General features: G+C 38.5%; 2 protein-coding genes across 3 annotated transcripts; both read left to right on the plus strand.

Annotated features, from left to right (window-relative positions):
- The first annotated feature begins 6,764 nt into the window (after positions 1-6,764).
- On the plus strand, positions 6,765-21,321 carry LOC135479182 (dynein light chain Tctex-type protein 2B-like). Of its 2 annotated transcripts, none has more exons than XM_064758959.1 (5): positions 6,765-6,906; positions 14,753-14,886; positions 15,815-15,884; positions 17,888-17,951; positions 19,419-21,321. In XM_064758959.1, the coding sequence occupies exons 1-5, from the start codon at positions 6,842-6,844 to the stop codon at positions 19,464-19,466; spliced, it is 381 nt and encodes a 126-aa protein (XP_064615029.1). In that variant the 5' UTR covers positions 6,765-6,841; the 3' UTR covers positions 19,467-21,321. The 2 variants fall into 2 exon arrangements, with proteins under 2 accessions (XP_064615029.1, XP_064615030.1); XM_064758960.1 differs by lacking the exon at positions 6,765-6,906 and adding an exon at positions 12,617-12,806.
- Positions 21,322-23,970: 2,649 nt separating this feature from the next.
- On the plus strand, positions 23,971-28,291 carry LOC135479723 (myosin, essential light chain, adductor muscle-like). Its single transcript, XM_064759626.1, has 5 exons — positions 23,971-24,034; positions 24,960-25,106; positions 25,597-25,773; positions 27,484-27,570; positions 28,233-28,291. Exons 1-5 carry the CDS (start codon positions 23,971-23,973, stop codon positions 28,289-28,291), a joined length of 534 nt encoding a protein of 177 aa, XP_064615696.1.
- The last annotated feature ends 43,798 nt before the right edge of the window (positions 28,292-72,089 follow it).

Raw genomic sequence — 72,089 nt, forward strand, 5'->3', positions numbered from 1 at the left:
GTTCGGTATTTGTTTCATAACCTGCAGTTTAAGATGTATCCTAACGAGTAAAAGTATAAAAAAGCTTTAAACTACACTTTTGCCACCGATGACAGTTGCCAACACAATAAGGGAGTTGCGAGTTTGAACTTTTTTGGCGTTAAAGGTGAAAGCAGTGATGTGAAAAATGTTAAGCAACCTTTGCTGGCATAAATTTACCGATTACCTGTCCCTGTGTGTTTCCACAGGCATAAATAAACTCTGCCCTTTAGAAACTTCAGCTCGTCTAATCTGAATGACTTTTCATGAAACTTTTTTCAGACGCCCACGTCAAAGTACATGAAAATGTGATAAAAATTAGTTGCCTAACATTTTTGACAGGTCACGTGATATAGTAAGATATTTTTTTTTTATTCTGCAGCGATAAAAAGAGTTCGAACTGGAAATTTCCCTACTCTTCAGTGGGGAGGGGGATCCCGAATGCCAAGCCAAGTTAATCCCACTAAGTTCATCGATGATGTCATCTCCGACATTTCCAACCATTGGCATAAAATATGCATAAAATAAATAGGTTATTAACAGATGTAAAAATGCTTTAATTTTTTAGTCTAACTTTCTTCACTTCCTTTATAACCTATGCACCTTCACTTAAACCAGCTAGCGATGTCCCGCAGTGTTTGAAACCATGCGCAATGCATGGTCATTTTAGAGTTAGTTTTCTTATATCCTTTAACTACAATTCGTCTGGCCAGTTTTTCCTTTTAAGACACGGTAAAATTGCGGTTCTGACTACAATCCACACCACAAATAGTTTCGGAGCCACATTCGACATTCATGCGTTTTATTCAGCCCTCAACAAGAAAAGAAAGTTCAAAGTCGAAGACTGTATCTGGTCAACCATCAATCCCAATATACGTGTGCATTAGTTGGGAAACCTGGGTCAATCCTTTTTCACTTATAACCGCCTAGGTTTTCGAGACTTTTTGTTTTTCAGCCCCAAAAATCTAAATACATAGGCCTACTTCTTAGCCAAAGAAAATCTGGTTTCATCTCAGAGTCATAAAGACAGGGGCATGTATTTATATATCAGTAGTTCTTATATGTTTGCGGCCTTTACGTACAAACACTACAGTTATAAGGGTGGTTGGTTGATGAAGCCAAGGCGTTTATATACTATCCCGAATCTACTTTATTTATTTATTTGTTTGATTGGTGTTTTACGCCGTACTCAAGAATATCTCACTTAAACGACGGCGGCCAGCATTAATGTGGGAGGAAACCGGGCGGAGCACCGGAGGAAACCCACGACCATCCGCAAGGCGCTGTCAGACCGTCCCACGTACGGCGGGAGAGGAAGCCAGCAAGAGCTGGACTTGACGAACCTGCTTTACACAGTACTTATAGGTAGAGTAAAAAAAATGTAGAAAACCCTGTTCTTATTTGCCTACCACCTAGCATCGACCACCTATCCCTTTTGGTAATATAGGTTCATACACTCTACATAACTACGCCTTGATGAGTAAAGCACGTTCAGTATACAGCGTTTCGCTGTAAAGCTTTAGCTACAGGTACATGCAGCTATAACTTTATACTAGAGGATCTATGAATACATCTTCTGTTAATACGCGCCTATATCTAATTGTTTTCCTTGAAGATGTTCACAGAATACATATGTATATAGGCTTAAAAAAAACTACAAATGCGTCTTTAATAAGGGGCATCGTGTGAACTCCGGTCCTTGTCAGGTATACTGCAGAACAACGACGTTTTTTGTTTTCATGAACTAATAACTTTCTATAAAAGTCGGTGTTCCTTTATAGACCAGATAATTATACATTTACCATGAAGCATGCATACATATCTTTCTTTATATATATACCTATATATGTACTTCTCTCGACGCGGCACATACACTGCATCCACAACTCATAAAACTAAACGCTTCCGTGTAACGAAAGTTCTTTAGGCAAAACACCAATTTTGCAGCTGTATCGGCTAATATTTATACAATTATTATGTTTTCTATTTTGTTCACATACGCCTAACTTATAATATTAAAGCACACGCGCATATTTTACAAACCAGTGTAATTGTGAGAGCTATGTGTAATATCTTTTCACCATATGTAACTGACTTTTTACAACAGGTACATTGTTTTATTTCAAGTGTGTTTGGAACTGTAACTTCCACTTCTGTATCAACCACTGGGACGTGTGATTATTCATTTATTTTTTATTTACCTATCAGATAGTTGATAACTAAAACACACTGGTAAACTGGACGAGCGTTGTCGAGCGTTGTCTGGCGGGAGGAAACCGTACCCTGTCCAATGGTTCTTAGGTCCTAAAATCAAGCATCTTAGCCACTTGTTCTGCAGTAAAGAATCGGTAAACGAATTTAAACATTCCTAGAGCAAAACATTTTGATTGTTTAGTTGTTGTTGAATTTTTGACTTGATATTTATGGTTTCGGCACTTAATTGCTGCATTGTATATGTATACGTACTGATGCCATTTCATTATGGCTCCTCTAACAGTTTGTCGTTATGCATGTCGTGCTAGCGTTTATATATGTATATACGTATGATATTTGGTAATACCATATTGTAGGCCAACAACTGAATGTGCATGTCACGTATAAGCATACATTTTCATGTCCTTCCGAAAGTTAATTAACAGTAGGACAACACCGTTGTAGATATTATGACACAGGACAAAGCATCCATGCAAGCGCTCAGGTACAGTGTATTGTATATGTGAAAGAGCGAGTCTGAGGTGAGTCAGCTTGCAATGTAGCAATTATTTAGAGTAAAGATCTTATCATATATACACTTTGAAAAAAATAACAAAATATATATCGTGAGAATTTACATTTGAAGCTTGTGTGGCAGATGGCAAATACGATAAAATGAGACCCATGCATGCAGGCCTGCGCATCTCAAATAACAAGCACATAAATTTTCAAATATAGCTCATATACGGATACAACGGATATATACGGATATTTATAAAAACACCACAAAAAAGATATCCTCAATTTTGTTCTTATGTACAAAATAATACATAAATAACAAAAAATTCAAGTGAATATATAAATGTGTACGTTGCAGAAAGTTAATCGTTCGATGCAAGTAAACCACATGCAGGCATGAAGAATACACTCAATTTCATCAGGTGCTATAAAAATATAAATCTGTAGGAAGATATAAGTGAACAGATCAAATCAGATCATCTTGTCACGTGAGTGCTCTGTGCGGAACGTCAAACATAAACTGTGTGGATACACAAAACTAATCGGATCTACGCACTTTAGATGCATGACGCAGACTAATATAATAGACACAATATTACGTTATCATGAGCATTATTTAGAATTAAGGATATTATTTTAAACACATCATGTGGCATAAAAAGGCCTAACTTTATACAATATGTATAGATGTGCCCATATATTAAATCTACTGATCGGATTAGGCCTTTTTGCACGTATACATGTACATGCGGATTATTATTTCGCCAGAAACAAACGTGTCCTTAAGAAGCATGTGTGTATATAACCTTTCTATTTTATACACACAGTACAAAGACGTCATCACAGGCAAAAACAGCTTTGAGGATATATAGGTGTGTGAAAGGTTAATGTTGAAAGGAGAAAACTTTAAAGAAAAAATCGGAAACCTTGGGATAATATGTATACATGTATATTTATCAGCGTTTATAACTGTAACAAAAATACAATTTATGGAAGCAAGACTGCAGAAACCATAGCCGTTAGGACGAGAAAATCTTGAGTGAATGAATGTTTATTAAAGCATGACACATGGAGAATTCATCAACCGACACACTGACGACATTGATTTCACGAGGAGTGTTACGAAGAGATAACGGAGATTTCCGGATAATAATCTATAAATTTGAGGTAACCTTTGGGTAGATAAGTAAGATTTAATCCTGCCCAGATTGTTTGTATATATTTACACGCTTGAATGCTAGACTTCCCAACGTCAGGGTTCGAAACCATCTCCCGTTTTTCAGAGGCTGTGGGTTAACGTAACGAAATTTACCTGTTCAAGTGAGGGGGCTTCTTGTATACTACTTCTCTGGTTTCCTCCATCTATTTACGTGTGTCTACATGGCTAAGTGTTGTGGGTTCTCATGGGGCTCTACCTGGTTTTATCAACCAATACAGCTTGGCGAATTTGAGTACCGTATAGTTTCTCACACGGCTCTTTCCGTCCGCGAAATCTCCCGCCCATTAGTGTTAAGAACGTATACTGAAGCAAGTGGAATAGTCAACAGTGTATGGCATTTTTAAACGCTTATTCACTTTATTGGCTTATATGAATGGACTATAAGCTAAGATAATTTCACAAAGCTGGAAGCTCAGCGGCAATCCTCATTTTAGTGTAGAACTGCCAACTGCTAACGCTTATTCACTTTATTAGCTTAAATGAATGGACTATAAGCTAAGATAATTTCACAAAGCTGGAAGCCCAGCGGCAATCCTCCTTTTAGTGTAGAACTGCCAACGCTTATTCACTTTATTGGCTTATGTGAATGGACTATGAGCTAAGATAATTTCACAAAGCTGGAAGCCCACCAACAACCCACATTTTAGTGTAGAACTGCCAACTGCCAACGCTTATTCACTTTATTGGCTTATATGAATGGACTATAAGCTAAGATAACTTCACAAAGCTGGAAGCCCAGCGACAACCCACATTTTAGTGTAGAAGTGCCAACTGTTTTTACGCGTATTTATTTTCACGTTTTTTTTTCTTTCTGCAGTCTACGTTATCAGCTCAATATAATTCCATAAAGCTGTTTGTCCAACGTACAGATCCAATTTACAACCACTTTGTTGACATTGTTTAATTGCAGGCTTCCACCAAAATAGCTTTTATCCCATATTTCTTCAACCAAAATAGCTTTTATCCCATATTTCTTTCTCGGCTCGAGACACCCTGTATGAAAATAAATGATATTTCAATGCTTTTAGTATGGCCATTGAATCTGTAATCATTTCACGATGACAGAAAATCGAAGATACACTTATAGCTCGTGTAAAATCTTGATAGTGCATATGGACATATATGAGTAAATATGACACGCATAAGCCTGTATATATATACTTTGCATATATGCAAATATAAATCAATGATCTCTTAGTACAGTGGGCATATGGATGTATCATGTTTCATGCTAAAAACAAAATAACGAATTGATTTTACTTTATCATAATTTTATTATTATTTTTTGAACTGCATCTATTTGCAAACATTGTGCAACAAAGGGATGTTTGCCTGTGTACAAGAAAATATGCCTATAGGCCCACGTGTATTCCTTGAATGTATTCATGTACGGGTTTAGGCCGTACGTGTGTATCGATGGATGGAAATTAAAACCAAACTAAAACAAAGCACGTTAGTGGCAGCATTATCTATAGAATTATGCATTATTCAATCATCATTCATGGTCCAACGTTAATATATGTCGTCCTATACGCTACGCATATATTTCAAATACAATAGACATGGCTTTTCTAACTTCATTTTTCTTGATTAATTTATTTTGCTTACTATATAATTATACTATACATACTGCATATCCTTTCGCCAACATATATTATTTATTTATTTATTAGATTTGTGTTTCACGCCGTACTATTATACTATATTTCACGTATACGACGGCGTACAGCATTATGCTGAGAGGAAACCGGGTAAAGTCTGGGGAAAACCTATGACTATCATGTAGCTGGCAGGCGAACATATGGGATATAAACCATAAAACATGATAACTAGTAGTCCCTTGAATAACGTTATCTTATAGCCACTTACGGTCATGCACAGCTAATTACACGTGTGACACCACAAACCGGAAGGACCCCGCCCTCTCGAACGTGTAGTTGCGTGACAAGTACATGTGTATGGGTGCGAGCATATTGTAGCTTTCCGCATGTAACTAGACATCGTTTACACATATGGTGGACACAGCACTAAGATGTGTAACGTAGATAGCTAGAGTGGGGAATAAAATAAATAGGCTACAGGCTGCGGTTGAAAATCAATCAGTCAGTCAGAGATTCTATGTAGATGAAACATGATCTCATTGTCTCACTGGGCCTCGCTATATACTGTATATGCATATATCAAACTTGACTCCGGTCTATACCAGATGAGAAAAAGCGTATGTACATGTGTGCTGAGCTTATTAACGTACATAAGATATAAATGACACATTATATATACGCAAAAAATACATAAGGCACAGTAATTAGCGGCAATTAACGGTAGGTTATGCAGGTCTACATGAATAGATATATGACACACTATATAGGCTTATATACACAGTGTATGTGCTGTCAGTTTATTAATGTTTACAACTGTAGACACTAAACTAATTCTATTTATGAAGCCAAGACTCCACTTACCTGTCCAAGTATTATCAGTGTTTGATTGTCTGTCTTCCGATCTTCAGTCTATGACAGGTGATCGCTTTGATCTGCCGCCAGATTGGATATGACAGGAGTTCTATCTTTGAATTTGCCGAAATTTTGTCTGACTCACATATTTCCGCCATTCAACCAGAGTGTGACGTGCTTAGATCACTCTCCGGCGCAGAGCTACTGTTCAGGTAAAAAGTAATCAATCCTAACTCAGGTGAGTTCAAAGCCTCCGACACAGGTGCGAGTGACATTCTCCACGCTACAAATCCTTTGCCTGAATAACGAGAGCAGTCGCAGTTTGGAGATTTTCATACCCACAATGCACCTGTTGTCAAGGCGCCATATTAAATGTTTTGACTCTAGGAAGCGTGGATTTATGTCAAATTTATTATTAACTTATTAACCATATTCAAAGATGGCAACGGAGGTGGAAGAGGGACCAACAAATACTTATGTTATAAGACCAAACTTTCAGCACAAGTAAGTGATATTTCCAACCAAAAATATTTGAGTAATTAAACGCGCACCGGGTGCATCGAAATCTGGACACTTAGTGAAAAGCAACATGTCAATGTTATCATTATGGACACCTAAACAACAGAACAGAATTGTAACCTTTGTTCAGTACATATAGATGTTGTATTTTATTCTAGAAGCAGATGATAAAAATTGGATAGAACAAATTAATGGCGGTTAAGTTGCAGCAATCTGCGAATGGTTGTGGGTTTCCTCTTAATTTAGTCCATCTAGATGGACTTATTGTTCTGTTTTAACATTTTAACATTCATGTAGCCAATTTCATTGCCGCGCTGACAGCACCCAGACTTTCCTGCACTAAAATACATATTCTTTTTTATGCCTTTTTGGTTTAAATTACGAAGATTAAGGTTGTTCTTACCAATGGCCATGGTAGTTTTCTCCTGTTTGCCGAAACTTTAAAAGCCAGAAGTAGGTGACGTGACACTTCAAAATGGCTGTCGACGGCGAGACACTCGGTACTACCAAAGTTCTAGCAGTCGGCTTGACTATAAGGCAGCGAGTGAATTAGTTCCATTGGTGTTGATAGTAAATAAAGAGGATGGTGTTAGAGATTTCACCGGCAAATTGCATATAAATGCAGAGAGGAAGTGATTTGGACCGCCATAATATGGAAGGAGATGGGAATTTGAAATCTGCGTCATGTTTTTTGAGAGGCGTTGATGGACGTTGATGAATGTCAGAAAATTAAAATGGCACACTGAGTCCATCTAGATGGACTACTCTTAATCATACTTCACAAGATCACCTTTAACAGTGTAAATTAATGGTCTTTAGATGTGACTGCGATTTTGAATTTGCCATATCGGATTGAATCATGAACATGCTTTCACCAGTGCTACAGGTAATGTGTTTTCAGAGGGAGTACATCCAGTACTTCCAAGAGGGAGTGCATACATGTATATAGGCCTGCATAGGCCTAAACGTACAGAGATTCTTTCCTTAGTAGTTTCATATAGGACAACAAGTATAGATGCACATGTAGAATGTCCAGAATTTAAGATTTTTGAATTTACATCATAACATTCTAGAATGAAGTAATTATTTCAGCTCTCCCTGAAGAAGTTACCCTTCAGACAGAGCAGTAACACCTGATATGTACATGTGGCTGTTACATGTGATCCTAATTTTTCATTTCGTGGATACTCTGTGTGGATCTTAATAGACCTGCTCTGAATTACCTCCCTTGTTACATGACAGCGACCATGACGTAATGCAAAATTAGTTTTTGAGGCATGAAACTTTGAGAAGTGGGACCTTGCCTATAAAAGCATGCTATATGTAAGTTATGTCACAGTGGTGACAAATACTATCTGAGCAACAAGATGTGAAAGAAGCCATTGAGGGACACATAAATGTCAAGACATGAAGTCAACATTTCTCAGCTTACTAGGTAGAATATATATAGTAACAGGTCAGAATTTATAAATTACATCCCAATGATTGAAAAAAAAAGATATATGTACATAACGTTTATCATGATCTTTCCAAATAAGTTTACAAAATCTGTCTTACAGCTATAGATCTTAAAGCATATTTTGCTTTCACACAGAAACTTCCTATTTAATAGCCATTTTCTGGGGTCCCACCTATAGCCACAACATACTCCTAAAATCACATCTTTTAAACAAGAGTGTGACCCCAAGCGAAGTTATTTGGTGTGGCCCTGTTGCTCTCATGTTTGTCTGCAAATTGTTGTTGTGAAAATGCAATGCGGTAGGAAAACAGCACACTGGAAAGGGCGAATAATAACTCAAGATCAACTGATCTAAGGTACAGATAGGTCAGTGATTTACTCTGAATGCCTCCAGTCATGAGAATGATTGCTTTCTGAAAAATTCTTGAGTATGGTATTTTTTCACTTATTGCATGTGAATACATGTACATATAAATGTGGTTGCCAAGTTCATAAGGGGAGGTGCAAGTGTTTGCACATAACTGACAAACTTCCCTACAAGTTGATGCTAGGTGGAGAAATCTAGCTCCCCTCACAATCAAGTTACGTGTAAGGTGCCTGGCAAAGCGTACAATGTAAAATGTCACAAAGTGAAGGAGGTTTATTTGAAAATGTATGACCTCTGTGCCTGCAATGGTTGCCTGCAGAAAGGTCAGTTCCTTAGTCGGGTACTGTGTCGGCAAAGGCCCATTGATATCTTATAACAGAAAATGTTTTTTGTCTAGGATCACGGCTGTCATTGATTTTGGTTTCACATATATGTATAATAGAAATCAATATAGCAGAAAATTATATTCAAATGCATCAAGAAATGATTGATACTGCATTTAAATTTTTCTGTGTGCATATATAAATTCCTGACATCTGTGCGGTTATGTGAGTAAAAAGAGAGATCAAAAGAACAATAATTTGCATTTGTATGTATGTAACACTTTGCGTCTGCCTAGCAACAACACATAAGTAGGAAAAATGCTTTGATAATGTTCAGTATTTCAGAAGAGGGAAGTCTAGAATGAAAAGGGGTCAGCTGTAGTGCCTTAACATTTTGCGCTGAACCATGCAGGTCTTGTACCAAGAACTTCAGAGACGATACAATCTCAGCTTATCATTGTTGACAAGACAAGAACATGTTGACCTGGTGTCAGTTACTTGTACATGTATACAATAAATTGGGGCCTAATAATTATACATGTATGTATTTGACTTGTCTTAGATATCGTAAGATGTTACGTTTTATGCTGAAACTTATATTTTCTAGTAGCCTAGGATATCATTCTAGATGTACTTTGCAAGCAAGACTCAATAACTTTCTGACACCAATAAAACTTACTTGAAACAAACAAATTACTTGATAATTCACACTGGAAAGTTTAGGTCAAACAGTAGGTTGTAACTTATTACCAGCAGGTGTCTCAGACCTGCTGCTTAAGTGAAGCAGCACCATGGGTAAAAGTACATGTACAGCTGTATTAGAGCCTTTTAATATACAAGTACTGTACCTTGTGAAGAATTAAGTTCCTATAAGTGCATATATTGTAGGTGTCTATTGTACATGTAAATATTGTGAATGATCTACAAGGTTTCAATACTATTGAAGTCCAATAAACGCAACCTCAAACATGTCCAGAAAATGAAATTTTTTTAAAAATCAGCCGCATAGTATAAGTACCATTCAGTGGCCTTTGCTGCTTTCATGTTGTGGTTAAAGGTGGAGATATCAGAATAAACTAAGGCATCGGCCTGTTGTGTGGAATGCTAGATCATTCTCTCTTGGCTGTGTGTATGACCACTGGACCTTGACTAGTCCTGTATACCTGTAATGTGGTACAATGTACTGGCTGTACCTTTAATTTGTAAGGGCACAGCTGTTCCTTTCACAGCATGACCTTATTACAAGGTCAGTCTATGAGGCCAAGCATTAAGAGTATTTGATTAACATTGTTCTAATTAGCATCAGGTGAGCACAGGTATATGATTGATTTCATGCAACACAAGGTAATAACACAAGAGTAAACCCATGAGTATGTGCATGTAGATCATATGTGAAGTTGCATACATGCATGTTCATCAGTGCTGAAATCAATTTTAGATTGTGATTGTTGCAAGGGACAATACATAATCAAATACCTGTGTTAAGACAATCAGTGTACATGTACATACAATGTAATATGATTAGTACAATTTAGCTGTATCTGTGTGCTCACGAATGTCACAGGTTAACTGTGAGACATTATATTGTGGTACTTGTACTCTTACATGGATGGTTCAGTATATTGTTCATATAATTTGCTTTTACGATGTCCATACTTTATAGCTATAATGGAAGTTTGACTTTCAAGATATATACATCCATGTGCATGAGTATTGACATGTGCCCATATTGACCCACAAACTTTTTTTATTCTTAGCCTTACAAAAACCAACTTCATTCACCCCAATAACTCCTCTGTAGGAGCTCATTATAAGGGAGCTGTCCATTCTCTGAAATACTGTGCTAAATGTGTATCCTTTCAGCTGACAAGATACAATTACAGTGTGCATGTATGTGGATCTACATGTACGTAGGCTTTAAAATTAATCCCTATATTGATGTACTAACTAATGGTGCCATTACAGATCTACAGCCCTTCATTTAGTTTCAGCACATACACATGTCCTTAGGGTATATCGTACATGTGCGTTACACCCCTAAGCATTTCATGTACAGTTAATTCAGAAAAAATTTGCACTGTGCCATGGTGATTCTCGAAGTTTTAAAATTTGTTTTGAATGTTTATGTGATACCTGTTAAGAATGTAATATAATAATAGCTAGCTAGTACATGTGTTTCTTGGTGTAGTTTCCCAAAGCTTTGGTAACGTAGGTATGCTTTTATTTGAATGAAATCCTGTAAGAATTAGGGTGTATACGGACTAAACCTTCAGCCTAGTTAACCTGCTAAATATCAGGGCATTTTATTGATGATGATTGTTCTTGACGCTTACACCCGTGAGGTCAAATAGCCTGAAGGGCGTGTATTATTTTTTATGAGGCATACATGTATCTTTTAAGTTTAAAATTGCCTGGCGTGGCTTACCTACATGCATGACCGTGTCCTAGAAAATCGAGTGTTGTAGGATTGCAAAGGAAGCATGAGCTGTACATAGGCAACAATGAGTTCTCTTATTATCAGACTGTGTAGAAGGTTGTAGGGTTATAGATCAAGTCACCAACAGAGGGCAGCCAGGCTGACAAGGAGATCAAGGGAACAGGGTTTGGCACTGACCTAGAGCACCTAACAGGATCAAACACTTCACCAGAGTTGTGCTGACTAGCCTGTACGCTATACATATGTGCATTTACATCTAGTTTTGTAAGGATTTATTGTGCAACCTTGTGAAAGTTGTCAATACCCCAGTATGTTCTTTATAGCCTATTGGTGGTTGCGAAACATGGATTACTGATCTGTTAATTGTTGCCCTTCTGTGTGGTTCTGGGGAAAAAATGGATACTCTTGCTGTATTTGTATTTTGTTGGGCAGATAAGTACGCTCTACATGTACTGGTACATTTACTGTACTAAAGTTTGCAAGTACTCTGCAAGCTCTAATAACATTACCAACTGATGTGTTCATGGAGGCATAGTTATGGTGAAGGACAAACAAGGTTTTCTTTGAACATTCTTAAACATTAGAAAAGTGCTGCAATCACTTAAGTTATTTAAGTGTACAATGTGTATTCAGCTGACCATTGTCCATGAGTACATATACCATTTATTGTGGATTATATAAACATTTCCTGTGGCTTACAGAGATCTCAATTTGATAAAAACCAATGTTGTGCTGTGGATAAAAAAAAATTTTTTTTGTGTGATTGTAGTTTTAAAGAAAGTGTGCAGTGATTATTATAGATATACATCTACATTTTGCGAGGAATTAGAAGGCTGGAGAATGTAGTTACTGGTACATGTACCTGTCTGCCATATGTCTGCAGCTGTGGATTGGAGATTGAAAAAGTTCTCATACTGTTACTGTGAAAGTACTGTCAATACTGTGTAGAGGTTGGCTTGAGGAAGTACCTGTACAAGTGCTATCATACTGTGAATCATACCCATATACTGCTGTTTAGAAAGTGATGCTGATTTTAGTGGTTTGTTCAGTCTAATTATTCTGTTAATTGTAGGACAGAGGCAAGTGTGGTCTGTATAACTAATGCAGAATTGACCAGAACAAGCTTTTTTTATGGTGTGGAAGAGTTCTCTTGTGCTGTATTTGTACCTGTATGTTGTACTTCATTTATTAAGCACACCCTGCCATTCTGCAGTACATTCTAATTGACATTCTGAAAATTGCGTGGTGCTGAAGAAAACTTGTGAAGTGATCTGAATCTCACCACAGGATGTACTTGATGTGAGTGTATACACGTAGATTATTATATTTCTTTGTGCAGGTAAATGAGTATTGCATATATATGCTGCAGTATAAACATACATTTGATTGCAGACCACTGACCTGAGGGCATTTTATCTTTTTCTGTGAACAACTTATTTGTTTAATTGCAGAAGAGGTTTTTTCATTCTACTCTCATGATTGATGTATTGAGTGACTATTTAAATGAAATGACTAGACGTATGTTGTTTTATCTTCACTCAAAACCAGACATGCATGCATTATATGATGTGTACAGGTACATGAAACTGTTGGTATTCATGTTTAGTGTCTAATTTAACATATTTCAAACTTTCTGATTTTGTTTATCTATTAAACAAGTGCATGCATGTATGCATTATACCCACATGTGACCCAGACACCTAAAAATTAGTATCATGATGTACATATAAACGTATACTTTGATAAGTGCAGAATTCTTTTAGCCTTGATTAAGAATTGTGAAATGCCATCTGTTCCAAGTGTAACAGTTTGACAGTTTCAACAGTCAACAACTGGTGCCCTGCATAGAACGTACATGTATATATGTATCTATTTATTTAGTCGCTCAGTTGAAAATGCTAGAATTATTTTTTAGTGATCTGTCCTGTGAAGTTTATCGGTATTTTTGGGTTATGATACTCATGATCTGAATGGATGTATATGTCCCTTATCTTTTAATCTTCCTGTATCATTTATGTATCCATCAAACAATGATAATGATCGGTTAATAATGGACTGGAGTAGGTGGCCCTTAATCTGACAGTGATAAGACAGCTAACACATTGGTGCATTGGTTTGTTTGCACTAAACCATGTATTAACGGCCAGTTTCTTCATACATGTACACATATTAACTGTCAACTTCTTCATACCTGTACATGTGTTAATTGTCAGCTTCTTCATACGCGTACATGTAGTAACTGTCAGCTTCTTCATACATGTACATGTGTTAACTGTCAGCTTCTTCATACACGTACATGTATTAACTGTCAGCTTCTTCATACACGTACATGTATTAACTGTCAGCTTCTTCATACACGTACATGTATTAACTGTCAGCTTCTTCATATGCGTACATATATTAACTGTCAGTTTCATCATACGCGTACATGTGTTAACTGTCAACTTCTCCATACTCGTACATGTATTAACTGTCAGCTTCTTCATACGCCTACATGTATTAACTGTCAGCTTCTTCATACTCGTACATGTATTAACTGTCAGCTTCTTCATACGCGTACATGTATTAACTGTCAGCTTCTTCATATGCCTACATGTATTAATTGTCAGCTTCTTCATACTCGTACATGTATTAACTGTCAGCTTCTTCATACTTGTACATGTATTAACTGTCAGCTTCTTCATACTTGTACATGTATTAACTGTCAGCTTCTTCATTCGCGTACATGTATTAACTGTCAGCTTCTTCACATGCGTACATGTATTAACTGTCAGCTTCTTCATACGCGTACATGTATTAACTGTCAGTTTCATCATACACATACATGTATTAACTGTCAGCTTCTTCATACTTGTACATGTATTGACTGTCAGCTTCTTCATTCGCGTACATGTATTAACTGTCAGCTTCTTCATACTTGTACATGTATTAACTGTCAGCTTCTTCATACATGTACATGTATTAAACTACATGCAGTGCACATTACATGTACATAATGCATTTCACATTACAACCCACACATACACAGAAGGGAAGGTCTCTCTGATGCCATCAGCACCCATCAATATTAATATGATGCATAATTACACCACCATAAAATTCAAATATTTATGAAAATGCATGTGACTCAAACGTTCAGTTCAACATATGTACAGTAATTAAATCACTCACATGCTTACAACAGGTGATTTTGGTTAAATATTGTTTTCTTGAACATTCTACTTGTCATGTTTGTGTGTTTCCAGATTCCGCCCAGCTATTGTGAAGGAATGTATTCATCAGGTCTTGATAGACAAATTATCGGGAAAGTCGTACGATGCCGAGGAAACAACAGAGCTTACACGATCCATATCAGATGACATCAAATTAAAACTAAAAGGTGAGGTTCAATACTGACACTACCTCAATTCAGTTTCTAATGGAATTCTTCCAATGATTTCTGGAAAAAGGCATGCAGTCAATTTAATGTTCATATATAATATGTATTTACTGGAACCATACAATTGAATTTGAAACTGCATGTTTGAGTTCCATGTTTATATTGTTGTGTGTATTTAAATATAAATATATGAATATACATATTTATATAAGGTGGAGAAAGGGGAAAAAAGATGGAAGGGGGCGACGTGGTACATGTTGATGACCTAAAATTAGTTTTGTATTTGGGGATGTATTAAAGTGGCTACATGTAGACGTCACTGGCTCGGATAGCACAATTGGTAGAGCGTACGCTTCTGGAGCGGTAGATCCAGGATCAATCCTGGGTTGAGTCTCACCTGAGACTTTAAAAGAGGAAGTTGTAACTTCATCGCTTGGCGTTCAGCATGAAGGGGATAGTGCAACGACTGGAAGACCCGTATCAGTATGATGGCTCGGCATGGCGGCTTACTTGCCTTGGGTAAGTCATCTCAGTGAAGCAGCACTAGATAAAAGAGCGATGGAAATCCGTCCTGCAACAAGGAGGCACATTACATACACCCTAAGGATTCCTTCGTCGTCATAGGACTGAAAAATTGTTGAGTGCGACGTTAAACCCCAAGCACTCGCTCACTCGCTCACATGTAGAAGGCAGGTTGAAAATCTCATTTTTTTCTCATCAATTCAAGCAGAACATTTCTTTCAAGGTATACCTAAATATTCAATTTAAATGATAACACCAAATAAGTTAAATGATGTACACCAGTACACGTATAACATTTGTAAAGTCCTTGGCTTTAGATTCCAGTGAGACCTATCCAGTGCTGAATAAGATCAATCCATTTGATCTTTAAACTTCTAGGCTTTGTCTTTTGTTTTTCTCCCTTCAGATATAGGATACGATCGCTACAAGTTCATAGTTCAGGTTTACATCGGTGAACAACGAGGAGAAGGGGTGAAGTATGTGTAACAAAGTTTCTGTTATATTCTGCACAGAAGGAAGTCTTCATAAATCTCCTTATTATCTGCTAGTTATCGTATCCTTTCCAGTTTTGCTGCAGTGTGTTATCATGTATTTATACTGTCTATAATGTTCTAAACATCATGTTTAATCGAGAGATGTCATTAAATTAAGTCACAGGAATAGCTTGACACAAGCAGTCCTAGGCAATCTGTGTTCATCTAGATCTTATATGATTCATGAAATATAATGCTGTTTGTTTTCTTTAAGGACTTTATATTTAGATTGCGACATGTTCTAAAATGTATGGGTACGTGTGGACTTTTCAGACTATATATTTAGAGTTAGTCACCGTAAAGCTTTATCAGCTGTTTGTCTGATAGTTAATGAGCTTGGTGATATAGATTGTGAACAGTGCCAGAGCAACTACTGTATTAGGGGAAAATCATTACATTGGTTGACTAAAAAGCCCATGTACATGTATAAAAGGTACACTGTCTGGCATCTTACTGTAGTCAGTTTTGAAAAACCCTCATTGTTGATGAATGGGCCTTGTAATTACAAGATAGCAAATATATGTATGCCCTATGAATGAAAATAAGCGTTTGACTTTTTTAAAATTTTATTTCTACCTTAGATCACAGCATGCAGGCTAATAATGAGCTGAATCATCATTTCAAGAGTCTTGTCAGTTCATGCAGTGTTGGAAGAGACCTGATAGGGCTCGTGCAATTTAACATGGCTTAAAGACATAATTTTATGGTAGTTTCCATACATCTTACATCTTCGTTGGACTTACATCTTGCATAGCTGACTTTTTAGGCTTGTTTGTAGTTTCTGTAAAATCACATCTTTTAGCTGCCACTGTTAGATAATGGAGAAACGACGCGCATGAGTTGATTCTTGAAAAAGATGGTAGCAAGTGGTTTCTCGTACTTAAACCTGTTTGCATTAATGTAACAACAATTGATTCCTTTCAACAATTACGCAGTGTCATTTCAAACAAATAATAAAAAAAAGGTTACATCACAATGAAGTGTCAATGAATGCTCTTTGGTGCTCACTGACCCGCATTATTTGCATAGTGGAATATAATATGTAGCATGGTTGATCTTTCGTGATGGTGTTACATGGAGTTTTAGTTTAACAGTGTGAGAGCTTTTAGCCAGTGGGAGTCCACTTGTTTGTACTCTATGTAGCTTGCTACACTGGGTGTGTAAGATTGCAGACAGTGATTAGTCTATGATTAGTTATGCGGGAAAGTAAATCTGAATTGATTGAAGCTCACATAACTCTGTCACACTGACATAACCAGACCTCGAGATATCGAAAATGTTTGTAATCAGAATGCCACAAATGAGCCTGACAAGTTCACCTTAGAACAAACTCTGTTTTGCTCTTCATTTTTGTGCCTATGAGAACTGATGATGCCTTTTCTCATGCTGGCAACATTTGGTATATTTAAAATGAAGGCGAAGAATGAAATTGTTACAAAATAAATTTCACATTGATCAGAAACGAATGGACTCTTAATATATGACATTCTTATGATCAGCTTTTCCTCTTGAATAGCTCAGTGGGAAATTCAGCTGGTACAAGCCCTCACCCATATCCACTCAAACCACAAACTCGCAAGCGTGGATTCTTGAAAAATAATCAGCTGCGTAGACAATAGCGCGATGTCAAAGCAAATGTGTGAGAGCCTTTACCATACCTCTCCTAAACCTGCAATGACCTTATTGTGGTACACCTGAATGGTGTGTGAGAATTAGAATTAGAAATAGATTAAAAAATTGCACACGTTTATTTTTCATGATGTACCTATGTTTTGTTTTCAGTGGTACACCTGATGTTGTAAAGTTCACCTTAAAATAAAAGAAAAACACTGAATTTTTGGGCATTCCACATTATAGCACATCCTCATTAAAGTTGCTTATGGTTCTAAGTCAATCATTAAGATATTTGTAGTTATTAATGTACATGTAAACCTTTTCTCTTTCAGAATGGCTTGTAGATGCTTTTGGGACTCTGATACTGACAACTATGCGCAAGATATCTTTATGAATGTAAGTCATAAATTAAGATTTATTTGATTTATTTTGATTGGTGTTTTACGCCGTACTCAAGAATATTTCACTTATACGACAGCCGCCAGCATTATGGTGGGTGGAAACCGGGCAGAGCCTGGGGGAAACGCACAACCATCCACAGGTTGCTTGTTAGACCTTCATGAGCTGGACTTGAACTCACAGTGACCGCATTGGTGAGAGACTCCTGGGTCATTATGCTGCGCTAGCGCGCTAACCAACTGAGCCACAGAGGCCCCCATAAATTAAGAGGCCCCCATAAATTAAGAGGCAAATATAGTAGATCTACAGCCATGTCACAGTTAATAGAGTGTATTCCTTTTTAGCTCGCCTTTACAATGTAAGGAGAGGTATTATGAGAGAGGGATCAGATGCTGCCCCTCTCTTTTTTTGGCTGCAGTGGCCACCCATGGTACACAGATAGCCAACCGTCAGTAGCGATTCGCATATCAATGACAAAGGAAATTTTTGAATTCATAGCTCAACATTTCCTCAGCCAGTTAAAGGGTTGCAGTTGCCACCCATAGTACATAGATTGACAGATTAGGTTTGCGATTTGCATACGAAAGACCTATGCGATAGAATTTGTGCACGAACTCCCTACGTTGTCTTTTACCATGATCTACAGCTCTATAACATACGAAGTCAGTGCTCTGCAATCCTTACGTATATGCATGTAGGATAAACAGTCATACATGTAGTTGTGACATTATAATGATTTTGGCCTATATTGTTGATTTTATGGCAAGATCTCAGCATTATCTAATTAGAGATTATCTATCTAATTAATACCTGTGTGTGACAATGTCAGTCATTCTACTTTATTCTGGTTTAAAGGTCAATATTTGAACAAATCAAATGACTTTAGCATTATGCCTAGTGTTACGAACTTCTGAATCAGGCTAGCCGACGGTATTCTCTGAATTCCTTGTTGTTCTTCCAACCTGTGTAATCACATATGTTTATAGAGTCAGAGTCTTTGCACATATTTGCTTCTACAGATTTTTTATTCTAAACTGTATAACTGCGTTTAAATAAACTCTTCTTTCCCATAGTATATTAACATGTATACGTGTATTTGTGTATTTCATAGCTTTCTCATCCTTACCAGAATACCAGAATATTTTCTTATAATTTGTTTATTTGATTGTTGTTTATTACCACAGTGAGATATTTGGGGGTTCAGTGGGCACCATATTGATGATGTAGACTATTGTTGTAGTCTTTTAGCCATGGCAAATCAAACTTTGAGACTTGATGGAAAAAATATAAAAATCTAACGATATAATTGATCTTACTTACTTTAAAAAAGAGAGATTTTTTGCTGTTCAATGATCAGAAACTTTGTCCTCTATACAAGGTACATGTATATTGAAAATAAAAAATTAGCAGTTTTTAATCAACTTGTGATCATGCTAATTATTATGTTTAATCCTCTACTTGCAGGAAAGTCTGTTTTGTGTCGCAGCTGCATTTGGTGTCTTTTACTACTGATTGAAATAGGCACAGTACAAGCAGAGAGACAATTTTCTCCTATGAAGCTGGGGTTTTGGACACATCCTGATTGACTTCTTCAAAATGGATTTTACTTCACACTGATGTGACATAAAGCTGTATCGTAAAGTTTACCAAAGATTTGTGTTCATCCAGATTTTATAAGTATTTTCTGCATGTATTAAAATGAGAGGGACAGCCCAAATGCTACCAAATGCTGTCCTCTCCACATACTGAAGTCACTCGCTGCATCTGAACTATGAAGTATATCTTGGCTCTTGCAGGACATGTAAATTGTTGACATTTTAGCCTGTTTTTCCTTTGTTACCATCTTGTACAGTGTATAACAAGCAAAATTGGGACATCAGAGTAGCATCTAAAACAATATATGTGAAGGAAGCCCGTGCTCTTTTACTAGAGTCATACTAATATATATTTTCCAGCACCCACATGATTGTAACTCTCATCCATTGACGCAGTCAATTTTGAAAATGTCAACAAAAGTGATTGTTTTCTTTTATTGACATGACTGATTACAGTTCATTAGTTTACAGTAAGAAGGCTGTTCATATATGTTTTCTTTTATTGACATGACAGATTACAGTTCATTAGGTTACAGTAAGAAGGCTATTCATATATGTTTTCTTTTATTGACATGACAGATTACAGTTCATTAGGTTACAGTAAGAAGGCTGTTCATATATGTTTTCTTTTATTGACATGACAGATTACACTTCATTAGGTTACAGTAAGAAGGCTATTCATATATGTTTTCTTTTATTGACATGACAGATTACACTTCATTAGGTTACAGTAAGAATGCTATTCTTATTCGTTTCTCCACTTGTATCTTGTACAGATTCCATCCTCAAGTTTATGTTCTGATTTGTTATCTGTGACTCGTGTCACTTATAGGCGAGGTGAACCTTGTAATATGTATGTCCTCATTTACATTTTAAGATTACCTATTAAAGGGATGCACAATTGATACTGTTTGTATTATCTGAGAATATACGGAATTTTCTGAGCTAAACATTGCAACATCCGTTATGCTTAAGTAAATCTGCCCTTAAAACTTAGAATGTAGGTCTGAACTTGCCTATCCCTCAAACCAGCCAATCAGTGAGGATACTTTTGTAGTCTATATTTTGCATGTGAAAAAATTTGAAAACTACATTTTGGTGTAACACACATTTGACTGATCAAAGAGCATACAGGGATGAAAATATGAAAAATGAAATATGAAAAGTATATTAATATTGGACAAAATTTATGTTATTGATATTTACAGACACTTTTTAAGTTCTGAACACGAATTATATTTTTGTTTGTGGAAAAGCAATTGTTCTGCCGTACAGTTTTTCCTTGTTTGCCCATAAAATGGGAATATTTTTCAAAAGGTGTGTCAGAATGTGAAATATAGAGAAAAAGAATTTCAGAGCAAAAAAGGCAAGCATCATAACTCTGAAGGGGTATCTTTCAGTTGCTGTATAGTTCCTAGCCTATGTGCAGAAATGAGCATTAATAGCCTTGTGGCCTGTGAAATTATTTGGGGCATGTGTGTTAAAACCCATATTTATTATTTAGGTTAAAAACCAAGATTGTATATAGGTATTCAGTCATATACTGATTTTCAATTTGATAAACCTACCTTTTTCTCTGTAAACCCACTGTCCAGATGTTTTGAAAATCTGTTATATGTGAGGGGAAGGGAGGATATTGTGAAAAACTATGTCTTCAGCTGCAGATGGTGATATCAATGCCATTACAATGGTCATATATCACAGAAGTGTGCCACTAGATTTTGTACCTTTTTCTCGATGTTGAAATCTTAATCATACATTTGTACATATAAGGCAATAAATTAACATAAATCTTTGTGTTATGAAGCAATGACGTTCTTTCACTTTCTTGTTAGAGTTTAATTGTTGTGACGGATCTCATCCAGACACCATCTTACCGTGAAGGACGGGTTTAGCAATAAAAATCTTAGTTCTATCCCATCTCGTATTTATTTGAAGTGAAACAGCCTACTGTATATTGAGGAATGTGGCAATTGTAAACACACTGGTCCTGCTGGTTCCAAGAATCAAGTCCGACATTCCCACACCATTCATTTCTTGTATTTTTTAATCATGGAGTTTCGCTGTTTAATGGTTTGTTCGTTTGAAAAACCATCTGATGGCCGTGGCGAGAGGTAGGTACTCAATCGGGTGTGACGAGGCCAAGGCTTTACACCATTCTGCCAAGGAGGGGCATCACCACTAGCTATTTACATACAGTAGTGGTGATTGCTATGTATTTCGGGTCAACATCTTGAACGATTTTTATCTATTCAGCGACTTTGCAAGCGATGGAATTGGTCATGATATAAGTGGGCATGAATCTAGGAAGAAGAAAGGCCAACTGGATAAAGCGTGACTGTTTTTCCACGTCCACACAGCTAAAAATTAAATAAGGGGCATGCAAACGGGCTTTCATTTGAATGACTGCCGTTTGCACATGTACTTAAGTTACACTTCTACATGTAGCGCGGTTTGTGTACCCATTCTCTTTTGCATATATAATATAGTGAAGGGAAAACGAGGCAGATGCTCTAGACGCCACTTTTCCTAACCTGGAACAACGCGAGTTTGCCTTTCCATTCAAAGTACCTTCACATATTGTTTGAGATTTTTTTGCACTGAGTTGTGTCCTGACAAATGTTCTGATTTTACAGTGGGATTCTTGAGCCGTATTGATAATGTCCATGTATCTCGTCAATGACGTCAAACAACTTTGTCTGCTCCTGTGTGTTCAGTTCTGAATGAAACTCTTGTGAACTATATAATATAATGTGCACATGTGCATGAAAAAGCAAATCTGATATCAAAGCATGTTTTACGACCTGGAAAATTCACTGTGGCATGCATTATCAATGTGGTGCAAACAGCATACTTTATTTTGTTTATTTATTTGATTGGTGTTTTACGCCGTACTCAAGAACATTTCACTTATACGACGGCGGCCAGCATTATGGTAGGAGGAAACAGACTACTTTAAAATCGAAAGGTATGACTGCATTGAACTCTGTTTGAAAAAAAAAATCTTAAGAAAAGAAGTGAAGGGTATTTCAGACACAGTTTTCAGTGGCGTTTTCACCAATGCGAACTATATTTTTGCAGTTTCCTAGTTCGCCGCGACTATCAGGCCCTGGAAAAATGTTCCATTCAAGTTTCTGCTGTTCTTGGCTGTGGCTTTAAACCAGGAGTTTTGGCAATGGATGGCTGTTTTCTCAGGGCACTCTGGTTTCCCCTGCCAATAAACCCGACCGTCGCCATCATATGGGACAAATTCAGAAGCACTGCGTTGTACATGACAAAGTCTTCGACTTTAAGTCCAGTACAAGTACTTGGTCACATTGGGGTATTTTCTCCGGGCACAAACATGAGTGAAAAATTATCGAATATGACGTTCATCACTACTGATAGCAAACAAATACGTACATCAAAGTACAATGTTTCTCGAGTTTTCATTTCTGTATCAGTTTTTTTTTCAATTGCCCTGGCGATGCTGACTTCGTCTGAGTTCAACGAATTGCAACTGGGAGTATATATTTCAGTAAATTGTGTTGCGTGAAATTTATATATATATATATATATATATATATATATATATATATATATATATATATATATATATATATATATATATATATAATTCACGAAGCTGAATTTCAGTAGCCCTATTCTTTCCTATATAGTTTATGGGGCCCCATGGAGTCAAGGGCATGCTTCATGTTATACTCGTACTCTTGAAGGTCTGAGTAGGAGTGGGAGTAGATTATCCCAGTCAATGAGACGAGGGTCAAGGGATCGTCAAGGCCAAGGTAAATATTTAGCATCTGTTTCAGAACAGTGAAGCCACGATATGGCAGCAGTTTTGACCATGTGGTGGTAAGCCATACTCATTTATTCATTTCTTGTCGTGGGTGGCAAAACTGAAGACGTTTATTGCCGCCTTAATCCTCCAGAACAGTGGAGGCATTCAAATCTCCAAAATTCTTTATCAGCCCTTTACTTAGTGATGTACGACCGAAATCACAAATGTTATTGCTATTTATCTTCGAAAAAAAGATATACATGTATCATCTACGGCGAACGAATTTGAGTTGTATATATGCTAAGGCATGATACAGCTTATATCGAGTTAAGCTTTATCCATGCTTTGGGATTGTCAGAATTCCAAATGTCTTGACGAGTATATATGAAATGTCGCTTGAACTATAGGTCGTCAGTCATTATCCCTGATTATGTTAATTAATCCTTAATTTTGCAGGCAAGAATATTCTTAAGCTTAACAAGTTTCGGCAAGGTCGGTGTTAATCCGGTTGTTCTTAGGATATTCTACTTATCCTAATGGTGTCTTTCACACACATATCGGAACACGTTCTAGATAAGCAAAGTTTAAGGGGACGCCTTCATATTTGCTACTCGTTGGTACCACTGTTGCGTAAAATTTCAGTATGGACAAACAGATGTCTTCCGTTGATGTTACATGCCCTCAGATATCCGACGAGGAATTGGACCGTAAGTTTAATAATTGAATTACGAAAAACGTTGCAGATAATGTATCATTATATCATGAATACATCATTATATTTAGCCTATAAACAAAGTAAATCAAAGATTTTTGTTTACGTATTTAGTAGTTGTACGTCTTCCAGTGCGTTGAAGAATTTTACCTTTGTTATGACGGCGCCTGGTTTAGGCGCAGTGGGCGAATGAATTAAAATAAGCAGACGTTGAAGGAGAATTTCTACTTCCTAGGGAGGCATTGAATATATACATCAAGCTGATCCTTGACTCTAATGTGCTTTTGCGTTTTCAAAATTAGTAATCATTTAAGCTTCAACATAAACTCTGTACCCCGGTCTTTATACGTATAAGTCCTGAATATATCCTGCTTCACTGTTGCATACGAAGAATATTGTCCTATAAGTTTATCATGCATACGTTTGCGGGATATTTTGTTTGTCATAATAAGTCAAATAACGAAAACTGTAAAACTGATATTGTTATAGTTTGAATTTGGACAACTGCATTAAATGCTAAATTTGGCTAAAACCTTAAATATAAAAAAATGATTTAATACCAGTATTACCTAATACACTTTCGAACAACTGGGCCCAGAAGTTTAAATGCATTGCTATCTATAAGACATGTCATGCAAAATAAAATAAAAAGATAAATGAATAGGCGATAGACGAGCAGATTGCTCGAGCTTTTGTTTTATTCTCAGTTTGAAAAAAAAAACAATACAACTATAAATAAGTACAAAATAATATGGGCCCGTTCTTCGAAACTGTCACAACACTGCCTTAGTTAAAGCTCATTTACCATGGTGACGTACGCGTATCTCTGTACTGTATGCGGTCACGGAAATTCCACCAGGCGCTCTTTGTGACTGCTCCAGGGTGAGACAGGATGGTCGAATTGTTGGGTTTTCTTTCAGATCTGGAGGATGCTTTTGACCTGCTTGATTTTTGGGATGGACGAGACGGTCTGATAGACGCAGCTAAAGTGGGTGACCTCCTCCGATGTGTGGGCTTCAATCCTACCAACAGAACCGTTCACCAAGTTGGTGGAGCCTCTGAGATGGGTAGTTACATAAGCCTACACTTTTTTTTTTAAAGCAGAAGATTCCAGTTTGTATTTTTTCTCTGAAGAACATCATTGCATAAATGTGAGTGAATATTTAACACACAGTTTACAACATACCTATGGGAAGAAGTTCTGATATTTATTCTCGAATTCTATTGTAAAAATTGCACACATGTCTACGTCCAATTCTTTTACACATACATGCATGTGCAATTATTTTCCTCATATCGTATATTTAAAGAATGAATATCAAAACCGCTTGCCGTACGTGTCCTGATAACATCAAAACACACCAATATCATGCAGGCATTACTTCTTGTGACTGGTGTTCTTAGGCTACTCTTTGCCAATAAGATTATTTTATCGATACGAAAATGGTAAGATGAAAACTGCCGGACACTTATAAGGTATATGTAACCACAAAAGGTATACAGTTGCAACGAAATTTAAATTTACGAAGTAGTTTTTTTCCTTCAATGAATACACAGGCGAAGGTCATTACAACTTCGATGACATCCTGACCATTTACAACAACACCAAAGCTCGGACGAATCACCATGGAGACGCCGAGAATGGCGATATCAGGGAGGCCTTCAGGAGTTTTGATCGAGAGGGGCGTGGCTTCATATCCATGGCCGAACTCCGACTGATGCTGACCTCACGCGGTAATTCAAAAATGCCAGTGGCACTGCCTAGTTTTAAGACGATTTACCTTACATCCGTGTTATGTTAAACTAGAAAACACTCCTAGACCGAAACCCACAACCTCAGCTAATCAGTATACACTCTTCACCACGGACAAAGGGAGAGTACTTTACATGTGGTTCACATCACGTTTAAAGAATTCCTGGATCTGGATCCGAAATGGATTACAACACAAAACCACTGGTTATTGATGTTAGTACCAAAGCCAAGGAATGCACCAAGTTGCCCATAGCATTCCCGGTAAAGTTGCTAAAAAGGAGACAAGCACTGGACAATGATTCAGAATCGTTAAAGCATTTCCAGATGCGCATCCGGATTTGGAGCACCATCAAAATGTGCTGTATATTACTGCTTATACCAAGGCAACGTTACTGAATAACCAATGTTTCTGACACAAGAACAGAAAGACTGTCAGAAAAATAAATGACATGTGGCGGAAGTTAACAGTCTGTTACCATATATATGTACATATGTTTTCACAACAATGCTGTTGGTACATCGAGTGACATGATATACCCATGCATGCATTGCGGGATTATTTGTGTCACTAGCTGGGAAGATCGTTCATAAATTATTGCCTTAAATCGATGGAATCAGCATTAAACAAATCATTACAGATAATTTTAGAAGACAATTAAACATCTGAGTAATGTTTAATTCCATGTAGAAAATGTAGTGAGCTATATTTGAATCCCGCTCTAAGCGTTCGTTGTGCCTTCGTGACAAAGGTTGTAGACAAAGCTCGTATGATCAAGTAAATTAATAATTGACTGTCGCGTTCTTTAAGTCATATAACACATTCTATGGTGCGGAGATCCCTTTTCTATATATAGAGAAAATGGAAAAATATATGGAAAAAAGAATTCCAAACGTCGCATTCACAGATTTCACGTTTGCACGTGCACTGCCACTTGTTGCAACGAATAAACCCTTACGTACAAATGCTATGTTCATCTGTGTCAACATTTCTACAATGGACGATCGACGCTCTTGCAAACCCATGTAATCTGTCATGATTATGTGTAATATAAATTATATACTCGAGCATTTTGTAGTGTATAAAAGTCGAGTTATGACTATGGCGATGTCATTCACTTTAAGATCCATATAGTCAACCATATTTATGTTCTTGTCCTTAACCAGCACTACGTATATCTTCACTCTTGGTATACATCTTGTCTATATACATGTAAATGTTGAAATTAAACTTGCACTTCACGTTCTCATCGCTGACGAGCCAATTTTTCTATTACTAGACAACACGCTACTCCAAATAAGACAACTTAAGTTTGTGAAGTCTTATATACGTAAAGCCTTTTTATAACACATTCCGTCTCAACAGCTGTTGATAATTAAGCAGCCCATGAGCCGAATTCACCAAACCATTTCGGACTCTAGTCGGTTGGTACTAGAAATTAGAATGTTGACACATTTATTTTAAGATTGCATTTACAAGGTAGTCGAAACTTTAACTTCCAGGGACGAAGAATAACTTTTAAATCGTATTTCAAAATGAAACTTCAGTCTTCAGACATGGCTTTGTGGAATTCCTCTGTTTCTCAACTCGAAGTGTCCCAGACCAGACAAATATACTTTTACCAAGTATACTTGTGTCAGACGAAAAACTTCTGTAGTATGAGTGATCAGCCGCCCGGTTTTACTTATTACAGGTGAAAAACTGACAGACCAAGAAGTGGATGAAATACTGAAATACACAGACGTTAAAGAAGACATGCACGGCGCTGTTCGCTACGAAGGTAAGGTGTAATGCAATATATCTGTACGTCCATTCAGTACCAATCTCAGACAGAGAATTCCCAGGATTCCTCTACTTCCATTGTTTTCCGGACCGACGGGCCAATAAGACCGCTGATGACCATATATACATGTTACTCTAATTTCTCAACCTTATATGAAAGATCAGTTTTCAGTGCAATATATTTACATTTTGTAATTTTATTTTGGAGGCAAAACTACATTCGTTGGATTGTCCAGTTTCAGGGCTACACAAGTAGTATTATTTTATCAGTCAACATAGAATAATGCCTTCAGGATATACTTGAGTAAACACCTTGCAAACATGCGAAAAGGTAGAAGAATTACAGTAATATCAGTCGCTAGATTATAAGACGATGTTTGAACTAAAATGATATCTGTACATATTTCACTGGCTACAGCAGGCCAGTTTATCCACGTGAGCAGGTGTGTTCAGTTAAACGCAAGTCGCCCAATTCACATATACTTCTCCAAATTTGTGTCTGGAAAATTCATGTAACATATGTTACATAAATTTATTGTGGCGTTACGCCACTTGGGCAGTATTTCAGCCATATTTTGGCGTTTGATATATATTATACTTAAAACATTTTCAAGGAATCCTGTATGAAATCTCACATGATATCGGTTGTTACAATTGCAGATTTTGTCAGCAAGGTCATAGAAGGTCCTGCTGACTGGAGACTGACGTCATCATCATGACATAGGCCAAAAGAGAGGCTCCTGCTGGCTGGAGACTGACGTCATCATCATGACATAGGCCAGTAGAGAGGCTCCTGCTGGCTGGAGACTGGCGTCATCATCATAACATAGGCCAAAAGAGGCTTCTGCTGGGTGGAGACTGACGTCATCATCATGACATAGGCCAATAGAGAGGCTCACCTGATCAAGTTATTGTTTGAAATAAAATCGGTTGCACTGGTAAATTGCAATTAAGCGTGTAGGTTATGCTTCTGAAAGTGGTCGAGTTGGGATAAAGATCTTTCGGCAGAGAGAGGAAAACCACAGCAGAGTGATACTCGGAAATAGTCACACGTACCCAGGTACTCTTGTCAATTTACCTCAGTAAGGGTCTTATTGTAACTGTTTATGTCAATGCTTAAATAGCAGCAAATTAAACACCCCCAGTACCAAGGCTTAAGCCGAATTAGGTAAAACATGTGAAGTAAAGTGATGTTAATTGTAATATAAGATCCCTTCGGTGTTTTAATGGTTAGGGACTTTGAAAATGGTAGCCTACGATTTGTATGATACTTCAGAGTCGGAAGTACTTTGGCACTAAATCACATAGTATATGTACGCACACCTAATGACACACGACTGAAAAGCACAACCCAAAGCCTCAAGCATACATACATACTTAATTGCAATATAGTAGACGTCATTGGTCATTACTCGAAATACTGTATTGTCGTCATATGCAATTTACATATACGTGAAAACAATGCAAAGGGAACGCGCAACCGGGATAGCCAGTCCACCGGCTTAATACCTGTGCATATAGGAATACAATATCATAAAAGACTTACGGCATGGAGAGTAAAACCAGAGCATCGACGACAGTGTGATACTTGGAAATGGCTACACGTGACCGGTGAAATACCGCCCATGTCTATCTACATGCAGTAGGAAAACATTATTCACTAAATATTTACAATGTACAAAACAAACAGGCTTACCGGGAATGTTTTGTCAAACTATTTTTAATCAGGTAGCCACCATCCATCGTATTTCTATAGAAATCTGTGCTGTTCGTGTTGCCCTGGTGACAGTAAGAGGACAACAAAGCCTGTGTACTCGTTGGATCAGTCTATCGTTCGTTAAAGATCACTTGTCTTCCACAAGTGTGGTGTGCCAATCTACACATGCACGTGGGAAAGTTTGTGAGTAACTTAACAAAGGTTAGCGATTTACATTGGCCTCCCAAGTTTCTCCTTGACACCCAGCCGCCATCACAGGAGTGAAAAAATCTTGCCATTGGCATTAAACAACAATCAGATACATTAAAAGCTTGTTTAACCTTTGGTCGCTTAGTCCCGCAAACCTGCATCGAGGCACACACATTTTGTACAGTACGTGAATAAACCAAATAGTAGTTTCCTGTGCGCATGCAACATGCCAGTATGGGATTATGAAAAGCAAGTCTCCATATATAACAGCACTGTCAGCCTTTATAGGTGTGCCCAGTTCAGCCCATATACATTTAGCGTTTTGTGACACTCGAAACCTTACATGGAGTGGAGCCTAGTATCAAAGGAAAACCGCTCGAAATATACAGATCCAAACTGAATCACACGAGGTGAGCCAAAGTTGACAGTGTTATAGCTTGGCTATAAATGTCCATGTGCTTTTGTTTGTCCCATTTGTACAGGGGCCGTTCTGCGCATGCGCACTTGTGCGCATTGCAACCCGTTATTCAGCTTATATAATAACACTGGTGTGTGACTTTAAGTCCTAATCATGGGCCGGAAACGCTTCCGCCACAGAGATCCTACGGCACGTGAACACGGAACATGGCTTCGTGACGATGGTAGTCTCATCGGTTTGCGCAGAGGTTATGAACAAGTCCACCTGGACTTTATTCCCGCCTTGCCGTCATTTAAACATTTATTTATAATCATAAATGTTTATACTAATATAATCTTTGTACACATCTGTATTCTGACTGTTTGTGAATGAACAAACAGAATTGGATTCAAACACTCGATCTGATGGGTTCATAGAGCCTAATTGTCAAAAAAAAAACCCAGCGTTGTAATGTACTTACCTGCGTCAGTGAGGCACCTAAGATCGTGTTTACAGGACTGTTACATAACGTGACCTAAATAACCACATGCAGTGACATACAAAAACTTGGCCACGGTCAGCGGAAATGAAAACGGTTCTTTGCAATGACTGAATTTTTTTTTTATTTGATTGGTGTTTCACGCCGTACCCAAGAATTTTTCGCTAATACGACGGCGGCCAGCGTTGTGGTGGGAGGAAACCTCCAGCAGAACCTGGGGGAAACTCACGACCATCCACAGGTTGCTGGAAGACCTTTCTACCAATGACTGAATGGTCATGTGGCATAAGTTTGATTAACATGGTAATCAAAGTAATCAAGGCACTGACCCAAAGATTATGAAAACGTAGGCCAAGATCAATGAAATGTATAAGGTTTTGTGTAATGTTGTATAGATGTATACATGTATGATAAGCTTGGCATGCAACCATTCAGGTTATTTATTTATTTATTTGATTGGTGTTTTACACCGTACTCAAGAATATTTCACTTATACGACGGCGGCCAGCATTATGGTGGGAGGAAACCGGGCAGAGCCCGGGCGAAACACATGACCATTCGCACGTTGCTTGTTAAACCTTCCCACGTACGGCCGGAGAGGAAGCCAGCATGAGCTGGACTTAAACTCACAGCGGCCGCATTGGTGAGAGACTCCTGGGTCATTACGCTGCGCTAGCGCGCTATCCGACTGAGCCACGGAGGCCCCTGCAACCATTCAGGAGGCAGTGTTTACAAAGACATGCAAAGACAGACGATCGGACAGACGATCGAGGGTTAAAAAAATACACGTAAAAGAAAATGCAATGGTGTAAAGCCGATCAACCCAGGCTTGTAATAAAATAAGTTGAAGACGTGGATTCATTTTAAATTTTAATATAGAATTTATTATACAAAAGTTTTAGTACAAGCGGAAACAACTGAAGATAAAAAAGATGGCACAGGACCTTTATATATTTACTGTTATGTACTGATGATGTGTGGAAATGTGATCCAGGAGTTTGTTTTGAGGTAGTGTTACATACTGTTTTAAGCCCATGGATACTTCATTCATAGCCTACAAAGTGACAGATGAAAATACAGCCCCACAAGTCTCACTTGATCTGTTTCCATGGCAACTGGGTTGGTGATACGTGCGGTTTTATATACAAGGCGATGTTGACCGTTTGAAAAAACAGTGACGTCATACTGACACAGGCTAAAAGCAGGAACGCCAAGAAGAAAGCGTGATGCCCTTGTGGATTGGTAGAGTTGAGGTCAGACAAACTACTATCAAAAGTAACGCCAACAATCAGCTGAGCGGTGACAACAAGAACGGTTTTAATCACAGTAATATATGCTTGCAATGCCGGCAGGTGCTGGCTGCCGTAGACAGAGTTCAGTAAAGACATTCCCAGTGTGTATACAGTGCCCATTCCAACCGAGCTTAACGCACAAATGACGTAAATTGTGACGTCATTCAACCAAAGCAGGCCAATGAACATGCCTAAGCAAAATGGGAAATGGCACGCGAGCAGGAGAATAGCCAATTCAGTGTTAGTGCTCACGTGATCGTACACGAAGCCGCTCAGCAAGCGGAATAATGTTATACCGGTTGACAATACATACACGGTGCTCAGTGGATTGGAGACACCTACAGACACGGCAATAATTGTGGCGTTGTTCAGAAACGTCACCGAACACGCGTGTAAAAGTGCAGCGGACAGAACGGCCAGCTGGACAAATCCCGACCTGAAAACGTCTCTCAGTGGTAAATGAGGCGATGGCTGCAGGCCAACTGAAGTAATATCTCCGTGTTTTTCCTCTGTGACGTCATTTTCGCTTTTCAGCAGTCCTTCATGTTGCCATTCGGTGCGTTGAGTCGTCCTTGGCACGTGCAGAAAACTACAGGAGAGCAGAGCGACAGCTGTCGGTATAGGCGATATCAAGAAAAATAGGCCGAGTTGCCCGGAGGCCTGGAAGAACAGCTCGTAGACACCAGAGTAATAGATTTTTCCCAAGCTAAGAATGGACATATAGCAACTCATTATCTTGCCACTGTGGCGAGACGGAAAAATGAGCAGGCCTACAACACAACAGCACTGTAACCCCATAGAGCACGCCGCATCTGAAGAGAAGCAAATTTTATCATCTCTTTTGTTTTATGTATTGATTTGATTGGCGTTTACTCAAGAATATTTCACTCATTCGGTGAAGAATATGTAGTAGAGCTCATAGAAAGCCAAAACACATTCTGACATGCATTCTCTACATCCAAAGAATGTCCAACATGATTCTAACCAAAACCAGAAACACTTTCATTGATAAATTCTGATTAAGTAATTTGGCTAGAGGACTGAAATGGGGAGGCTAAGCCTCAAACATCCTACGTGCGTCTCACAGGCTCCAAAAGGTAAGCTAATCTAGTGATTGCAGTCATGTAAAACGAGCGTATAGAGCGGTACTTGCGCTGTGAGGTGTGTGCCAATTTACCAGAACCGTACCACATACCATTAGTTCTTAGCAGGCAACAGAGAATTATGGGAAAATTCAGAATGTATGTTTATGTTGGCCTTTAAATTAACAGGAGAATCGGTCTCAAAGAAATGAAATTAAGAATAGTACCCTTCAGATATATGCCTGTACCAGGTTTGGTTCTAAAATTTCATGCACGTGCGAATTGCCACAGAATCTAATGTTCGCCATTAGTAATTCTTATGCGATTTGACCCGTTTGATTTCGTGGAGTCTAACGTTGAGTCTGGATCACTTCAATAACATTATGGCATATATGTACCAGCCCTAAAAGGACGTCTCCACTGCTTGACCATTATATTTATAGTGGTGCTGCCTCATTGAAGCATCATTAAGAAGACCACAAATATATCCAACTCATTAACAGCATATTGACACCTGACGACAAATATTTGTTGGTCATTTGAATATTTACTACTTGTGGACCTTCAGGATACTGTGCGCTTTTTTTTTCATCATATTTATAAGGAATCATATCATAAGGAATAAAAGTTTGAGAAAGAGTGTTTATTTTGCCAGACACGTGATTCATGACCTGAGCTTGACTATTTTGAAAATGCACGTCCAGGGGATGTGTTGGCAGAATATATGGACGAACAGGAGTTTGCGTTGTTGGCCTACATGCTCTGTTCCTTGTGAATTTTCACAACAAACACAGTTTTTAAAGTTAGAAATATATACTTCATATTACCCTCAAGGAAGACATTACTTGACAAAACTTAGACAAATTTCCCCTGTACGTGTAGATGAGGGAAAGACTTTGATGTGACGTCAGTGTACTACTTCACTGGTAGCATCGACAATAAGGCCCACCACGGAATTCAAACATTTCAATGTACTACATTCCCTTTTTTAAAAAAATCTGAAGGGAAGTTACTTTTGCGTAAAATTTTCAGCTGTTCGTTTGATGAGCCTTTCTAAAACTTTTAGCGTTCTTTCACTTTAAGGTCAACGAGAAAAAGGTTGTAGGCTGTACTAGAAATATCTTACTTCCAAACATCAGAAAGAGAGACACAAATCCAATCCAGTCTCGGAAGAAGGGTTTGTACAAAGTAGCTATCCACATGAGGGCGCCAGACGTCATGATCAGAGCCACACTGGCGAGGTAACAGGTCCTGTACCCATATCGATGGATCACGAAGGCAGATACCACGGCAGCCGTGCCACCCAGAACGCCCCCTGATGCAGCGATTTCAACTGTAATACAGCATTGTACAGTAAAACGATAAGAAATGACCGATGTGAATTTGGCTTCATCTTAATTACACGGAATAAAGAACTGGGATGGCGGACACAAAACTGTCCTAAATCAGTCTGCAAATGTTTGAAGAAAACAAAATAGGAATTGATATCTTATTATTACTGACATTTTAATAAATAATTTTTTATCGAAACAATTCCCTTTAATGGCTGTATAAATACTGTTGTATAAAAAAGGTATGAAAAAATGTCATTATCACTGTCGAGACCAGCAAAGTTTGTATAGAAATCTTGAACAACGCCAAGGTCACCACAGGGTCAAGTTGATGAGGCTGGACGTGATGTCAGAAAACACATTTTTTTTCTCAGCCTGTCTTGGCTCTGTTAATACTCTATTCACATGCATTCTCTTTATCGTGTATGCACGAGATGATTCTAAGCAAGGACTGATGCAGTTTTATTGATAAATGCTGATTAAATAGTTCCGTCCAAATGCACTAGTGATGAGGCTAAGCCAAAAGATGTCTGCTCGCGTCGCAGAGGGCCCAAAGGTCAAGCTTATCTAGTGGTAGTGATGTACAGCGAGCGAACAGAGCAGCAGAAGCGTTGTGTGTCCTATCGATAACAAGAACATCACTGTCCTTCCATACAGTAAACTGATGTACCCAACTGATACATTAGCCCCTACCCACCTCCACACGCACTTTTACAATGCAGTGTGCCAGCTGTAGATCTTTGAAATTTATTTGTTTCCTTTGTTTTCTTCTTTTGGAAGTAATCATCATCTAGAATCAGGAAACACGTTTTCAGAAACAGCTGGTCAAGGCGAGCTACAAACACACTGTAAATAATCTGCTCTTTGTTGTTGTTGTCAAATGAGGCAAACAGTAAGCAAAGTGTCCAGATGATAGTCCAGGTGGGCCACTGGTGAAATAATATGCAAAGTATGATTCTAAAAGGCCAGTTTAGTACCAGTGTTAATAAAATTAGATCTCTTAAAATGTGTAATAAAACTTAAACGAAAGATAGCTGTGAATTAATAGGAGTAGACGACAGTTTTTAGCGATGTTGGATATTCCTAGGTGTTTAATATCAGTTACGTGAAATCCAGTACGTAGCCCAAAACATTGAAAGCCCCTTATCTGTAGTATGAAAATTGTGTACATTAATAATTAAAATATTAACAAATACTTACGTTGAGTCTGTGTAAGGTTGAATTGTTTTTTCATATCCACCGAGAAAACGTTAAAACTCATTACCCATCCGCATAACAGGATACAAAGCAAACTAATCGCAAACCCTAACCACACACGCAGAGCGGTGCCCCTCGCCATGACGAAATATGAAAACGACCGGACCGCATGGGAACGTGCATTTTATATGGCAACCATTGAATTCTTTTTGCTTTGCTTGGATGTCATTTTCCAGGTTTTATTTGTGTTATAATTGGAAATAAGCCCCCTGGCTACTTGATATAGCTTTGATATTAAATTAACATCTATCTGTATGGTTCAAAGTAAGTTTAAATGTTTCCACTGCCATTGTTCCTGGAATGCACGGTATCAAAATGGGTTCGTCAATAGATAGCTAGAGTCTATCGTCTGATCTGAAAAAAAAAACAGTTCAAACGTGAAACTGTGCAATGTCAAATCAGTCGAGATAACTAATGGAATAACTGCAATGTTAATGTTTACATTAGCCTTACTTTCGTTTAAGTGCATTTGTCTGGTACGCATTTTGTTCATATTCAACAACATTAAAAACTCGAATCTTGTATATTTCGACCAGCCATTTCTTATATGACTGGCTTTTGGGTGATTCAGAACAACACCTGCTGTTCCCAACCCACTTACTGGGTGCTGCGTACAGCCGGGCGTACATCGAAATTGGGACTGGGAGCAACTGGATTTTTGGCGACTGGAAACAAATGGGAGCATGCGATCGGACGCTGCTTTTCGTCGATCTACGGGCGCTTGCGATCCCTGACAACTGTGGACTGAGTAGTTGCTCGGAGCTGAACATGTTCTGCCTTTCTGCGACTCAAAGCATCCAGTTGTAGCCTACTCAGTTCCGTCGATCTACGCGCGCTTGCGGTCACAGTTGCTCCCAGTGATGAACGAGTTACTGTGTGAAAATGGCAACCTCCGAGTGGACCGAGGAGGTATAAAATAATCTCTTCGATATTTGGGGGCTTAACCTCTTGCGAGGCACAGACTAAGCATATGATGTACATGGGAAGTGTAGAAAAGTTGAAAAAAAATGGACCAGGGAATTTTCCAAGAAACCAGCTTAAAGGTATAATATAATATATAGTATAATATATCAATTACATCCATTCATCGTGTACGTATCATAAACAGTCACGGGGGTCCTCCGTGGCTCAGTTGGATAGCGCGCTAGCGCAGCGTAATGGCCCAGGAGCCTCTCACCAATGCAATCGCTGAGTTCAAGTCCAGCTGATGCTGGCTTCCTCTCCGATCGTATATGGAAGTGTCTTCTAGCAACTTACGGATGGTCGTGAGTTTCCCTCGGGCTCTGTCCGTTTTCCTCCCACCATAATGCTCGCTGCCGTCGTATAAGTGAAATATCTTTGAGTACGGCGTAAAACACCAATCAAATAAATAAATAATAAAGTCACGTTGCTATAAGCATCTGCTCACAGTTGCCTCCAGTCGTAGTCGACCTACACGCACCGAAACTGAATCTGATCAAAGGCCGCCAGTTGCTAACGATCGTAAGGTTTTCTCAAACTTTCCGACGTAAGCGCTACACGTAAGTCTAATGAGGCAAAGGAAATTTCATTTCTGGCCGACGGAATGTTCATCACCCGCCAGCGTTGTACTGTATTTGAGGTAAACAAGATCAGAATACCATCAGTTGAATGACAGGGATAATCATTTAAATCTGGGCTTCACATTCGACATTCGTATACCAGCCGTTAACCATAATGAACGTTTAGGATTAATACTCGCATTGACCAATTTTTAAAACAAACGTTCACCACAAACCACCAAAGAACTAAATAAATAAAAACATGAAGTAAGAATTTAGAATGGTATCACGTTAAAAAACGGAAAACAAACAGCATAAGCTGAGTTATTTAGGAAGAGGGAAAAAAGAAAACAGACCTAAATGACCTAATTTTTCTGACGTGACTGGTAACTCTATAAGTCAACTTCTAATATAAAGAATCCTTGCGAGGCCATGGGAAGTGCCATGTTAGAGCAACCGGAAACACAATTTCGCGTCACTCGTACTCCACGCACATATGTTAACAGGCAAAACGAGGTAAATGGAAATAGAAACGTCCCCGGGTTATAGAGATTTCTAGGTCCTGATTGGATAAAACTGATGAAATCGCGACGCTTTCTATTGTCTTAATGTTTCCGATTTTGCTTACTTCGAACTGTGATATTTCAGTTGTGCAACATTATAAAGATAAAAAAAACCCTGTGTTTATTTAGCTTCCTTGTGGGTATACTTCATCAATGCATGTATACACGTGGTCTAGCGTTGCCTTTTCTTTTAAGAAAAGCACTAAACAGGTTTTAGTACTTAGGCGAAGGAAGACACATGATATGTTCTAAGCTAATAGGTAAAATAATTCTCCTAATCGTGTACCATGCCTGCTAGCTCATAAGAAACGGATGAAGGTGTCTAATTGAATATCCTTGACACAATAGCTTTTGCAGTAATATTTATTTAGTTATTTGATTGGTGTTTTACGCCATACTCAAACATATTTTGCTTATACGGCGACGGTCAGCATTACGGTGGGAGGAAACCGGGCACAGCCCGGGGGAAACCGACGACCGTCCACAGTTGCAGTAATAGCTTAGAAAGGTTTCAGATTCAGTCGTTTGTATTGACCTGGAAAGAGGTACGTGTCTGTCAGGAATGCACAGTTAGTACCGACTGGAATACGTAACCACTGTCGACGGGCCAAAGGACTCCAGATAATATGTAAATACCCAAAAATTTCAAAAGTCTCAAAACGAAAAGAAATATTTATCGGGAACGAAGGTGGCTTTGTGAAATTTTCACAGCGATGTAATTCTAACTGTTCCAGTACTATATCAACTCCGAAATACAAAGGTTACCATTTAGCAGCTTTCCCAGATGTAAGCAAGAAAAGCACAAACAGATTATTTTCACTTTGTTAGGGAAATAATAGAGAGTCTGCGCAGTCGGGAAGTACATGGACTCTATCAAAGGACGAATCGATTATGGGTAGATAACTCCGTCAGGTAAGTGTGTATGAGGAATTTAAAAAAAATATCTCCCGGTTTATTGAATGTTAACTAGAGTACTCCAAATGTATGCAGGCTTTAATTTTAAACTTTATTGTTCATTTGATTGCTATTTGTCGCCATGCTCAGGAATTTTGGAGTTATACAATGGCGGTCAGTTTTATAATTTGCACAATTAGCGCCTGTCCTTGTGTCTTTCTTTAGTTAGAATGAATTTCAAATTTCAATGCGTTTTTTTCAACAGACAGACATCCCTTAGGAATTTTAATCCTATTTTCATGTGAGGAAATTTTCGGGGAATTTTCTGTTGTAAAATGCTTCATACAGAGATATGTTGTTCTCCAAGTCTTGAAGATTCCCAACATGTACTACTACGTCATATATCATATATAAAAAGAATAACAAAAAAGCTCTTGGCATTTCTTTCTGCATGTAGATTCCTTCTTGCTAAAGTGTATAGATTTGAGCCTATGGCGACACTGGTCAGGGGTCCATCGGAACAACATTTCTGTTTCTCAGCACCGCTTCCGTGGCCTAATGGTTAGAGCGTCCGGCTCGAAGTAGGGAGAAAGATCACAATTTGTGTTGGCTCATACCAAAGAGTTTTATAAAGGCACTTGGTACTGCCTGACTTGACGGTCAGCACTCAGAGGCTAGAGCATGGAAACAGGACTAGTTGGCCAGGTGTGAATATAATGTGACTGGGTGGGGTGTCATGCTAAACCCCAAGCATCCCGTGACTAAAATTATTATATAAATATAAATGAGAACAGCGACCACAGTGTGATTGTTGCATGGCAAATTGCCACACGTAACCTTTAAAATCCGGCTTCTTATTCTAACTGTTCACGTAATTGCTTAAATGTCAATAATTTACACGCCCCTTAGACATATTTACGTAAAACACACACGGTTGTTAACAGCGCATACATGTACATCCTGACGTCAGTTAACCACATTGTGGGATGCACGTCTTTTTTGTTTAATTACCTGTTTGGAAGCATGAAGCAAAATGAAAAACACCAATGTTGGTGCTGACACAATCTCTCTGTTAGCGCAATGCCTCGACACGACATATCCACTCGAGAAGGGTTTTATTCTAATTGATCATGTAAATGCTACAAATTCCAGCAACTTACACACATCCAAGCACTGCGGATTAGGCAGAACTGCGTAAAGCAAACTGTTAACAGTATGAGCATGTATCCCTAGAAAACCGCAATGTGGGTTGCACGTGTTTTTTAAATTATACTTGCATGGAAACATCACGTTATTCCCAATGTAAACAATACAACCGAGAAGCACTATTGCTTGCTCTGATATTTTGTGACTTGTTCCCCCGCGTTGTCTTCGTTAGTGTAGGCCTAATGTTTCGAAGCGTCTTATATCATCGAGAGGTTTGTAATTAGTATAGATTTTCTTTTCTATCGAGGACAATATGGGATGTTCGATTACAGAGTCGACCTTTCAAACAATTGGTCCTAACATACATTATGTATGAGAATCAACGAAGAAACAAGAAAAAGCAGGAAAATAAATGCAGGCAGGCATAAAATCCACTCATGGCGTATTGTTTCGTCAAGGTAAGGAGTTGTATGGCATTTCCGCTTAGGCTCTAAATTTTTTCTCAATATTACTTCAGATCAGAATAATGTTACTCTAATTACTCTAGCGATACTTGTGAAATAAACTTGATTGTAGTGTAAAAATGTCAATTCAGCAATGAAACCAGTGCTATACGATGAATGGAATCCCGAATATCGACGATACTAGAACAATGAGAACATTTTCTTAATTATCTCCAGATTAGTTCGAAAACTAATAAGTAATAAAAGAGTATCCCTTGTCAAACATGCATAAAACTATCGGGCACATCTTGAACTCAATCACTGCATGAGATAACATGCCAACTTTTTCAAAAGCCTACATATAGCTTAAAATTCAATATACTTCTGGCTCTCTAGGGAGTTGATCAGTGAACAAAAAATTTTGGCCTACATAAAAGCGCTCTGGAGAATGGATCTGAGATCTGTCATACGTGCATACATGCAGGCTTAGCTTTCAGAAACAAAGATCTGTAGTCTTCAATTCTTTACCCTGAAACTCGGTCTTTTCTAGAGAGCAGTCTTCAATATGACAAAGCTGTACGCTACAAAGGCAGGATTTACTTCATCCTGAAGAAACTCACATCCCCTGGTTATTCTCGATTCGACCACGTGCCTCTGCAGTGCACTCGGCTTTTACAGTAGGTGGATAAGGGCATAAAACACGTATCAAATTGGACGGGAAAAAGCCATTAACTAAAACCAGACAACTGTACAACTCAGCCATGATTTTCCCGTCTACATGTACCTGGCGTAAATTCTTGTTAAATGTGAACATAACACATTAAACCATACATTCAAAAGCTAAACCTGAACATATATTTTAAAGCGCAAAATTATTCAGCGCAGACTCAAATAGTGGACATTTTCCGTATAAGTAGGATTCTTTATTAATACATATCACTACCTGGAATCATTTATTTCTGACTGAAAAAAATGACCATGGCCCGGTTGTTCAAAATCGTATTGTCGTAACTTTACGTTAAAAGGCAATGATATCCCCTTAACTGTCTGTTTAAATAACGCAGCGCTATATTCGTGTTGCAGAAATATGAGACTTTCCCTCAGTTAACTAATGGCCCTTTTAAAATTTAAACATCACTTCTCAGAAAAGAATTACCCAGAATCCATTGGTATAAATTCATAATGCTTTGTACCTCGACAACCTCTGACAACATGGCTGCCAGAACGGAAGGTTGTACCTACTAAAGCCAAACGGAGGAAAAGAGCAAAATTGAAATTTCTCGAACAAAAAGTAAAGATTATTTCTATTCTTAAACGTAACGTTAGTCTGAATTACGTTCACCATTATTAACATCACAAGCCCAGATGATGATGTCAAGGCATTTTTTAATCGAGTCGTTTGGACAAGGCATCGCCTGAATGAAGATAAACTCTTTGGAACGAGTTGATTAAAAATATTTAATGCTTCGTCTTTCGGTCGTCTTAACTTGGGTGCCCTTTTAGTACTTATCTAATACATATAAACTAATAATACACATTAACAAAAATGCAGTCACGTGATTAGTGATGGTTACTTTTGCTTTATTTCCTGACTAACGGGCTATATTATTCACATAAAACATTGTAATGTGAAGTCAAGATCACTCCAGAGTGGAATTAATCATAGTTTGTGCCTCGCAGCTTGTAAAGGTTGATGAGAAGAGTTTTGGATTAGTAAATCATAGTCAGAGCAGTTAACATGGCCGGAAGCCTAGGAACATTTGCTAAACGATCTGAGAAATGTGGAGATATTTATGCTATAACAAAAAACGGATATCAGACTCAACCAGCTAAAAACATCAACCCATAACTGTTACGGCTACTGTGTATTATCTGTTTTTTAACCTGTTGCCAGGGTTAGCTTTCTGTAAAATTATATATGCAACTAATACTCAGTATCAAACTTTCCACTTTTTCGGTGACATTGCAACATTATATGTTGCATATATAATTTTGTACAGAAAATGATTTTAGAACACCTTTTTTGATTGATAACGTTAAAGTCTGATAAGTTTTTTCGAAATCAAGACTTCCCTGATTGCCTCTGTATTACCGATGTTGAACTTTGATTGGAATTCTACCGAGTCATTGGTCAGGAAATATGAATTACATGTACGTGCCCACGGTATGGCACATATTGGATTCACCCTACCCGCTGGGTAATTCCTCTATTGTGGTTGACGTCATAATTATTGAAAAAGACTCAAGTGGCATGCTGGACAATGGGCGTGGATGGTAAAAGACTTCTTTGGCGATTGTCCCCGAGAATGATTTAGTTCCGTAGCCTCGGTAAACGTGGTGCTTAATAGCATGGCTTGATCGGAACTAGCAAAGTAATAATCGAGTAGTGTGGGCAAAATAGAACATCTCACTTCACAAGAGTCTTGAAGAGAGGGTAATTTTCATTGTGAGCGAACACGGTGTAACAGTCTCCTGCGTGTATACACAAGCGCAAATAGACATCATCCAACCAGGAAACCAGCCTAATCGGAAGTTCATGGTTTGGAAAAAAGACAGGATGTCTTGTAGGTGCGCTTAGTTCATATTCAATTACGAAAAAGAAACAATTATTCCTGCTGAGAGCATGCCTCTGAAACGGATGTCTGTAATCGATCTTCAGTGTCCAGGCATATGGTGATATAGTACAGTAAAAATAAGACACCAGTTGCTAACAGTCAGTAAATCCGTATTACTAAAGACGTACAAATTAGAGACTAAGACCAGAGCAACAACGACAGTGTGTTAGTTACATGGCAAATGGTCACAGTAACCGGAAAAATAAGGCTTCTTGTCATTTTACATCAGTCTGGGTTTATTCTAACTGTTTAGGTAAATGTCATCTTCGTTTATCAAGCTGTTGATGTCCAACATCGTCTACCTTGATTTGCTGAACCACGTAAACTCTCCAAAACCCTTCATAAATATGTATGATTCATGTCCTAATCAGAATCCAGCTTAGTTATTGACACTGACAGGAGTTCAAAACAACATGGTATGTGTCTTAGTGAGATCTCCCTGCACATCGAGGGTGGGGATGGGGGTATTTTGAGGCAAAAACAGGGTTGATAGAAATTAGTGACGAAAGAACAAGAATATGTGCTACATCGATAGGCTGTTAGGTCTCTTTCGCTATCATTGATATTGCCTGATAGCACACTGACTTTTCGATGCCACTCAGTTTCAATAAAATCACATCGATCACCGTTCATAGCACTGCTTATTTCTGTTTTATAATGTTGTGTTCAGGAAAAAATCTGATTCGAACGCGCATTGATTTGCTTCGAAACAAGGGAATACAAACATATAAGGGACAATCAATGATTGGCGGTAAATGCCGTGGCGGAAGTACGCGGTTGACACTGGCTGTCGAAATAGTAGTTTTCTGAAGATTTTTATCTGTACAGTAAAGCAAGGGTGATTACGAAGCCTATAGCAAGTATCAACCTTACTGACAGGAAGATGGTAAATGAATAAATTAGATGCAAACTTCAGGTCCCCTAGCACACTGGATTAAGTAGATTTAGGTATAACAAAAAAAAAAAGGCAGTGATGTCAGCTGCAATTGATAAGACAACAATTGTCTAGATTTACTCAAAATGCCGTGTGTTCATCGCATTTAGCATACGACAACATTAAAACGAGGAACGGGCTCGGGAATGGTTAGTCCACCAGCAGAATCCCGGTCTGTGGAGTGACCCTATAACGTATATCTTCGGCTCGGTGAACGTTTTCTACAGATGTTGAGGGAATTTATAACATGAGCACCCAAAAGAAAACCGCGCACTATCGTTTCGATGTTATATTATATTTATTGTGTAGTAATTCGGCAATCAAACAAGAGAACCGTATTCTATTTCAGAACTGTCTCGCAGGTTTATGTACAGGTTTCAGTCGGGAGTTTTGTCAGATATGTGTATTTCGGGAGGCCAGTTATTTTTCCCGGCCACACCGACAAATCATACCTAAGGACTTTTTGTTAAACTTAATTTATGACACATTCAACAACTTTGTCAAAACAATACAATGTTGGAGTTTCTTTGACGGTGATTGTAGCAATGGGGATCGGTCTAGGAACGTGGTTGCAAGATTTAAATGTGTTTTTCAAAGAGCTCTTCCAAGTCATCACTCAGTATACTGTATTAAAATATAGTTAGGTCGTATCACGCCAATAACTTGAAGTTGTTTTCATCAGAAAGTTCTAAAACCATTTTATGTAAATCAGAGCAAATGCGTAGTACAGGGTAATACAAGTCTGTTAACGATACGAACGGCACGCCTATCATCTCACGTTGTGCTCCAAGCGAGGGAAGTGCCAGCAATGGTCGTTTTAAAGAATACTTGAAACGATTGTGCTTTTTTCATTTCGTAATATGACGTTTAAGATGAATCCTGTATACATACATCTGGCCTAGTGTTGTCTTTCTTTTTAAGGTAAGGAACTAAATTTGTTTGACCACATTTGTTTACAGAAACGTGGCAAATGTGAACTAATAAAATTGTTCGTGGGTCAGTAGGTTGGTGTTGCTTGGACGTTAACTTCGTTTTAAGCCCTTTGCTGAAAATACCCGGTAGGTACATAAACAAGAGGTTGTCGTTAGTGGGTCCGATGACACATAAGGAACAATATGCCGTTATCCGAGATTCATCTGTCAATCAAACATGTCTATGGTTGGAGCTCCTTTATATCGCCAGCCAATTTCTGTTAGAGCTAAATTAATTACGATAATTAACTGTCTCTCTTGCTATGGTAGTCTGTTGTGTCCACTCGTGTTTTCTGCGCTCTAACACACACAAAAAATAATTTATCGAGACAAACCCAAGGACAAAATGGAAAGTTCAAAAATCAAAGCTTAAAATGCTGAAAGCAAACCAGAAACACCTCATTAGTCATACGCATCAACATGATAAGTTGTTGGAACCAGGACGGTAATTATGGTCTCTTTCCAGGTGTCCGCGTTCACATACGTATTTATTCCCCCTGTTTCAAATAAAAGTCCCATCTCAACGAAATAAGTGTGCATATAGGGGACAAGCCTATGGAACTGATAAATGTTAGCGATCGACAGTTTCCAGTTATATGAACGCATGATACAGTTACAAACAAACAAAAACAATGCACAAACTGCCAGGATACATGTATATATACCAACGGCTTTGGTAAACCTTTCATCCTGCACATATGTTATATGCAACGTTTAAAACGCATTACTTCGCGTTTTTATCTACAAACGACAGTTACAGTGCCTGCTCCATCGTGGTCAACGACAAGAAAATCTCAAGGGAATTAAAAGACAAGTATCTTGATAATTCTGCATTCAGACAAGAAAAGCTCATTCTACACTCAAAAATTTAAAATGTTAATTTTAACAAAAAAGTATCCTAATAATTCTGCATTCAGACAGGAAAGGTTCATTCTACACTCGAAAATTTAAAATGTTAATTTTAACAGAAAGTATCCTAATAATTCTGCATTCAGACAGAACTGGTTCGTTCTACCCTCAAAAATTAAAAATGTTAAGTTTAACAGACCTTCTGTTGTCTGAGTGATGCTAGAATGTGTCTGCTATTGCGGCAGATTATTCTGTTCAACACAACACACATATTCTCTTAATTCAACATAAAGATTTTATTAGACTAACAGGATGTAATTATGTTGAATATGCCACGATATTATGTTATAATAACAGAATACATTCTAGCATCACTTAGACAAGGGACTTTTTGTTAAGACTAACAGATTAAGTTTTTAGCGTATTTCGTTGATTTTACCTAAAAACGTGTCCAGCTAAAATGCTTCGATGTGGATGATCAGAAGCTGAATTCGTTTGAACCCCTTTGGTTTTTACCACGAATACCCAAAACACACCGAAAGAGCCTACATTGTGTGCAGCTCTTACTTCCCTTTGCATATATAGGGCTGAAACCATTCGTGGGTACTCTAATGCTTTCCTGTGATGAGAGGTACAGGATGTTATTCTCTTTTGTCTGTCAACCAAGCTAGACTTAAAATGAGGTAATTCATGTCGCCAGACAATTTTTGTTTGAGGTAATTAGAATAATCAAATGTTGGTCATATTATGGTAGCTGACAATGGCCAACCAAGCTTTCCAACCTTAAAGAATAGGGGAGTTTCGTGTTCGAACCCTTTTATCGCTAAGGGTAAAAAAGTTCTGTTGTGTCATGTGACCTGCTATTACGGAAACTGTTGTGGGATCACATTTCCTACAACATAAGCGTCTGAAAAAAATTTCTAAAAAAGTTATATAGCGTAGACAAACGATAGATAAAACTGAGATGAACATTTGCAAACTTGAGAAGTTCCTGAGGAAAGACACATTCAACAATTATCTGAAAACAATGCAATGTTGGAGCTTCCTTAACAGCGATGATAGCATTGGGGATCCCTCCAGGAAGGTGGTTGCAAGATTTAAATGTGTTTTTCAAAGAGCTCTTCTATGTCATCGCGTAATATACAGTATTGACATGTAGTTAGGTCGTTCCAAGTCAATAACAGTGCCTCTGCACTAGGTTGAGACAAGTGATCAGTGAATTAATGTCAACAATGATAGCCTGACATTTTTGACCAGTCACGATACAGGAGGACTGTCTTTACCTTCTACGACAAAAGAATTCGAACTCGAAATTTCACTAAAATAGCGAAAGGAATACAGAACCTCTCCAAACATTGGAAAAGGTGAATATGTGAGGCTAAAACGGTATGAAGGTTGTAAATGTGAATGCAATCTTGCCTTTTAGACGGTATTCAAATGAAACTCTCTTCTACACCAAGAAAGATAAACTACACAATTTTGACAAGAGACACAAGATATAGTATGAAAAATGATTTGATAATTCTGGTGCAAAAATGTCAATCACATCTGAACAGGATAATTAAAATGGAGAAAGTCAAGGAAATGCGGTTTCTCTCTTAACTCTCAACTTACGTTATATTGCGTATATACGCGGTAAAACACGCGACTTAGTGCATTTTTGGAAGGTTCAAAACACGAAATAGGGTGTAAAGTAAGTGTGAACTCGAATATATGGATGAATGGACGGAATAATAGCGTACATTTACAATCAAAGGTAGCCCGTTTGCTGTGCTCTTTTGTGTTTTAGCTTCGACACTCGCATTTTCTCAGGCTTACTTTGAATCGACATTTTCGCCTTTTGACCCGCGAAAACTTTATTTATTTAGGATGCAAACATGTTACTGTGTGCTTTTACACATATGCATAAATCTTTAAGTACTGGATTATCTCAGAGTGTAATTTCACGTCTGTGTACACAACGAAAACATTTCACAGGTACGGATATTGTTCACTGTGTACTTTAATACATTTGCATAAAACTTTAAGGACTGGGTTATCTCAGATTTAGATTTTTTAGACCTCTGCTTCCCTTGTTCTCGGGGCTTGTGACAATAAGCGGTCGACGGTGATTTTTCATGTAGGCTAGCACGAAGGTCACCAGAGATAATTTGATTGGCAAAGTGGACTAAATCTCTCATCCGATTCCCATTATCCACAGCCATAAATCCGGACATGTCGATTTTGTTGCTTTCTGATGTCTCTGGTAAAGTCGAATCAAAAGACAACAAGGAAGGATCCGTCTATTATCCAAGTATTATATAAGACCCATTTTTTCTTTTGTAATAGAATGTATTTTGGTTTTCATTTAGCACGCGTTTACAGACATATTAATCGAGGAAATGGTGATTTTATTACGAAATGCCGGCAGGCTATCATCCGGTTAATGCCTTTTTAGTCTATAAAAACATCAAACGTTCGGATGGCAGCAGGTAATGCTAATCCCGTCACTGTGCAATATGTGGTTATAAAGAGTCTGTACTCGGTGATCAGAATAACACTGTTAGGTCTCCCATCGGCTCAATTGTCAGACCAGTCCTGCTAAAGGTAAACAAGCACTTACCCCACCCAATTTAAGGTTTAACGTCAACCCCAATTCAAAGTACCGTTGATATGCTTGTCCACAACGACATGCACGCCCGAATCTTACCATATAGTGTAGCGCTATGGCCATTCATTTGATCGAACATGATGATCTAATGCTTCCGTTTTCATCTATTTACGATTAATGTACCGATAATGCTTTCTATACATGTTTCAGGTAGTTTATCTCCCCCCTCCCCACTCCTCCAGTCTTTGACAGCCTTTGTCCATCACGTCTTTCATAATGTCCTATTTAGACCATGCAGTGCTTAACCACGGACACGGCTTCCTGTTGACGTTATGAGCATCGACCATTAACGCAGACAGCTCGTCTGATGTTTGGAGAGGAGATAAGCTGCGCGAAGATAGTGATAGACCAGCCTACATAGAGACGTCGTACGTATTTAAACGTGGGGGAATCCAGACTGAAGTCTTGAGAATTTTACAACAGAACGTTCACGAGCCGCGTATGTGGCAGTGGCTAACGAGCAAACAACTCAGCGGCTGTGTTCAGGTAGAATCCCTAACAATGGGGTGATATGGCTGAGGACGTTCCCAGAACAAGCACGTCCCGGTGCCGTTCAAAACGATACCCGCCCGTGGAGCTCATATTGTCTAAGAAGATTCCAGATTTGTTCGTGAGTATTTTGGAAAGATTCCCCCCCCCCCATCCCAAACAGACTTATTTGCCAGCAAGCAATTGATGTTCTTCCCTGTTGGTAATAGTTTCATGCGTCACGGGGAAATGAGGTGACTGCTTGTGGAAATGATATCTCTAACTGTTCCAAGGCGAGAATTGCATTTAGTTTATAAGTATAAGGAAAAAAAAAACACGACGTGGATGTTTTTCTGGCGTGGTAAGGCCAGTTTATCATTTTATAGTTGGCAATTAAGATTAGACGGAATGACTGCTTTGCTTTGGTCAAAAGAATCGCCCAAAACTGTCTAAACTCTCCGCCCAACGAGACAACATGCAGACGAGGCACGTGGATCGCACACGTAAACAATTCGACAGATTGACATCAAATTAGAAGTCTAGTAAATCAAATACGATCTCCTTTCTACTGATAATGTTTTATAAAATACTCGCAATTACCAATGGCAGAACTGAAGTTACACGGTAGACTCCATAATTACAACACAGTGTCGTGTCTGACATTTTATGTTCGCCTCTCCCGTCGTCTAGACAAGGGACGGGTAACTGACTAAGAATGAGACTTTCTAAACACAGTGATTTGAGTGAGTTGATATTTGAAGGGAAAACCAGGAAAAAGTTAAACATTCGATCGTTCACTCAGAGCCCGATACGTGTCAGTGGACATCTGAAAGTGTTAGCTTTATGTTGTGTAAAATGACAGCACAATTTTTTCGACGGCGGCATATGTCCCTTTAATAGATCAATATGGAAGAGCAATGTAAACATTTCACAATCCCATAAAGGGTTATGGGCCGTATTCATCGTGTTGCAGTAGATCACCGCCTTCGACATACTAGTATAAATCGATTCAATCAACGCGCAGCGGAGATGTTTTAATTATGTATATTAGCACACTGCACAATTTGAATAGGCCTACTGATGTCATTCGTTCGCCTAGAATATTCCTTGCGTTTTCCAATATCGTTGAAAACTGTTGACGGCTTTTCTTTGCATGATCCCACCTTGGTTTCGTATTTTATATGCTTTCTTAGTTCTGTGTTAAACGTATTTTGGGAAACGGCCGTGTGACTGACCTAGAGCGTCCATTTGGTAGACGGCCGAATGTCTGTATTGATGCATAGATTCTAAGATGCTTTTGAATTGTATGTACACTATCAAAGTGAAATGTGAAATATTTTTCCATAAATCTTGTTTCAAGTTTCCAAACTAGATATTTCTATTATAACACCCGATTTAGAAAATGTTACTTGCTGTTAAGACTTAGACGTCCATGTTTAATTAAATTAAATTAAATTTTTACTGTTTAATTCAATTACAATTAATTAAATATGTAGCTTCAAAAGCAAAACGGTTATTACACTTCTGTGTAATATAATACACTTCCGTATATAATTGCGCAGGTGTTCGTCTGAACATTACGGTTATTACACTTCTGTGTAATATAATACACGTCCGTATATAACTGTCTAATAAGGAATGTAAACATTATGTGTATACTTGTAAAAGACAAGCTAATTTACCGAGGCACCTTACGGGAGAAACCGCGAAGCAAAGTAATGCTGTTTGGGATAAGTTTCTCAAATATGAAAGGCAAAACAACCTCGCGAGTAAAATCACTAGCAGCGACGATAGTTTGAAGGTTGGCAAATTGCCCGATTTAACCGATGAAATATGGCCCTTCGTCAGTTACTCATCCCAATTACGTTTTATGAAGTAACCAACAGATATTTTATCTATTTATTCGACTGATGTTTTACGCCGTACTCAAGAATATTTCATGTATACGACAGCTTCCAGCAACAAAGTGGGAGGAAACCGGACATATCCCGTGCTGTACAAATACTTAGGCACAAAAGTATTCTGTATAAGGCAGAAATGGTTACTACACTTCCCGCATGATTTCTTTCCATGTACTCTTATATGTAAAGCCATGAAGTATTTTGTTGACATATATTTTTACAAACGTACTATTTTCCACATCTTGGCTGATTGCTATTTAGTGTACATTTTTTTTCGACAGGAAGGCAAATCTCCCAGAAGCATTGATCTTATTCTTCAAAGTACACGAAATAAATTCATTTTTCAGTGTTTAGTAAAATCCACGTTTAATTCAATTTTGTTTCTGCTTTTGGTTAAATATAGGAAATTAAAACGTTGAAATAAAATATTTGCGCAAGTGTTCGTCTGAACAATTGTGCTATGTAGTCTGGTTGATCTGGAAGAATGAATCGTGTTGTGTCACAGTTATCAGTGATTTTCTCTGTAAACTATTGATTGTGTCTAATGACATCACGTTAGGGAGACGACTGCTTCTCCTTTTGGAGTCGTCTTTTCACGCTTATATCTTTACAATGTTACGAAAGGGGCAATTTTGTTCTTTTTGACAATGATGCTGGAAATACCGATCGAATACATCCGTGTGGCAAACAGCGCGGTAAGGCTTACTTAGACTGGCCGGTACAGTGGACCAGCTTAGGCAACGCTGTCATGCTACTCGATAATCACGCATGGCGGGCTTGACACAAATCAGCCGTTCAATCAATATAAATAACACTTCATACATACTCAGGAAAGATGTGAACAAATTCGCATCCAAGAAAGCAATCATCCAAATTTAGCTTCCTGCATGGAGATGACTGCAATCTTAAAAATCATCGATCATTAAAACCGTTTAATATTTACGAGTATTAGTACATATGTCATGATTTACTTATTTACGTCTGAGACATTTGTCAGTAAATGCACACACAATGGTGAGAAGACAGTAAAACACATATTTCTTTTATTTCAGAATTTGCTTTCATGATGCATTATATATAAATATGCCTCTAATGGAAGGATTGATTACTCTTACTTCCGGGCCAGCAATTAGCAGCCATGACACCTACGAAGTTGAGGAGTTGATCACAGGAAAACCCATAGGAAACTGGAAATGTCACTGACATGCGGAACGCTTGGTAGATTAGCGGCCTTTGGGTAGGTTTAGACGAGAAGAATGGTGGTCTTTTCTCAGTGTATGAATGACAAAGATGGAGTAACAATGTGCACGTAATATTTAAGTCTCTTTAACTATCTTTGCACGATGGAAGAGAGTTACCAAGGCAACCAAACTAATATTGGGAATTCAGAAAACGTTTCCGATTTCAACGTGTACAGGAGGAGCGAGGCTATCATCATTGTGAGATCCATCGGTATTGTAACCGTGTCCGTGGCTATTATCACAAGTAATCTCATTAACTTTGCCGTCTTAAGCTCCACAAGTCAAATACCCACCACAGCCAGAATCTGGTTGTTGAATCTTAGCACAGCGGATTTTCTTATAGGCCTGGTCGTATGTTTACCATGCGTGGCACCCGCCATTTCTGGTGAATGGCCTTATGGGATAGTGTGGTGCCAGATTGCCGGAGTGGTTCACGGCACATGTGCGACTGTGTCCATTTGGAGCCTGGCAGTTCTCAGCGTTGATAGGTGCCTGGCGATGCTGGCCCCTATGAAGTACAAAACCAAATTGAAAGTCAAAACTTGTGCGAGAGTTTGCGGTGTTTTGTGGGTTGCCGCGTTTTTGAGTTTTATCTCCCCAAACATATTCTCAGCAGATTTTGTGTATTATAAGTTCCAGGAGCCTTACCTAATGTGTGGATTGTATTGGGAGTCTCCATGGTTAACTCTAATCGCAGGGGCCTTGGTACCGTACCTGAGCGCATTTGTCATTCTCGGAACTTCCTTGAAGATATGCTTGGCTCTGCGGCGCATCAAGAGACTTCGCCGAAACAGGACAGCTTGGCCTGTCCGCACAGCGAGCTGCAGAGAAGAAAAGGCCGTGAAGTTGATCATCGTCACAGCTGTCGTGTATTTCATGGCTTGGGGTCCGTATTTAGTGGTTACGTTCTACGTCCTTTATATACCGGGAGGAAGAGAAGTGATTCCAAACTGGGCCGACACTGTGACAATATGGACTGCCAACGCCAACAGCTTCCTGAATGTTGTCATTTACTCGTCGATTTACCGCGCGTTTCGCGCGAGAGCCAAACTACTGATTTTGTCCGCCGTCAGGTGTCGCTGCTGCCGCGCGGATTCCAGAGTACACCCCCATATATTTCATTTACCCAGAACAGACCAGACCCCGCCGGAAGTTCTTCTAACAGCTGAACGAAACAAAAATAATAAACATACGACTGGTCAATTGTAATAATATCAAACACTTGATTTTTGCATCCTAAATTCTTTTTTTTATTGCTATTTCATATATATTTGGTACAGGTAATGTTACACAATTCTCAGCACCAGGACAGTCATAGCGCCATCTCGCTTTTGTCTGACGGAGGTATAACCCACTGGACCCTGTCATTGAGTCATCTTCCCTTAGACAACGTGCAGATGGGGCTATGCCTAATTTGGTCATAGACCACAACTGAGTATTGTTCCTTATGGGACGGGGCCTCCGTGGCTCAGTTGGTCAGCGCGCTAGCGCAGCGTAATGACCCAGGAGTCTCTCACCAGAGTCTCTGTGAGTTCAAGTCCACCTCATGTTGGCTTCCTCTCCGGCCGTATGTGGGAAGGTCCCCAGCAACCTGCGGATGGTCGTGGGTTTCTGCCGGGCTCTGTCCGGTTTCCTCCCACCATGATGCTGGCCTGCGTCGTATAAGTGAAATATTCTTGAGTACGGCGTAAAACACCAATCAAATCAAATCCTTATGTAATATACATCCATCACTCCTTAGACCTGAGAAAAATAACTACAAAGCAACAACAGCCAAAATACAATTTGCTCTTTTTTATCTATATTTTGTGGTTTGATCGTATATCATTGTAGATGTGATGGCTGTATTCGGTCAGCATGCACAGATCCCTTTAAATGTGAATTTTTGGGATTGTTGCCCAGCATCACAGTCTGGAATGAAGTCTGTTATTTTTATGGGCACGGTAAAGGAAACTAGGGGCTTGGAGAAATCCAACGACTTTTGCCGAGCTTATTTACAAACGTTCCCACGCTTGACACAGACGTATATTGTCACCCATGAGCAGTCAGAGTAGGGAATGTACAAATTCCATGTTCATGGCCGGGATTGAGCCTTTATCGAGTATATTGTTACAACTGATTGACACGCCTTTACTGGTCCACCATTCGTTCTTAATTGATCTTACATGTATACGTCACAATAACGTATACCTCGGCATCAGAGTCTAATTTATCAAGCGCAAGCTAAACAAACAAGTGACCAAAATCAAGAAAGTGCGCATCAGAAAATATGTGATTAGACAAAGGACCTGATTGGTCAAGAGCCTGACAGCTGTATCAAGGCAGTGTTTTAATCGTCTAAGTCAGCGAAGAAAGCACTCAATGTGGCATGTTGAGGATACATGTAATGCGCCAGTGATATCATAGTTACATTTCACCTACTTAAAGGTAATCAATCCAGGAAGCAAACGCCACGTGGTCACATGTCGGGCCTACGTAAAATGAAAAATGAAGGTGGTCACGTGCAAGGGTACTCTCCAAACGAAAATGTGTACCCTCTTCTACACAAGATTGGTACACATTGACGTAGATACAGATGACGCATGCAGGGTACACATTAATGTGCAAATTTGGTACAATTAATGTGTACCCAAAATGGGTACAAATTTTGTGTATTCTTTTGTACACTGCTGCTTTTAGAGAGCATATGCGGTACACACAATCCCCAAACCGAACATGATGATGTCCTGGCGATAGCACTATGGTTAATGATATCATCGTACGATCTAACTGCTGTGTCATCTCCAGGTGATAAAACGAATCGAGGAGATGGAACGCTGCTACCATCGTGTCCTCGCTTCATGGTGATGGCCACTTTAATAACAGTAAATATCACTTAAAAATAAACTTGTTAGGGTTTCTATAACAAGAACAACCAAAGCCTATGCAGCGTCAGCATTGGAGCGCCTCTTTGTTATCCCACTGTGTATTGGCAATATGCCAAAAATCACAATCATCTTTTCATTTTTTGCTACACGAGTGGAACCTCAATCAAAGCTCATGCATAGGCTTAATCTAACCTGAAAAATAAATGCGTGAGTACCACTTCACGCGGTTTGATGTAATGGACAACGAGTGGAGACTTCAAAGAGAGCCGCCTTGACAACCTCCGCGACAAATAATTCTCTGTTTGCTTATTTATAAACTTATCATTATCCGTTTATTCAATAAATTAAACTACACTCTCGTAAAGCAACTACAATAAAATAATACTTTAGCGTGGGATGGTACGTCGACGTTGACATTAAAGAAAGAAGCAAGACTTTAAAAGACTGGTCTGGAAATAAAAGACGAGGTTATCTAACATGGGCATTAACAGGGCAGTTGGAATCTTAGTCATTCCTTGAACATGAAGTGGATTCTTCGTGTGGGCTGTCAAAAGGCTTTCTCCTTCCGCTTTACTCCACTATCATTGTCGACGAGATCGAGATCTCGTCATTCACGCGTGAATCTTTGTCAGAGCCATAGCCGTACTTGAGACTTGTTTTCATGCTGTGCACAGAGGTGAAATTACAGTCTGCGATAATCCAGTCTTTAAAGGTTCCTGCATATGTATAAAAGTACAAAGTGAAACATGTCGGTACTTGTGAAATGTTTTCATGTTGTACACCGAGGTGAAAATACAATCTGAGATAATCCAGTCCTTAAATTTTCACGCATATGTATAAAAGTACACTGTGAACCATATCCGTACTGGCGAGATTTTTTCATGCTGTACACAGAGGTGAAATTACTGTCAGAAATAATACAGTCTTTAAAGTTTTCTGCATATGTATAAAAGTACACAGTGAAACATGTTGGTACTTGTGAAATGTTTTCATGGTATACACAGAGGTGAAAATACAATCTGAGATAATCCAGTCCTTAGCCTAAATTTTCACGCATATGGATATGTACTTTACTGGTCAGTACTGGTGAAATGTTTTCATGCTGTACACAGAGGAAATTACTGTCAGAGATAATCCAGTCTGTAAGGGTTCCTGCATATGTGTAAAAGCACACAGTAAACCATGTCTGTACTGGTGAAATGCTTTCACGGTGTACACAAAGGTGAAGCTACAGTCTAAGTTAATCCAGTTCTTAAAGTTTTATGTATATGTATAGATGTACACAGTGAACCACATCCGTACCTGTGGAAAGTTTTCATGCTGTACACAGAGGTAAAGTTACAGTCCGAGATAATCCAGTCATCATAATCCAGGGTTCATGCATATGTATAAAATTACAAAGTAAAACATGTCCGTACTTGTGAAATGTTTTTATGGTGTACTCATAGATGAAATTACAGTTTGAGATAATTCAGTCCTTACAGTTTTATGCATATGTATTAAATACACAGTGAACCATGTCTGTACCTGTGAATTGTCTGTACACAGAGATGAAATTACAATTTGAAAACTTCCAGTCCTTAAAGATTTATCCATATGTATAAGTTCACAGTGAACCATATCCGTACTGGTGAAATGTTTTCATGCTGTAGACAGAGGTGAAATTACAGTCTGAGATAATCCAGTCCCTAAAGTTTCATGCATACGTATAAAAGTACACTGTGAACCGCATTCGTACATTTGGAAGGTTTTATATTGTACACAGAGGTGAAATTACAGTCTGAGATAATCCAGTCTTTAAGGGTGCATGTATACGTATAAAAGTACACAGTGAACCACATCCGAACCCGTGGAATGTTTTCATGCTGTGTACAAAGGAGAAACAGTCTGAGATAAATAAGTCTGTACGGGTTTATGCATATGTATAAAACTACACAGTGAAGCATATCCACACCTATGACATGTTTTCATACTGTAGACAGAGGTGAAATAATATGTTGGATGATATATGTACACACTCCCTTTAAACATATACAGTTTTATGTTATTTGCTCAAAACACTTACGGGGCTTCCGTGGCTCACTTGGTTAGCGCTAGCGGGGCGTAATGACCAAGGAGCTTCTCACCTTGGCTGTCTCCTTGAGTTCAAGTCCAGCTCATGCTGGCATCCTCTCCAGCCGTAAGTGGGAAGGTCTGCGGATATTCCTGGGTTTCTTCCGGGCTCTGTCCCGTCTCCTCCCACCATAACGCTGGACGCCGTCGTAAAAGTAAACTATTCTTGAGTGCGGCGTAAAACACCAATCAAATAAATAAATCAATCAGTCAAAACACTTGGGTTGTAACAGTAAATAAAATTTTACACGGAAAGAATAATGATCTCAAATGTTGTTCTCATGAATAGTAAATAGGATAACTCAGCCGATACTACCAGTTTTGTTTATGTGTTGTGATACATGAGAGCCGTGTTCCACAAAGCAACTTGCAGACTAAGTTAAATTGGTTGTAACTACCACAGTCACACATGTAGCTACAATTAACTTCATTTGTGAGCCCAGGGAAACGTGCACATTCAAAACTGTCACTCAAACAACGTACAACACTGCAATACTTTATGATGAATGCGTGATGCATGTAATAGACACTTTTATGGAAATCGCCAATAATTAATAAATATTTAAGGTGAAAAATAGCAGGGTCAATGATTCCAGAACAGTCTTCATAAACCACCAACTAAGAAAGTATATAATGTAAGAAGACGCTAGGAAATTTCTAAGCACATACTTCAAATGGATATTCATATTGCGCGCATAGTTGGTTTATCCATGTTCGATGTCCATGTTTAAAAATATTAACCTCATGCAGGCCCATTTGATTCCATCGGTTCATATATAAAATGACGATTTCATTGAAGAAGATGCATTTGCTGTTCTAGAACAACACTGCCATGACATTATTCTCTAATGATATAATGCTAAGATCTTGCCATTAAATCAACCAGAAAGGTATGCATAGATCACAGATCATTGATGTCATATGTTACAAATTTGGAAATCGTCGCGGTGGTAAAACACGTTATTATAAGGTTTCGTGCGCAAACTTGCCGCAGTGCTTTTTGATATGCAACTCGCCAACTGCCTTGGACAATCTTGTAATATGTGTGGCAATTGCAACTCTGTGAGTTACTGAGCAAATTTTGAACTATGATACTTCAAAACTTTCTTTTTCGGGGAATTCTACCACCATCTCGGTAGAATGCTCTTTGGCATGCAAATCCGTACCAACGATTGGCTGTCCGTGTACGTTTTGGTGGCCACTGCAATTCTATGAATGGCTGAGAAAATATTCAGTCACTGTTTATGTGGATTTTTAAACAATTCGTCGTAGTCTAGGAATACACTTGTTCTGCTAATGTCATAGGTTCCTAGTGCTGATATATATGTGGAAAGTTTTCTATACTTGATGTGCATAAACCAGAGAAAACGTCCAAAAATTAGGTAAACTTTGACACTTTATAAATCTGGTTTAGTAGCTAGAGAGACAATAAGCTTCTCTAAGCTGTAGCCTGACAAAAAGACTTACAGTGCGGTGTTTACAAGAGAACAGCTTGAATTTTCCCCGAGTCCTCGACACAGAAAAAAATGATGACAAATCTGGTAAAATATGGTTGGACCTGGTTACCTGTAATCATATGTAGGCCTGTGCACAATAATTGTAGTCTTACACGAAAGGTTTTTTTCATTACAGCAAAGAGGTAAATTGTCCATAAATCTTGAGAAAAAAAATCTTGAGAAAAAAAATCTTGAGAAAAAAGACCCTGTGCAATATAAATTGTAGTCCTGCATATAGAGGCTTTCTAGAGAAGATGTGTTACTACAGAAAACAAAGTGAATTTAATAAAACTGGTATACGTTTACTTTGAAAGTGTTTAAATCAAAATAACTGAAGGCTAAAAAAAGTTTAACCTTCGATCCAAATAAGTATGTACATTTACACACCATACCAGGGTTTAACCTTCAATCCGTGTATGACAGCCCAATATAAAGGAGGTAAATAAAAGCTTAACCTTCCATCCCAATGTGGAATTGTACATACATGTACGGCACCAGACCTTAGATTAAGAAGCTTAAAAAAAACTTACACTGCAATTCATATAAGTAGCCCATTATACAGGAGCTTACAAAACAGTTTAACAAGACACCGACAGTTTTCCCACCGCTAAAGTGCAGTGGGCCTACCTCACCTTAATTCGCAGAGGCGAGCTAAAAACGAATACATTGACCTCTGTAACTCTCCTATATATGCTTATTCATGGCGCATTTTATTTGGCTTAGAACACTGTTTATAGATGCATGTAAGAAACTGTTGGCTCAATAATACAGTCCCGACACAATTCGTGTAGTAGTTACTTGGGCGAAGTCGAATAGCGACAGCTCTATGCAGACAGGAAACTATCAGCTTTTTGCGGACAGCTTTTGTCTTTGTGTCGACCGTTTTATCAATTTTGTTTTCTGCTTTTTTCACTTCTGTTTTCTGTCCTAGTTTCTGCAACTGCAATTTTCCGACCGGTTTCCATGCTCCCTACAGTTTTCAACGACCTCCATTGTAAAACACACTTTTATAATCCACTTTATTGAGAAAATGTCACGTCTTCCATTTACTTATTACTTTAATCATTCAGCATTGATCTACGTCATGCATGGCGTTCACAAATTGTTAAACACCACTGTCTAAAACCACATCGAGTTTTTTTGCGATAGTACCTCGATTATCGGTTTGGCTTGTCTGATACTTCTTTCAAGTGCCACATGCAGCAAGAAAAAATATAAAAAACAATAGAGGTTTTAGCTTGAATTTGATAGTTAATGGAAGTGCGTAGGCTGTATATTCAAAATGGATTTGCAGCAAAAAAAACAAAAAAAACAAAACAAGAAACAAAAACACACAACACCGATTCTACATGCAGGTTGAATCAGAATGGTTTAGTGGATGTTTGTTGAGATGATATTGAGAAAGCGGAATGGGCACGTACATGTATGTCCAATGCTTCATGCCCTGCTTTCCTATGTTCAACGGGTACATAGGCCTAAGTACGTGGTCCTGCTTTTTTTATATTCAGCGGGTATGTAAACACACGGTAATGGAATTTAACAATGCCATGAAAAAAAGCAGAATGCATTAAAGACAGTTACAGAATTGTCTGAGTGATAGGCCGCCATTACACCGTGTCGTGCGTCAGGCGAAAAATTGTGTAGTGACGTTACTATTTTCCATGTACTTGTTCTTAAATAATAAGCTTTCAAATCATAAGAAAATGTTACCACCATAACATTGTGCCTGTATGGGTGTCATGTCTGGTGTCTACGGCGTGATACTTCTTGTATGAAGTTCGTATGACCGAACCAAAGTGAACATATGTACTCCGTTCTAAAGTGTTCGCAACATTGTCGCTTTGTCACACCGTCGATGGCTTCCTCACGCAGGCGTCTCATTTATTATGATAGGCCAACTGGCTAATGAAATTGCAGGGATGCGAATGATTGAATATTTAGGGAGTACCTTCACACCACATTCTTAACATCTATGAAACAATCTGTGGTTTAATTTTTTATTCTTTCCCACGCCATGCATCTGGTAAGATATATGCTTTTCTTATGTATCACATTTTAAAACCATGAACTGTACGTTAACGTACTATTGCGCAAAAGAGGTGCCTCCCTAGCCTAGTGGTAAGCGTTCTAGCGCAGTAAAATAACTTGTTAGCCTCTTACCAATGCAATGGCTGTGAAGTAAAGTTCTCTCTGGTTGTACGTGGGAAGGTCTGCCAGCGACCTGTCAGGGGATGTGAACCAGCGGCCATTGAGCTTTCGTTTCCACAACTTCAGACCTAAAAATATTCCCCGTCAACCTTCTTATAAATAAAACGTTCAGGGAGAGAGAATAAAAACGCCTTAGACGTACTATATAAACTACATGGAAAAAGGAATAAACACAAGCGCAAAAATATTTTGGACAAAATTTTAAAAAATTAGGTGTAAGTAGTGAAAAACATTCTTCCACGGTATAAATAAAGGTTATCTCTGCGGTGTAAATAAAGGGTTTCTCCCTGGTGTAAAGATTTTTCTAATGAAAGCTTGTTATTAAGAGCAATGAATTTAAAGTATATGGAAAAAGGAATGAAGACAAATTTTTTTTAGACATTATTGGTAATTCGAGCTGTGGGCAGTGAAAAACGTTTTCTCTGCGGAGTAACGGTTTTCTCCGCAGAGTAAAGGTTTTCCCCGCGGTATAATGGATTTCTCCACGGTTTAAACGTTTTCTAGGCGATGGAAAGGTTTTCTTCAAGGTTGAAAGGTTTCCTCCACGGTGTAAAGGTTTTCTCCACCGTTTAAGGGTTTTCTTCATTGGGTAAAGGGTTATCCGTGGTGGATAGGTTTTCTCCACGGAGTAAAGGTTTCCTCTGAGCGGTAAAGGTTTTCTCCGAGGTGGAAAGGTTTTCTCAGCGGTAAAAAGACGGTAAACCTTTCCACTAAACATTTCTCTGCGTTATAAAAATTTACACTTAGCCTTGTGATACTTAGCCTCGATGTGAGATATTAAACGTCACTTCAAAGATGACGAAAATCTCAGATCGAGGCCAAGTTTCACGTGGGTTTCCACCGTGGAGAAAACTTTAAACCGCAGAGAAAACCTTTCCACCGCGGAGAAAACTTTTCCACCGCAAAGGAAACATTTCTCGCCGTTTTTCGTTGAATTTATCAATTTTTTGTAAAATACTTTTGTTTCTGCGTTGATTTCATTTTGTATATACTTCAAATTGTATTAGATAAATTGTATTAGAAAACCCTCTGAATTATTTTAAATCATCAGAAAATGCTAAAAATTTCGAATGGCACTAACGGGCCACTTTGCACTATACTGTCACGGGGCCCACCAGCTTCCAACTACCTTTCCATGTTGAGCGCCAAGTGAGGCGGCAGTAAGTACTATTTTTAGTACTTTGGTAAGAACCGACCCGGGTTTGATCCTGGGACTCCCGACTTTAATCCAGGTTCCCGACTTTGGGGCGGATGGCGTAACCAACAAAAGCGGTGTACATTGGAGTACTGTACACAGGTATTGTTCAGGTTTGGAGAAACCCGGAGTACCCAAAGGAAACCTCCTGCATTACAATAGCACTCAATACCGACACACTATATAATACCGACAGCCGTCACACTATATAACATGGATTATTATTTTATTCATTTATTTTTTTGACTTATTTGATTAGTGTTTTTTGCCACACTCAAGAATTATTTCACTTATACAACGGCTGCCAGCATTATGATGGGAGGAAAAAGGACAGAGCCCGTGGGAAACCCACGACCATCCCGAGTTGCTGGCAGACGTTTCCACTATATCTCTGATAGGGTTTAATGAGAAGAAATTGACAGGAGGCCATTTATCACCAGTTATATTTGCCAGCTATCACATCGTCGTGGCTGCCTCTGCTTTACTTGTTGTACGTCTTTAATTATACTAACTAGAAGCATAATGTAAATGAAGACGTTTTCCGTTATGGACTGACATTTCTTTCAGCTTACTTCGCTTCCGATCTAGTTACAGATTAAGCATGCTTGCATTATGTTGAGGAGTGAAGATGTCATCTGTAACATTACGCTCTTTTACACATGGTATTCAACGTGAATCTTAATCGTCGACTTGATAGAACGGTTGGCTCATTTAGTACCAGCCTGGTTAACCTCGAAAAAAACACTTGAATACTGTTAACCTGCTGGTTCGTATTCTGGTAAGTGCACATTCAGTTAAGGGTTTTTGCTAATTGGGGACCAATTACTTGCCGATTTCTAGTGCCCTTGTTCAAATTTTATTCATCACATATTAGTGATGAAATCCCGTAATATCAGGAGATGATGGCGATAAACGGAGAACAATTTACTTAAGAGACTGAAACATAAGCGAAAATGAAAATTGTCTTCAAATGGCGTCAAATGATACTCTGAAAGAACATATATTTATTTTAAATATGTTTATTCAACAATTGATAATAAGACCGCTTTATAATGTTGGTCTCCGTATACAATGAAAACTTTAGATCACTCCGTTTAAGAAATAAGCCCCTCCAACTTACTACATAAATGGGTTGCATTCATAAAATAAATGTAAATATTTATTAAATACTGCATGTACATGTATTTGTGTAATATATCTATGTATTTATGACAAAAACGCGCGTATTTAAAACGTAAACACACCTTTAACATGTTAAACGCTAGCAGTTATTACAGGGTAATATCACCTTTGAGACAGATCCACTTAAAAGTTCGATGGAACAGCTGCTACTTATGTACCAGTCGAAAGTCGATGGTTTGCCCCGGTCACTTCGGGTCCTCCACTTACAAATTTGACCGCCGTGATATAATGTAAAATCTTTGAGCACGACGTTAACCTCTGTATGTCACAAGCGAGAAAGTTCGTCAGCAACTTGCCTAAAGTCGGTGGTTTACTCCGGTCACTTCGGCGTCCTACACTTACAAATTTGACTTGTGCTGATATAAATGTACAATCTTTGAGCACGACGTTAACGTCTGTATGTCACAAGCGAGAAAGTTCGTCAGCGCCTTGCCAAAGGTCGGTGGTTTACTCCGGACACTGCGGTGTCATCCATTTTCAAATCTGACCTCTGTCGCATATGTGAAAAATCTTGAGCACGACATTTGGCAGTAATCAACGTCTGTAGGTCACAACTGAGAAAGTTCGTCAGTAACTTGCCAAAGGTTAGTGGTTTACCCCAGACACTCCGGTCTTCTCCACTAATGGTACTTTTCGAACGTCAGTCTATGTATATTAATGTATAGCGTAGCATCCTTGGTGGATGTATACAGCAGAAGGGGACTCGAACTCTAGTCACCCTTACCTGGGCTAAATTGTAGCTTGGCCGTTTTTTATACGTGTACGCCCTTCCAAAATCATGGCCGATATTTATGTCAGAGTCACTGTGTCGATGTGTACTGGCAATGTAGCCTTGGCAATGCGTAGGTATTATTCTTGTCTGTGCATCGAACATTGAATAAGGTCCTCCCAAGACGCATTGACCTGGAGAGAACTTGTCAGCGTTTGCCGCCCCCGTAACTGTCACAGTAGAGACGCAGACAATGCCCACATGCATGACTTCCGAAGCCGTATGGATCGGCAGGTGTAAGATAACATCAGTAACTATTTGTTTAGGGTTTCTGTTATTTTGATGAAAAAGGCACGTCAGAACTAAAGGATAAGTCCACGCAGTTATTCGAACCGATTTTATTCACAAAATCAGAAAACAATACTTACCCCAAAATAAAAACAAATGCGAAAGATTAAATATTCTTCATGAGCATAAGCTAAACATCTATAAGATTTACCTCGGCGATATTTGGTATTATGTGTTTACGGAGCTACGACACACTAGAGAGTCATATACGAACGCTTTATTGATCCGTCTGACTTTGTCCCCATGCTGTTGTTGATGTAATCTGGATGTAGAGAACTTAAACGTATTGGCTTTCACATCTGCGATATTCTTGCATTAACATGTCTGGCGTGGAACCAGTTTTAATGAAGATAGAAGTGACTAGGATAATCCCATCGGTTTAACAGCTTTATAATTGTATGTCCGATACCTTGGAATTTTAAATGTCTGCTTTCAGTTGCTTGCTCTAAAAAGCAGAAATCTGCTGTGCTCAGCTCTATTGCTAACTTGGAAGTATACTTCACCTGTATGTTTGAAAGACCCATCAATTTAGCGCAACAGACCGATGTATTAATAAATCGCTGCAATGCTGAGAGCACTGTTATCACAACGGAACAAAGAGAGATAACCTAGTCGGCTGAAACATATGACGTCAGCTGCAGGATTCGCGAATATACACATGTAGTCACACTGGTTGGAATGTCATCAGTCCTTTACTCCAGTTGTTTTAGTAAACATCTCCACCACCACATAATGATGAACTCAAGCGCTTTGAATTTTCTCAATAAATATTGTCAACCAATTATTCCACAATATTGTGAAAGTAATTTATTAAGTACTTTCAATATAAATATTTTCGATTGTCTAGTGTTCTTGTATGGGCATATTCATCGCATATCTCCCGTGCTTTTCCAATGTCCCGACGTCATTAGTTCCTGCCATTCATGTTTACAAAAGGGTAACAATGTTTAATTGTTGAGACGGATAGAACCAGACGGTTTAGGGTTAGACGGATGAACGAGAGGATTGAGGGTTACACGAATGAACCAGAGGGTTTAGGGTTAGACGGATGAACGAGAGGGTTGAGGGTTAGATGAATGAACCAGAGGGTTTAGGGTTAGACGGATGAACCAGAGGGTTTAGGGTTAGACAGATGAACCAGAGAGTTGAGGGTTAGACGAATGAACAAGAGGGTTGAAGGTTAGATGAATGAAGCAGAGGGTTTACGGTTAGACGGATGAACGAGAGGGTTTAGGGTTAGACGGATGAAGCAGAGGGTTTAGGATTAGACGAATGAACAAGAGGGTTGAGGGTTTGACGAATAAACCAGAGAGTGAAGGCTTGGACGAATGAACCAGAGAATTGAAGGTTAGACGAATGAACCAAAGGGTTAAGGGTTAAAAGTATGAACCAGAGGGTTGAGGGTTAGACGAATGAACCAGAGGGTTGAAGGCTAGACGAATGAACCAAAGGGTAAAGGGATAGACGAATAAACCAGAGGATTCAGGTTTAGGCGAATGAACCATAGGGTTAAGTGTTAGACGAACGAACCAGAGAGTTAAGGGTTAGACGAATGATCGAGGGAGTTAAAGGTTAGACTAATGAACCATAGACTTGAGGGTTAGACGAATGAACCAGAAGGTTGAGGGTTAGACGAATGAACCAGAGGATGGAGGGTTTGAAAACGAAAACGAGCCTTATTGGGTCTCGTGAGTTTCCGCCTGGGTGGAAACCGTTTCCACCCTGGTGAAACCGTTTTCACCCAGGTGGAAACCTAAGAAAAAGTTACAAAAGTTGAGAAAAATGGAAAATGTCGTGTATGGGCCACAGTAGTATTTAGTTTATTTTGTCATTATAACGCATCTTATGTAAAGACCCGTACGTGAATTCCGTAGTTTACGTGTATACATATGTTGTGAAAAGCGAAGCTTTGATTTCTACATCATCCTATTCCAACATCAATTTCAAACTTTCGTTCTTCTCAGAGATAGTAAGTGCTAATAGTGTAACGTATTGATTTTGAACTGTACGGTAAGTGTTTACCTGACATCAACAACGTAAACACAAAATCAGAAGCACCAAGTACAATTTAACACAATGCGGGGAGTAAATCAAATAATCTGGGAAGCGGCATTCTTTATCCCCTTATAAATGAGAACTGTGGGATACCCCTTAGCGGTTAAGGTAATTTTAAGCTTACAAAGCTGTTCATTACGGAGAATTTGGTCTTCTATAATGGTAAAGACTCGTCTTCCTTTGTGTGGCGAATATTTCCTCGTAAATGTCAAGAATGGTTTAAAGTAAAATTGCGGAGCTGATAATTTATAGGCCTCTCAAAATGTCCATATTTTTTTTCCTGATTTTTAAAAAGGATATCAAGAAATGATATTCTGCAGTGTGAACTGTGAATATGCATTTCAGATCCAGTACACTGGGTATATCGTGTACAGATTCAACAGTGCCGATATCTGAGAGCCAGAAAATAGAACAGTCTATCAAGTGTCAGCGCCATATTTTGCTAAAATGACTGTTTATGGAGTCTGGATATCTGCTAAGCCATTATTGCATTTCCGCTATGGCCAATGCATGAAATATATTACGGAATGCGTTCGGTAGCATTTGGGAGAAGACACTTGTTCTCTGCGTAAACCACCGGGGTGTTTTTACAACACTTCGTTCTGAGACACTTGAAACGCTACTAAAACACAGGCATGGTACAAATATACAAAGATCTTAAGACCAGGCCACCCAGAGCTTGATAGAGATACTGCCGTTTAGGAACGGTGACTACACTGGCCAGGCCATTACGTGACATTGGGTTGTAGGGTGATAAGAATTGGTGTCAAGCGACATGCTTCAGCACCCATCCGATACTCATTCAGACCAAAGTCAGGACGTACATACATTCACATCGCTAATCCTCTATATAGAATCATCATTCACTGAGATAAATTGCAGATATGCATTATTTTTAACCACACATACGCAGATGCATAGAGACAACCGATTTTCAAAGAAACTCCCTGTTTTATTTCTGTTAGTAGATTGGGGCCTCAATTACTTCGTCAGAATAACCTTGCAATGGTACAAACACTGTGTTGCTACAACATTTAATTCATCAAGAATAACCTCGCAATGGTACAAACACTGTGTTGCGACGATTAATTTGTCAAGAATAACCTCACAATCGTACAAACACTGTGTTGCGACAACAATTAATTCGTCAGAATAACCTCACAATGGTATAAACACTGTGTTGCGACAACAATTAATTCGTCAGAATAACCTCACAATGGTATAAACACTGTGTTGTGACAACAATTAATTCGTCAGAATAACCTCGCAATGGTACAAACACTGCGTTGCGACAACAATTAATTCGTCAGAATAACCTCACAATGGTATAAACACTGTGTTGTGACAACAATTAATTCGTCAGAATAACCTCGCAATGGTACAAACACTGCGTTGCGACAACAATTAATTCGGTAGAACAATCTCGCAATGTTACGGCAGGTAATTATTTGTTTTCACGCTTAACAGATTTACGTTTCCAGCCAGAAGCAAACATGAATTGCAACTAACGCAACCTAATATACATTATTTCCTGCTGTGATTGTAACAAAGTGTACATCTATAAGGCAATAAGCACATTGACAAACAGATGAAGCGTGTACATAGACAAACGATCAAGACCCCACAGCTTCTGCAGTGACTAAACCTATCAGCTCATGTGCTCGATACCTTCAGATAAAATTCTGATCGTTTGTCTTCTTCAAAATATGCGTAGTCGACAAGCGTGAATCCTGAGAGAGTGAGAGACGAGCCTCACTCTCTAAGATTTTAACCCTATATGTGTAACTTTAATACTTCGATATCTTTACTTTACCCTTAAAGAACGTCAATCGTCTCAGTATAACTAGCTCAGCTGCCATATGTTTATTTCCCGATGTGTGAAGCAATACGTGGTCATATGTACAATAAAATCTCTCCAAAAATGCACAGTTTATTTCGTTAAAATACATGCTGTGTTGATTAAATGTTTCACAAAGTTAATATTTAGACAAAGGTTAATTTTGCGCGTGCACACACATATATACATAACCCGTATTTCTAGAGAGCATTTTGACCGGACATCATTTTCCTCCGCAGCTTTTGCATATTTATTTAAGTGTTTGATTGGTGGTTTACGCCGTACTCAAGAATATTTCACTTAAATGACAGCAGCCAGCATTATGGATTGGGAGGATGTGGGGACCTGGAAAACCCAGGACCATCCACGTGCTGCTAAAAGACCTTCCCACGGTACGGTCGGAACCATGAAGCCAGTATAAGCTGGGCTTAAACTCACGGAGACCGCATTGGTGAGAGGCTCTTGGGTCATTGCGCAGAGGTACCACGCTAACCACCATTGAGAATATTAGTAGTTACAACGTCCCATACAATATACTAAGTGTTGTAATTACATGTGAACGCCTCACCGACACCTAAACGAAATGTGTGTAAACTATTAGATCTATGCTTTCCTTCTGTGATAAGTTTATACATTTGTAAATATAACAGATGTGCGCGGTTTTACTGAAATGAATGCATGCAAAATAAAATGTCAAATATCCCCAATTTCCCAAGTAGGTAAAACACTTCTAAATTTGTCTGAAATCTATGCTTTTATTCACGCATTATGTAAAATATCTGCGAATTGTTCAGCCTGATGTAATTCTTTTCAGCAAACACACTTAAAGTTCTGAAATAAAACAATTATATCTAGTTTCATAACACCGACATGGCAAATATTATTAAAAGCTTTCTTTTTATGACCAGAACTACACGCACTAGGTTAAATGCTATGAATAGCAGAGCTCCTTAAAGAGTTGTGCATGAATAAGAATCATGCATGAACTAATATGAACAATCACTTTTCATCATTACAAATATTTCAGTATTTTGTGTATATATTTAGAGTGGTATTCGTTTCCTGGTAAATATAAATATTGAGTGTCAAGCAGTTATAATTGCGTGGTAAACATTTGTAAATGAAATTGTTACATTTACAAATCTAGGCAGCAAATTTGAAATAGAGTGAAATGTTGTGAACATATTAAATAATAATATTATGAACATAGTTGAAATACATTGTAATTGCTAAATCTGTATGAAATATCATGATCTGTTTAACACAGTTTAACGTAGCATATAATATATTCAATCTTCGGTCATCTTTACCTAACGTGTTTAAGTGACACAATCATCTCCACCAATATGGAACAGTTAAGGTAATGTTATTAACTGTTATTATGTTATTAAATCTACGCTTTCTTGTAGTGCATCATTCCTACGTGTACTTGTTTTATTTCGCACGTGTGGTCCATTCCTCTGGCAATCAAGTTAAGCCCAATCAGTCATACCATTAACTCATGAGTGGAGTAAACCATTGTTGGCTATGCATTATACTGACAGAGGAGTAAGATCTTCAACAAGTTCACTTGAAGTTTACTGAAAGTTAAGCATTGACAAGTCTTCCCAGATGTCTGTCCAATATACGATAATGTTAACTGTCCACAAGTAACGTTAGCAGCACATTTGTCTGTCCAGAAGTAATATTAGCAGTATTTGTCTGTCCAAACGTAACGTTAACAGAACGTGTCTGTGCTCAACTAAACTTAGTAGTCCTTGTCTGTGCAGAAGTTAGCAGAAAACGCGAAACTCATAAAGTTTTATGTTAGTTAAAAACAATACTAGCTTTCGCTGAGCGTTACAACGTACTGTTTACTGTTAACGTTATGCAATTGTCTGTTCACAGTAACGTTAGCACTTGTATTAATAAAAGCGATAAGTATGATTCACAGTTCACAGTCACTTGGACAGTTAGTGGTTGTATAAATATACCGGGTTGTTTTAAGTAGGCCACAGCTTGGTATAAAAACCCGAAAGAAAACATTTCAAAATGTTCTGTCTGTCCACAACCAATGATAACGTCAACAATGCTACACCCATATAGTTCTTCTTGTACATGTGGCTGAACTGGTCAGATGTTGAGTCTGGTATTGAATTATGTACTGTTTCATATTGCTATATGGAACATGTTGTTTTCTATATACAAACGAAAATGCTTCCTAGATTTACTATGTGTGCTTAAACTGTCTGCCACTTTCTGGCAACCAGCAATTTAGTGTGTATGTATGTATGTATGCTTGAGGTTTTACGTCGCACTTAACAATTTTCAGTGATATGACAAGGAGTCAAGAGATGTGTGTACATCTACTCTGTCTTCTTGTGGCGGTGCCACCTCTGAAGCATTACACGTCGAAGACACCAGACATGACATCCCGAACAGTCATATTACACCAGGCCAGACACCGGGTCTACTAGTCCTGTTTCCTTGCTCTAACCTCTCAGTGCTGAGTGCCAAGCGAGGCAGCAACCAGTACCAAGTCTTTGGTATGACCCAACTCTGATTTGACCCCGGTCTCCCGACTTCGCGACGACCGTTATAATCATTAGGCCACCGAAGTTCTCCTTTGATTTAAAATGTGTTTTGACCCAGTTAAAAATCGTTTGCATTGTCCTTCAATGCATCTGCCTTCTCTAATAAGCATTATAAATGTAAACAACGAGGTAAAACAAGCTCCATAGAGCGGAATTCCTGACTCTATCTTTAAGGTTTTGTGCTACACTGTGTTACAAAATGGACACCGATATCGGATGAAAATAATAAATCAAGCGAAAATCAAATATATTTATGAACATCAAAATTCACGTGATATAATTCGCCCAACAAACACCAGTAAACCAACAAACAAGATAAACATTATCAGTTCTTTCCCTGTACAAAGTCGCCATGAAGTCCTGCCACCTTTCTTCCTGATATCAACGTGTAATGCACCAAGGAGAACAGCTATGTGTACAAGATCAGGTGTCATTAGGCCAAAATCACAAGCCAACTGATAATTCTTACCCTGGCCAAGAAAAATATTCGCTAGAAACTGATCCAACCTCGAGGGTAAGACGTGCGATGTGCTAATTTCCACGGCGAAAAGATCTTTTCTGAGCTGATTTCATTTGCAACATTGCATAGGTGCAAGACCATACCTGCCAACGCGATTTCTGTCAACATGAAGAACATCTGGTGGTAGTAATAGTTGAAGAAGCCGTCGTTGTAGTAGTTGAAGAAGGCCCACCACGAGTAGTATTGGGGGAAGATGCTGGCAAGGCACAGTATGAACATCCCCCAACGCACCTGCCCACTTCTCACCAGTGGCACCAGGTATTTCACGCTCTCGTAAGTTATTAGCACAAATAGGATCGTTAAGATCCAGATTTTCAGAGAGGTTCCCGTGGTGTTGAAGTAGACGTGTTTGTAACCAGTCGATCCCACAGTCTCGTAACTTCCTGCAACATGCAGAACAACAGAGTTAACAGCTAGAATGCAGACGTTCGAAATACACCAAGGATGGAGCAATGGAAAACCCTTCCGCTAATCGAGCCTAGAGCCTCTTCCAGACGGTAAGATTTGTCGTATCAACTCTTCGAATTCGACAAGTGGAATGAATATATAGGAGTCTACAACCGCTACAAATCCGGCATTCACACGAATTTAGATTGCCATGAGACAGTCCGGTAACATATCTCGCCATACATCCAGATATACAGATGTGTCAAAAGTTCACAACAGAAGAAAAACGGCCATAATTTTTTTCGAAAATCAATGAAATCCCAACACTCGAAAATAACTTGTACCTTTCATGTAGGCCTACTAAGGTCCGGAAAACTGTTTTGTGACTAAGAATAACAATTATACAGGATGCACTTTTCTGATCAACTAACATGCCCTTACCTTTGAACATCGTGTCAAAACAGCTACAGGAGCAATCTTTTCTGTTCACCTCTTTCTTTTAGGAACCCAGAACTTGTAATAAAACACACCTTACAGAAAAAAACATATATTTAGTTAAATCATATTTTTATTTGATTGTTGTTTAACGACAAACTTCAAAGACAATATTGGACCAACTGTACGCATACATGAATCGATAAACTCTCACATAAAGTTCCCTTTTTTTGGTGATGTTGCATATTAAACAGTCAAAAACATCGAAGTAAGCACATACTGAGAAAAGTGAAAGCGCCCCGAAGCTTTAGCTAATCAATGGCGAGTTATTTCCATAACTAAAGACGACAGCTGCTTCCGCTGACGTCACGCGAGGACTATTTTGCCTTTTAGGTCTGTTAGGTCTGTTTTTTTTTCTTCTCATTTTTCTGAGGCAAGGTTAAAATATTTGTTGTCTTTCTTTTTGCAGCAAATTTTTCACGTATACAATGGCGGTCAGTTACATAGGTGTAGTAAACCTGAGGAATCCAACGACATTAAAGTGAAAGAACGCCAAATATGAAGTAAGGCTCATCAGATATATAGTCAGCTGAAAATTATGTGTAGAAAGACATCCATTTATCGTTTTACATTT

Source organism: Liolophura sinensis, chromosome 12 (assembly GCF_032854445.1).
Source record: "Liolophura sinensis isolate JHLJ2023 chromosome 12, CUHK_Ljap_v2, whole genome shotgun sequence".
NCBI classification, from domain to species: Eukaryota; Metazoa; Mollusca; class Polyplacophora; order Chitonida; family Chitonidae; genus Liolophura; species Liolophura sinensis.

Excerpts from the sequence above, each read along its gene's own strand:
- LOC135479723 (XM_064759626.1), top strand. The coding sequence starts at position 23,971 with ATGGACAAACAGATGTCTTCCGTTGATGTTACATGCCCTCAGATATCC. Across the intron at positions 24,035-24,959 it reads ATCCGACGAGGAATTGGACC|ATCTGGAGGATGCTTTTGAC; the intron begins GTAAGTTTAATA and ends GTTTTCTTTCAG. Across the intron at positions 25,774-27,483 it reads ACTGATGCTGACCTCACGCG|GTGAAAAACTGACAGACCAA; the intron begins GTAATTCAAAAA and ends TACTTATTACAG.
- LOC135479182 (XM_064758959.1), top strand. The coding sequence starts at position 6,842 with ATGGCAACGGAGGTGGAAGAGGGACCAACAAATACTTATGTTATAAGA. Across the intron at positions 6,907-14,752 it reads AGACCAAACTTTCAGCACAA|ATTCCGCCCAGCTATTGTGA; the intron begins GTAAGTGATATT and ends GTGTGTTTCCAG. Across the intron at positions 17,952-19,418 it reads CGCAAGATATCTTTATGAAT|GAAAGTCTGTTTTGTGTCGC; the intron begins GTAAGTCATAAA and ends CTCTACTTGCAG.